We start from the raw sequence: 71,583 nt of genomic DNA, 5'->3' as shown, positions 1-71,583 counted from the left end.
CCATTTTTGCATGCTCAACTGTGCCTCTAAAAACTTCTGTACAGAAGCAGATCATTGTGTAATTCATGAGCATCATGCCAAGGCCCCAACCAGACAGCCACTGTGGACTCACAAGGAGGCAGCATCCTTGGTGTCTCCCCCTGGATGCTGTCCTCTGGCTCCTCCTGCCTGAGCCCACTTGCAGTCAAGCTCTGATCCTCTAAGCTGTCCTCAGCCTTTACCAGCCCTCAGGCTGCTCTGAGAAAAGACTCCTAGGAGAGGATAAACACACACTTCCTTAGCCACTTGCCCAAGTCCTGGAATTCAGACATCCTTGCCTTCTAAGCAATGACAATGGAAAGGGGAAGCTCACGAAATGTTAAAGGGACCAAAACTATCAAGGACATGCTTAAGAGTTTTATAAATTAGCCTATTACTTTTTATCCTTGATGATGAATTTCTAAAACTCATATTTGCCTTGATAATAGTTTATTACTGTCAGTTTACTTTTACCTGATCAGAACAACCTTACTAATTTTATTGAAACAGAAGTTGGTGTGATTCTTTAAAGAATAATGTCATCTTAGGTCTCATGGCAACACAGCTGTTTAATTAGAGAAAACAAAAACTTTTAATATTTTCCTATCATTATTCCTCAGTATGTATCAAATTATTCTATATTGAATTCTGTTCAATTTTTTTATTTTTAAAGTTGCTGCTTGAATTGCTCACTTGAGACTAATATAAAAAATAATTCAATGAATTATGGCTTGGGATTAGACAGATTTTCCAACAATTTGAGAAATGTCTCTAAATATACTTCTGCTACTTGGTACTATGCATTTATTTGAATTGGCATTCTCAACAGTGACAATTATAAAATCAAAATATCAGTAACTCTGAAAAGCAGCAAAGATGGTCTGCATCCTGCAATGTCATTCAGCCAAGCTTTAACTCTCTGTAAAAATAAATAAGCGCTCCATCTCATTAGCATGCAAATTTACTTTCATCTTTGATAAATGCTAAAATTATATGCATACCAAAGAATAATTTTAAATAAGTTTTTATGACTACCAGTAAATGTTTTTGTAGACCCATTTTATACACCTATTCAAAGACACACACATGCACACAGCCAAGACCCTGCATGGAGCTCAGTGTTCCAGGAAGTCAGCTACTTGGGAACTGCAGACTGTAAGTGGCGACCCCATCCCAGACACCACGCGGTCACAAAAAGAGATAGCAGACCCTACAGTTCTGCTACCTAAAGGCTACCTAAGGCAAACAGCTACCTCACCCATTCTGCCCTGGTGGAACCCCTTCTCCCTCCAGTACCCTTCACTACAGAACCCTCAGCTTGGAGCATGGAACTTGAACTCTGGTCAGCGTGTTTCCAAGTCCTGTGCCCTGATCATGGTGTGGCCAGGTAATCTAAAGTTCCTTTTTATATTTCTTCCTACAGACTTAATCCTTACATACTCCTCCACCTCGTGAGTTTCAGAAGGCCCAGCACAAGGCAGCTGTCTGCTGTGTCATCTCGGGTCATTCCAACCTGCACAGGACAGCAACTTCTAGGCCACTTGCAAGATAGGTGCGAATGTCAAGGTCTGGAACGACTCAACCCAAGTAGCAGTGACAATCAGTGGATCTTTAAAATAAAAGACACACTAATTTTTTATATTTATTTATTTTTGACTATGGGGTGGACTACCATGAAGCTTGTGTGAAGGTCAAAAGTCAACTTATGGGAGTCAGTTCCTCCAACAGAACCACATCTACTCCAACAAGGCTACACCTTCATTAGTGCCACTCCCCTTGGGGGGTGATTTTCTTTCAAACCACCCCAGGGTCATTAAAAAGTGAGCAGTAAATTGTACCTCCAATAAAAAAGATGTGTTTATATGCCTACTATAGTTTAGATTTTTAAATATGCTAATATAGGTATAGAAAATAACATTAGAAAAATCATTACAACCATATTTAACCAGAAAATACATAATGGGTAACAAATCTGTGATGTTTATTACAAGTTTTTATTGTAGTTTATCTACTATTACCTGAGGATTTTTTTTCCTAAAACATTTCATTTATATATAACTCGTTATTCCTCAGTTTCATTTTGTTGTTGAAGAGATTTTTCTATAACAAAGTACAAAAAGGCATTCTGAGGGAAACATTTTAAATAAAATTATTTATGCAAAAAGATTATTTTTATATTTACTAGTCTATTGAAATGCTTCTTTTCAATCCAATTCTTTTCATTTTCACATAATGCACATCAGGACAGCTCCCAGGAACAATAACTACAAGCAAAACCTTTTCCTGCCTGTCTTCATCTAGTCTACTCTTCCATCTTCTATTGTGTGAAAGTTTGAGTCCTTTCTATTCAAGGCCCTTGAGTTCACTACTTCTGACGAGAATTCTCTTCTGACGCCCACAGTTAGATCACCCTTTTTGAATAATGCCTTCATTTCAGATGCAGCCTTGTACTCTTCTTTGCCTTCTAAATATTTTTGTGTATGTATGTACATGTTTGTGTGTAGGTGCATGTGTCTGCAAGTTCACATGCATGTACACACACACACACACACACACACACACACACACACACACAGTGTGGAGACCACAGGCAACCCTGAATGTTGTTCCTCAGACAATTTTACCATTCCTACACTGTTTTTCCACAGGTAGAATTATTCCCTGGACTGGAATTTATTAAGTAGTATAGGCTATGTGGCCAGTGAGCTCCAGGATCCACATGTTTCTGACTCCTCAGCCCTGGGTTCACACATGTGTTCCAGCATACCTGTACTTTTACATGGATTCCAGGGATCAAACTCTGGCCCTCAAGTGCACACTTTACCAAATGGTCCCATTCCGTGTCCTCTTCTGTCCTCACGTGAGCACTTTACTGAATGAGCCAAATCCCCAGTCCTCTTCTGTATACATCTTTCTTTTATTATTCTATACAGTTTGCAATCTTGCTTTGAGACTGTAGCCTCTGACTTTTCTCTAGAGAGCATTGGTAGATGGGGATTCCTACACTGAACTAAAGAACTAGGTAAAACCCATGATGTACAACCCCGTTCCACAGTGTTGGAGGTGAAGCTGGGCTTCAAGTCCATTCCTGCATAGTCCTACAGCTTCTCAAAGCAATGCGTGTGACAACTGAGGGCATCTGGATATAGGTTGAGTGGGGAGAAGAAAAACTAGGCTTTTTCCCCTCTTTTCTCCCAGCAACACACTTCTGAGGCCAAAGGGACCCTGTGGTGCCAGTGCTCAGCGCTAGGTCTCCCTTGCCAAACAGGTTTACACTTCTGAGGCAAAACTGAAATTCTTCTTACTTCATTTTCTTTTGTCTTTCCCACAAACATGAGTGTGAAGACTTAACTGTTGGAATCACTGTTGGAATAGGGCTTCCATCCACACAGATGTGCATGTGATTAAGATGAGGCTATGGACACCAGTATTTCACCTAAACCTTTTATTTTATTTTATTCTTGTACTGGGGATTGAATCTGTCTTAGGTAGGGTTTCCATTGCTGGGAAGAGACACGATGACCACAGCAACTCTTATAAAAGAAAGCATTTTGTAGCTTGAGTTTTCCTGCCTGGCCCACAGTCAGGACAAATCTCTCTCACCTGCCAGTCCCACAGCCGCTAAAACCCAACCAAGTAAACACAGAGACTTATATTGGTTACAAACTGTATGGCCTTGGCAGGCTTCTTGCTAACTGTTCTTACAGCTTAAATTAATCCATTTCCATTAATCTATACCTTGCCACATGGCTCGTGGCTTACCAGCATCTTCACATGCTGTTTGTCATCATGGCGGCTGGCAGTGTCTCTCTGACTCAGCCTTCCACTTCCTAGCTCTATTCTCCTCCTTGTCCCGCCTATACTTCCTGCCTGGCCACGGGCCAATCAGTGATTTATTTATTGACCAATCAGCAACACATTTGACATACAGACCATCCCACAGCACTTCCCCTTTTCTTTTCTTAAAAAGGAAGGTTTTAACCTTTACACATCTCCAAAGTCAGCTTGGTATATTTGGGAATTTGGGCGTAGCTTCTCTTACTACTTCCTGCTGGAGGGGGACGCTGTATCTTATGGGGACACAAAGAATATTTTAAGATTATGGAGTAGTCCGTGAGGCTGTATCGTCTGAGCCAGTTGCCTTGAAACCATTCTGGATGTTGGATCATCTGGGCCTTGGTGTCACCTTTCTGGGGGTCTTGACTGGTCAAACCTGATGTATCTTAATCTGGAACAAATCCATAGCCTCTGGCTTTCTGTGGGAACAAAAGCAGAGCCTCCTTTCCAAAGCAACATATCCTTACATCCAAATTTTGAAGTCAAGGTACCTTTAAAATATACATTTTGGCATAACTCAACAGCTTTTGCAATCAAATGTTTTTCTTCAGTTACGAATATCAAAGAGAACATAATCCAGATTCTCTGTGTGGTAGCCATCTTTACGTGGCTTATTTTTTTATATTAGCTTGAGCCTATTGCTTTAAACTGCAGCATTCTAAGCCTGAAAGGGCACTGGCGCTGTGGCTGCTGGCTCCGCCCACTTCAGCTTCCCAACATGGTGGTGATATGTTTTCTGCCAGCTCTGGGAGCCATCAACTGTCAGAAATAGTGGGTCCATGCTTCTATCAAAGCAGCGTGCAGCCCAGAAACCTCTTTTTTTTTTTTTTGTACTAGCAAAGGCTAAATCCACCACACAGCTTAATGTGCCACTTGCAGAGGCCTCATTCCCGCCATACTGCAGGTCGAGCATGCACACACACTAGGAACCCGCCAGTAGCTCAAACCCGCAGCTGCCGTTCATTTGAGAGAGACAATTAGGAACTGTTTTTAGCTCCATTTTAGAATCTTTTTTTCTCAGTTTTTAGGTGGAAACTCTTGCCACCACGTTGGACGCCAGCATTTGATTGGGGCTGGCTTACAGTTCAGAGGTTTAGTCCATTATTGTCACAGCAGGAAGCATGGTGGCAAGCAGGCAGACATGGTGCTGGAGAGGCAGCTGAGAGTCCTACATCTGGATCCACAGGCTGCAGGGAGAGAGACACTGGGCCTGGCTTAAACATCTGAAACCTCAAAGCCCACCCCCAGTGACACACTTCCTTCAATAAGGCCATGCCTGCTGTGGATATCGTTCTGTATAAATAAAACACTGATTGGCCAGTGGTGAGGCAGGAAGTATAGGCAGGACTAACAGAGAGGAGAAAGGAGAGAACAGGAAGGCGGAGAGAGACACTGCCAGCCGCTGCCATAACAAGGAGCATGTGAAGATTTCGGTAAGCCACGTGGCAAGGTATAGATTTATGGAAATGGATTAATTTAAGCTATAAGAACAGTTAGCAAGAAGCCTGCCATGGCCATACAGTTTGTAAGCAATATAAGTCTCTGTGTTTACTTTATTGGTGCATCTTAAGCATGAGCAGCTGGGGGACTGGTGGTAGACAGAGATTTGTCCTGACTGTGGCCAAGGCAGGAAAATTCTAGCTACACATGCCTACTCTGACAAGGCCACAAGGCTTAATAGTGCCACTCCCTATAAGCTTATGGAGGCCATTTTCAGTCAAACCACCACAGAACCTAAGTCTTTTTACTCTGCATGCTAAGTTGATGTCCTACCACTGAGCCATATTAACTCTTTTTCATCTTAGTTTAAAAACAGACCCTTATTAAGTTTCCCAGCCTGGCCTTGAACTCATCATGTAGCCTAGGCAAGCCTTGAATTTTGACCACTGTTGCATTAGAAATCCTGGGATTAGTCATGAAACATGACAGAGCAGGCAAACATACTGGATGCTGTCCTCAATCACACAATCTGGAGTAAATCTACATTTTAAGGAGAAGTTGTTTTAGTGTGCTTTACTTATTTATAAATGAAAAAACAATTAAATTTGCTTCCCTTACCTTGATCTGCATCCTGCTTTCTTCTTTGTTTCCATCTTCCTTAGAACTCATCCGGGCAGTCCTGGGCCACCTCCTTCAGATCAGGGCTCTGGATTAACTGAAGCCTCAATGCAGGTGGTACTTCCAGGTCAAAGCTGGACGGGCTACCCACCACAAATCAGGGCTCTGGATTAACTCTCCTTAATCTTTGACTAGCCCACTCCCTTTTCTCCATTTTTCTTGACTTCAATGAATTCGTATATAAATTATATATAATATTATCAGGCTCTGGAAACTATTTCTGTAATTTTAATTCTTTATCTATTATATGACATTTTATTGTTTATTTATAGTTTTTCTCATCTGATGTTCTCTTATTTGGATTAATTACAACTATTTCAAATGTAATTGACAGTATGCTTATCTCTCCCGCTAGAATAAAGCTCTTTAGGTCAACTGTTTACTGTTGTATCCTGAGAACACAGAAAACTAGAGCAAATGCCCAATTAATACAATACTGTTGCACTGCACTGGGAATGTTTACGGGATGAAAATGCCCTCAAACACTTGCTAAACACAACTCTGTGGTGTCACAAATGAGGTGTTTGCTTACTTGTACCTGAATCCCAGACACCCCCAGCCTGGTGGTCTTTCCATCCTGATGAGAAGAAGAGAGCCATGTATCTAGTTCTGGATAACCATGGGCAGAGGCCAAAACTCTGCTGTTAATGGCCAATCCTGGCTCACTCCAGCTTCCTCGGCAATGATGGAGGGAAACTGCTGGGTATACCAACAGCACTGCCTGTCCCTCTGCTGTGGGAATTGAATCACACTGAAGTTCTGTTTCCCTCAGAACCTCGAGCTCAGATTCGCCAGGCTTCCCCTTTTCTCCCTTAACCATTGAGCCTTCTCTTTCCGAAATGATCTCCTCAAAGTTGCCTTTTTGAAACATTTATTTCTTCACCCAATAGATTTCTTTTGCAGACTCACTACATACTGTGTGAGTAGTCTCAGAAAAAGTCAGTCACCCATCTCCTTCATAATCACCAGCAACATTTCCCAGAAGCCCAACGGCCTTTCATGTTCTTCATGTTCTCCCTGTTCTGATTCATGATACACCAGGCTTTAGTAGGGAACAAAAGGAGTCAGGGTTCAGCGATTAAGAAGCACTAGTTAAGTCACAAATGCCCATTACAAACGTGTTTATATTAAATTCTGTGCATATTTGCTTCTTGCTGAACTCACGAAGCCAGAAAACACAGTACATTTCCTATTTTATTCCACCCTTTTCAACGTTTTTTACAGATAGAACGGAGCCGTTTCCATGGTAACACAAGTGTGACAATTGAGGGTATCTGGATATAGGTGAGATATCTCCCTTCAGATCCAGTGCGGAGAAGAGAAATTAAGTTTTCATTTTTTCCTTTTTCTCCCAGCAACACACTTCTGAGGGGTCCTGTGGTGCCAGTGCTCAGCGCTAGGTCTCCACTGCCAAGCAGGTTTACACTTCTGAGGCAAAACTGAATTTCCTCTTACCCGCGTTTTCTTTTGTCTTTCCCACAAGCACGAGAGTGAAGACTTAACTGTTGGAATCACTGTTGGAATAGGGCTTCCATCGACATAGATGTACATGTGACTAAGGTGAGGATATGGACACCAATATCTCACCTTGTACTGGGGGGTTGAACTAAGGCCCTCTGCTCTGCATGCAAAGCATGTGTCTTCCCACAGAGTCCTATTCTCAACCCTTTTTAATCTTAGTGTATAAATAAGCCCTTACTAAGTTTCCAATCCTGGCCTTGAACTCACCACGTAGCCTAGGCAAGCCTTGGATTTTGAATTTTTGCATTTAGAAGTCCCTGTAACTGGGATTACAGCTATGCAGCACCACACTCCACCCTGACATCCTTCTTATTATCGTAGCAACTCTGCTTTCAACCAGTGTTCCACAAGTCACCACAAATCAGGACTGTGTCATCATCCAACCCACAATAGGTAAGAAAATACATTCCTGCCCACAGCTTTTGTTTTGTGTTGGTGGAAAAAAAAAAGACTTTCATGAAGTGAAAAACTGAGGCCCATCAGTCTGTAAACAAACGAACTGCAGCTACACCACAGGCTGTATTCTTTATACACGATCAAAATGAAACATCAGGGAGAACAGCCCGAGAAGCTCTTATTCCCAGCTATGCTAGGTGATGTGACTGGGATCCACTCAGGACTTTGTGATAATTTTTATCACATTTCCTTTAATTCACAGTCTCCCAACTCTAGGGGGAACTAGGAATCAGAAAAAGACTTGCTTAAGGTTATCCCCTGAACCCCAAATCCTAATACAAGCCCACACCCCAAACCACTGGCACTATGTAGATTTCCAGCTCCACCATATTGCATGGTACTAGAAAGATCGACTATGATAGTTACCTTCAGTTGCCAACTAGACTGGATCAAAGAGCACCTATAGCACCTGAGGACACTTCTGGGCATGTCCGTGAGGGCTATGCCACAGAGGATTAACTGAGGGCAGGGAAGAACAACCTTGATTGTACTTGCTGCCATCCTACTAGCTAAGGTACTGGACTGATTAAAAAGGGAAAGAGGACTGAGCCAGAACTCTGTTCCCTGCTTTCAGACCCTCAGAGACATAGGTAAGCGGCCTCCTGCTCTGACCACAGGAAGCCATTCCAACCATGACAGACTAAATCCCACGAGCCAGGAGTGAAAATAAGCTGCTTTTCCTCCTGTAAGCTGGTTTTGTCAAGTATTTGGTCACAGCAGTGAGAAAAGCAACCAACACAGGCTGTTATATCCACAAAGAAAATGTGGCACTTCTTGGCTCTATTTAGTCCCCAATGTACCTGGAAATGTCATCATCCAAACACATAGTTTGAATTGTACCAGGAGCATTCTGCTTTCCTCAGAAAACCATAGCTGCTACTGAGCTGAAGTAATCACAGCCAAGTCTACTAGTCTTTAGAAAATTAGACTTCTAAAATCCAGCTCTAGCACTACCTGTATAAACCTCTTGAAACATTACTGCCAAAGTCATTCAGACATGAAGCACCTGGGCATGCTCTCTCAATTTTAGTTCACTTCCTTACATGACTAGCTTAAAATGGAAGAGGAAACCCTCTTGAGTTTCACCTCCCAGAAAATATTCCTGATGCTTCCTCATAATTTTTCTTCACTGCCCATCTCTGGCTAAGATTCAACTTCTTAAATCTTCATAGTACAGAATCAAGAAGTAATGACCGACCTATGTAGGCCAAAATAATGACTGAGCTATATCAGCAACCCGCTGTATTCCTGCACTCAACCCACAATAGTCTGAAAACATTGGAGAATGGTGTTCTGTACTGAGCATATGTTTGTTATGTGATTCATGTCCCCCTCCCAAATACTATACAATAACTATTTGCCTAACATTTACAATATATTAGGTATTGCAAGGAATCTAGAGATAACTGGTATAGAGGAGGATGTGTAGGCTAAATCCAAATATGGCATTTCATGTGAGGGATTTAGGCATGGGCAGGTTTTTGGTCTGGGAGGTGTCCTGGAACCAAACCTCCGTGGATATGAAAGAAGGAGAGACAGTAGTTCACATTTTCAGTTTGACAGGGCAGTTGCTCTAAATTGTTTTCAATGAAAATCTGTAGTTACATTGGAGCTAGATGATTCAAGCATACGGAATGTTTTTTAAATGTTCAGAAACAGGCAGCCGGGGACTCCTGTATTAGAATACATATTTGTACTCTGACAAGTGACAGAAAGATGGCAAAGAATGCTTTGCTGTTAGAGGAACTCGGACCCAGAGCCACTCTACAATGACCTTGGGGGAACGGTGGAAGGGTTCACTGAGCTGACAGGACTGGAAAAATATAGCATTCTTAAGAAATGTGAGGCAGTAATGGCCCGGGGTCGTCATTTCAAGGGCATAGTTTAATGAAGATAAATGGCAATGACCAGTTATTGCAAGTTGAAGGGTCAAACTTCTCATAAATTATGGCTGGGAGAGTATGACGAAGATTCAGTGGTCAGAGACACGCTGTTTTAAAACCGAGTGAGAAAATACACATTTTAGGAGGCACCTATGGAGGACCACAGCAAAGGATGCACGATGGACGCCTCCTGGGGGGCCGGAAAATTTCTCACCCTGAAGACAAAAGTCCCTGTTTTCTCGATTCAGCCCACGATGCAGCCCGCCTCCTTCGCCACCACCTCCATGCCCACCTCCAGGCAGAACGCGACGGGGGCGACGTTAAAACGGAACCCATCCCTCCGCCCTGCAACCACCCGGCTCCTTCCCCCGCAGCACGGCCGGGCCGGGCCTTCCACCCCCGCCCCTCCCAGTGCCCGCAGCCGGGCACCGCCTCCACCCCGCTGGGAGGCCAGGCACCGGCAGAGCTCTGATTGGCTCAGCCTAAGCCTACTGGTCTACGATTGGTTACTAGAGCGCGCGCAAGCGCACACGCCCAGGCCCGCCATGCTCCGGGAGGGGCGCTGGCTCAGTCTAGGACTGGGTTTTAACCCGATTGGTTCACAAGATGAGACGCCTTTCTATTGGTCAAGAGTGGCACTCTAGCGTCCACAAACGTGACCTGATTGGCTGCAGTGAATCCAACCTTCCGCGTAGACTGTCCCTCAGGCTGTTGCTGAGGTGTTCTGAGGTCTCCTGACCGCGACTGGCGCATCCGCGCTCCAGGTTTTCCAGGCGCCCGTGGCTGCCTGTCAAGGTGTGGGAGGAGCTCGGCTTATGTCAATCACGGATGAGGGCGGGACTAGAGGGTGGTGGGTGGGACCTTGCGACGTCATCGGGCGTAGACCGGGTTTGCGTGTTGCCTGGGCGCCGCCAACTCGCCCGAGTCGCGCCGAGCTTCCATTGGCTTGTGTAACTTCAGGCAGCGGCCGCGAGGCTGTCGTCGCCCTCAGGGCTCACGTCGTCCCGCTTCACAAGATAAAACCAAGCTCTCCTAATGCTGACAGGCGGGGTGCTGTCGGCCAGAGGCCGGCCGGTGGTGGGGTCCCCAAACACCGTGTACACGTCTTCCTGTCCCCACGGCCCCTCCACCTTCACCTCGCCGGCCAAGTCCGAGCGTGGGAGTCTGACGTCGCCCGCCTAGGGGGCGGGGAAAAGAGCGCGCAGGCGCAGCGCGAAGGCCTGTGGGGCTGGGTGTTGCCAGGCGTCTGCGGAACCTGCTGATTTAAACGCGGCGCAGGCGGCGGTGCCGCGCGGGACCTCGCGGAAGCGCGCGGCCGGTCGCTAGGCGACGGCGGGAGAGGCGGGGCTTCGTCTAAGCCCGCCCCATCCGGCTGGCCCCGCCCCCGGCAGCTCTGCGGCTCGGGCTCGGGCGCGCGCTCCAGCGCCGGGGAAGCGGCGGCGGCGGCGGCGGCGGCGGGAGCTGGGCGTGGAGGCGCGAGGGGCGGGGCGGGGCGGGCGGCACTGCGGGCCCGCGGCTCGGGCGGCTCCGGCTCGGGCTCGCGCTCCGTCGCTGCCGGCGCCCTCGGGGCTGTGTCGCCGCCCGGCTTGGCCCCGCTCACAGGGCCGTGCGGCTCGCTCAGCTGCCGCCCCGCCGCCGGCACCCAGGGCGCTGGCGCGGCCGTGAGCCGGCGGGGCCGCGAGGGCGGCGGAGCCGCGGGGTCGGGGCGCGGCGCGCGGGCGCAGGTCTATGTCGCGGGCAGCGGCGGCGGCGGCGGCCGCGCAGGGACGATGCGCGAGTACAAAGTGGTGGTGCTGGGCTCGGGCGGGGTAGGCAAATCCGCCCTGACCGTGCAATTCGTGACCGGCACCTTCATCGAGAAATACGACCCCACCATCGAGGACTTCTACCGCAAGGAGATCGAGGTGGACTCGTCGCCGTCGGTGCTGGAGATCCTGGACACGGCGGGCACCGAGCAGTTCGCGTCCATGCGGGACCTGTACATCAAGAACGGCCAGGGCTTCATCCTGGTCTACAGCCTGGTCAACCAGCAGAGCTTCCAGGACATCAAGCCCATGCGGGACCAGATCATCCGCGTGAAGCGGTGAGCAGATCGGGGCACGCGGGGGCTCGGCGGCTGCGGCGATCCCCGGCCCCGGCCCGCCCGGGATGCACCACCTCCTCCTGGGGCTCAGATTTGCGGGCTTTGTTTCACAACTAAAATTGGGCATCCCGTTAAAACCCAGCTCAGCCCTTTGTCTCTAGGACATTGGTAGCGCTTGTTCTGTACCCCGGAGAAAACAAAGTTTCAAACTTGCAAGGAGAGAAGGGATGAGTAGGTGGGCGCTAGGAAAAGGGAAGCTAAGTGTAGGCGCGCCTGTGCAGAGTGAGCGCGCGCCCAAATCCACCCTCATGAGGTTTGACAGCCAAAACTTGCACACACGTATTCTGTGACAATGTCAATATGAGTTAAGAGGGCCTTTCTCATCGCGGAAAAGATTAAATGTTGCCAAGAGGTTGGCAGAAATGAATTAGTGCAAAACTTTAAAGAAACATTGTCAAGTAATTTGAAGATCTCACAACATTCATCAGGGTTGACATATAGAAGCTCGCTTATGACATTTACATTGAAATAACGCAGCTTCCTCTCTCTCTCTGTCTCTCCCCCCCTCCCTCCCCCCTACCTCTACTCACTCACTCACTCACTCACTCATAAAATCTACCCTCTTCCCACCCCCCCTCCCGCTCAAAAAAGGAAGGAGACTATTCTTGGAAACCAGACAGAAGTTTAGTGTAAGCTGTAGCTTATGTATCAGCTAATTTAAAGTTAATGGGGGGTGGAGGAGTTGATGCAAGCAAGCTTTTCCGCGTGTAAACTGTTCAAAGAATGCATTTTGGATGTGGCTGGTAGTCTGAATGCTTTCAATGTTTTCTCTTAAGTTGATGCCATGTATTTCCCCCTTAACTTAAATATTGGAAATCTAACTTGTTATTGGGGAGTTTGGGCAATATTTTCTAGTTCCTCTTAACTAATAACTTTCTTTTCTGATCCTTATAAACTAATACTACTGATAATCTTTCAGGATTCTTCTAGTTGTAGCTAAATCTGAAGTCACTATTGAAAGTTGAAGTAGATACAATGGCATTTATCAGTTGGTTAGGATGTGCTCATTTCCGAGCCCAGAGTAATTTATTTGTATTCAGGGAATACTCAAAAACTCATTCCAAGTGGTGGGGTTTTAACCCTGTATGTGAAGTCAAAGGACATCCTCCCTCCTCATTGCCCCTCCCAGCTACTTGAGTATGCATGTTAATAACCATACTAAAAATTTCTACATTCTTGTGTTCAATTCCAAATTAGAGAACAGTGGATATTTTTATGATTTCTTCCCAAAGTTGGTGACTCTTACAGCTTCAACTTCTCTAGTCTTATTTTTTAGAGATTCATTTTCATGCATGGTATATGCATGTGGGCACACATATGTGGGTGTATTAATGTGTTTCCTTGACGTTGTTTGTAGATACAAATAATGATCTAAGTGCCCCAGCTGTCCGGCCTTCACACCTCAATTCATACACATCTGTGCAGGAATGACTCCTTAACACAAGAGTATGTTGAAATACTGGATGGGATGATCTACGTCATGTTGTGTTTTCTGTGCAGCTCAGTTATGATAATGGATTAATTGGTTTATTGCAGCAATTAATTTGGTTGGCACCTCAACCCAGGACAATAGACTAGGGTTCTACTCACCCGGACTCCCTAGTTTCAACTCCTGATGTAAGAAGACCGTTGATGAACTGAACTAGAGTTGAGCAGCGTTCCCCACTGGGAAACATAGATAATGGTGTCATGAGAGCCCCTTGACCCCACTGCCTTTTTGTGTGTGTGTGTGTTTTTGGAGACGGGGTCTCTCTATGTTGACTTGGCTGTCCTGGATGGAATTCATCATGTAGACCAGTGACCTCGAAGTCACAGAGATTCTCCTGCCTCTGCCAGTGTAATACTGAGCTCAAAGTGCCTATGTTAGGCTTGGGCACCTACTTCTAGGTCCTGTGTTTTGTGCCTCACCCTGACTTCATTATTTGCCTCTGGGTCCATGGCATCTTATCAACATAAGTCTAAACAGAGAGAGGGTGAGCTGTAGGTTGTTCCTATTATACTTCAGTATATAAGGCCAACCTAAATGGGAAGTTGGAGGCACCTAACTCCCTTACAAGACAGTAAAACATGATTTTGAAATAGTAAGTGGATTTTCTACTCTTTGGAGGACCAGTTTTTAACTAAGCAGTTGCTGTAGGAACTCTGCAGTGATCCCTTCCTCCCTGTGCTCACTGTGTGTCATCTGTCTGCTTTACATGCTGTCAGTGGCAGTCTGGGGTTGTTTCAAGTGCCAGGCTGCAATTGACATAACTGGAATGCAGAGACTTGATACCTTGCCCATGACCAGTCACTGATAGGAGGACTTTTAATATCTCTTTGAATCCATAGAGCCTCTTCTACACAGGTCTGTCATTCAGCTTGTCTGCTGGCATATTCAACCTCCATCTTGCATGCTAGGGCTACACTGTTGGATAGAAAAAGTGTGAACCACATAGATTAGTAGAAAATTTGTGGTATTTGATTTTTAAAATGAACATAAAAATAGTAATTTCATTGTACATTTCTTTAACCAACTTAATATAAAATATTGTCATTTCAGTATGCCGTTCAGCATTAGAAATATTCAGATATTTTACTTTTCTATTCTGTGTCTTAGAAATCTGTTGTGACTTACCACTCTTCAAGTGCTTGTTAGCCGTAGGCCACCATGTTGGACTGCACAGCTCTCAGACGTATATGGGTCAGGGAATTCCTTACTTAGGCTGTAGACCTGAGTTTCCTTTTCTGTGAAATGGGACATAGCATGCTCCTCTCAGAGTCACTAGGATTCCATGACACCCTATGTACTAAGGTACCCAGCACGATCCTCGGGACAGACGTTACTAAAAGTGCTGTCCTTCTTGTAACTTGTCACTCGGACTTCCTTTGGCTTTACCCTTGATACATAATTGCAGTTTTGGAGGAAATAACTCATGTTTATAATCACAGTTTGAAATAAACGGTGAGACTAAGGAGCAATGTAAATTAGTCGTGGGAAAGTATTTTGTTTGTTTTGTAAACTATGTTCCCTTATGGGAGACCTTACGGAAAAAAGACAGGAGAATGAACATTTGACTCGTTTCAGGTGGAGCATGACAACAGAGAAATGGAGCTTTTCGTTTTATTGATACTTTCTGGACTGTTTCATTTTTGAAAATACTAAAATTGGCCCTTATCTCTTTCATTGTTATGACTGTGTGCATACACACGTTTGTGTGTGCATTCGTGTAGAGCCGGAGTTTGACATGGGTCTTATTCATTTGTTCTGCACCTCATTTAAAAAATGCTTTTGTTATTACACATGTGTGTGTGGAGGCCGTGACACATGTGCTGTGATACACATGTGGAAGTCAGAAGACAGCTCTCCTCCCACCTGTTGGTGGGTTCAGGGATCCAACTCAAGTTGCCGGACTTGTGCAGCAGGCACCTTTACCCATGGAGCCGTTGTCTTAGTCACTGTTCTGTCCTGTGAAGAGACACCATGACCCAGGCAACTCTCAGAAAAGAAAACATTTAACTGGGAACTTGCTTAAAGTTTCAGAGGCTTAGTCCGTTCCTCTCCGAGTGGGGAGCATGGTACAGACACAGCACTGGTGTAGCTGAGAGCTACCTCTTCATCCACAGGCAGAGAGGGGCAGCCTGGACCTGCCATGGGCTTTTGAAACCTCAAAGCCCAGTGACACACTGCCTCCTACAAGGCCACACCTCCTAATCCTTTCAAATAGTGTCACTCCCTGGTAACTAAGCATTCAGATGTAGGAGCCTACAGGGCCATTCTTTTTCAAACCACCACAGCCATCTGCCTTTTTAAAAAATGTATTTATTTTTGTGTGTATGAATGTTTGCCAGCAAATACGTATGTGCACCACATGCATGCTATTCGGTCTCCTGGGGAACTGTAGTTACAGATGGTTGTGAGCTGCATGTTGGTGCTGGGAACCAAACTCAGTTCTGCAAGAGCCACAAGAGCTCTTCATCTCTAAGCCCTCTTTCCTTCCCTCTGCCTTGATGATTCAGCTGGACAGACTGGACAGCTCAGGATCTTCCCATTTCTGCCTTCTCAAATCCTGGTTTAGAGATGTGTGCTGCTTTATGTTGATTCTAGGTTCTGAGCTTAGGTCCTAATGCTTAGGGCAAACACTGTCTCCACAGCTACTCATGGTCTCTTAATTGTACATATGCACGCACGCGCGCGCACACACACACACACACACACACACACACACACAACTTCTTTTCAAAGCGAAGTGAACCATCTGAAAATTTGCCTTATGGATAATTCATAAGCTTTCTTTTTCTTCTTCAAGTTTGGATCAGACCAAAAAAAAAGAGTGGTAAGCACATATATTTTAATAAAACCAGAATTCTGATTTCATCATTTTCTGTTCATACCCATTCTAGGGTTAGTTGTGGTCCTGACTTGAAGTATCTTGGGACATACTGTTCCCACATCTTAGGATAAAACCCCCAGACTTTGAGCATGACCTTCAAGTCCAAGCATGTTCTGGTCCCTCCTTGGCTGTACAGATATCCTCTCTACCAGCATCTTCACCTTCTTTTAGCTGCCTGGAAAGCTTTTTCTCTGGGTTCTTCTTCTGCCTTAGAACCTGTTTGTCTTTCTACAGAATTAACTTCTACTCATTCTTTTGTCCCTCCTTAAAAGACTTTCCCTAACTTAGAGAAGCCTTTTTCCTCTTACCAAACTGAATGACCGCCTGTGTGGTTTTCTCCTGTAGACCACCCTCACCCCGGGCTCCCGTCAGTAGTCTCTTTACCCCGTTCATGTTTTGTAGTACTCATGAGCACTATTTGTCACTGGGATGACTTGCAAGCATTCTCACTGAGCTCTAAGCCTGGGTGTCTAGCACAACAACCAGCCTACAGGAAACAATAAAAATATGACGAAAGGAATGTTCAGAAAGGAAAGCATTTGGACTCAGTTTCCCCAGGCATTTTAGTGTTTCAAGTTGATTTTGCAGATGGAGGAGATAGCTTTCTGTAAGAGTGCTTCCAGTTAGGCCAGTGAGAAAGAAATCAAATGTCAGGTGAACTGTAAAGAATCAGGGAGGATGTCTTCTGGATGGGAGAAGTGGCATGGGAGATGGATAGAGTAGTTTCTGAGTGTTAAAGAGACCATAATGACTAAACTAGAAACGTACCTAGACGTGTTGCGGGAGGTGAGGTAACAGATTGTAAAATAATGCTAAAAGGCTAAAGCATTGGATTTGAGCCCATAGTGAAGAACATAGTCAGAACTATTACAGAAGCAGTACTAGAGATGAGATGATGGGGGCATAATGGACGTTCCGTTTTATGACAGGAGAGCTGTTCTAAGTAGTATCATTTGGGGTGTGTGTGTGTGTGTGTGTGTGTGTGTGTGTGTGTGTGTGTGTGATGTATAAAGATTGTGAACTAGCACGGTGTCTGGAGAAAGGCAGGAGTAAGGTTGTCAGGAGTGGACTCATCAAGTTGTGGGAGAGAGGAAGGTCAGAAGTGCCCTTCACATTGGCACACGGGTGAGTGAGACTAGAGTGGGATAACTGGGAAGCCATTTCAGCTTAGATGATCTTTTAGAGCTGTGTCTAATAACTAGAATATTAGAAAAGGCTTGAAGGTCAGGTTCTGCATGATGTGGAAACTCATCGTCATCTGCATGGCTCAGGTTGAGGTTAGATGAGACCTACCATGTACAGCAGAAATGAATAGATGTAGTTAGAAATAAATGAATGTAATTAAGGACAGAGCTGGAGAGTCACAAGGAAAACAATGAAGACTGTATACATTGTGCTAGGCTGTGAGCCACCAGGGGTTCTGAGATTGGGGACAAGGTGTTCAGCCCTTCTCAGAAGCCAGCTGAATCCAAAGCAAGGCTTGTGAGGTACAGAGCCTAATAATTGTGAGTCACTTTTTAAATTAATGACTATGTCATGAAAAGTTGATGACTAAATCCTGACAGCCAAACATAGAACAAAGAATTTAAATATGGAGAAAGAGATTAATAAGAAATGTTGATCCATTTAAACACAAAACTAAGAGACAAAAACTGTAATAATTGTGGTTACAAAATGGAATATAGTTTTAAAAACTTCTACAATATGAAATAATGTTAACTACTAAGAACAGAATGAAGAATTTTAAGGGTTCAATTCCTTATCTTTCGTTAGAGGAATTAAGTAGTTGAAAACCTAAATTTACTGTAAAAATAATTCTAAGACAGTTGCACACATCGGTGGAACCATCACCTGAGCCATGTCCATTCATTTACTTTAAGCATTTGTTTCTGTGTGCTCCAAGAATGCTTAAGATGTGTTTCCTTAACAGAGTTTTAAGTGTCTGCTAGTTTTGTTAGCTAGAGACACCCATGCAGTTATCAGTCTGTGGGACTCAACTCATTGCATAATAAAATCTTTGTTTATAATGAGTTGCTTTTTGTGTTTTAACTTTGGTTGGTTTGTTTTTCCTTTCGTTTATTTTTCCTTGTTTTTGCTGCATTGTAAAATGCTAACATAATATCATTATTACTATACAGTACTTTTCTCTTGGCTATTCTAGGATTGAAATTTTTAAACTTAATTAACATTAAGGAAGATTAAAGGAACTGATGAAAATGTCTGAAAATAGCACAGCCAACAGCAAGAGATGACACCCTTGGAGTCTTATTTGCTAATGTTTATTAGTAATGATAACACTTGGATGGTTTAATGGCTGTGGAAGCTTCTAGGTTACATACGGCACATTAAAGTGAAGTATAGTTCACATTTACGCATATTTCTAAACAAGGGTTGTTGCATAAAACCATATACATCATACTTGATTGAAGAGAATTCTTGGAGGATTAGTTTTATCATGCACAGCTTTTCTCTAGTCTTCATCTGCAGACTCTAGCCCTTGGGGAAGACGGAGCATCTACTCTGGGGCTTGCAGTGGGGTTTTGACATTCCCCTTTAACTGTTGTTCTCTGTTCTCATCTACTGTTTTCTCATGCATTGTGTTCTCCAGATAATGGTGTAAGAAGAGTTATAAACACTTTTGAATCTATTTGGAAAAATACTGGCGTTGACTGTGAGTACACTAGACTTTTCACGCAGGAGTCAGAAAGACAGGGTAGTTATAGAGAGTAGAGGCTGGAGAGGGAGTGCAGTCCAAGAACTTGCTGTACAAGTGTGAAGAGCACGTTTGGTTCCCAGCACCCCTGGAAGAGCCAGGTGCGGTGGGCACTGGCCTTCCTCAGGAGCCAGCCTGTCTGAATCACTGAATTCCTTATCTCAGTGGTCCAGAACGACAGTGCCTGAAGTTAATCTCTTGACTCACCCAGGTACCCAGAGTCAAAATAGAAGTATTTCTGTAGGAAATTTCTTAGGGATCTTTTGTTTTTTTTGTTAAAGGCAGGGTCTTTCTGTGTAGTCCTGCTGTCCTGGAACTTACTATATAGACTAGGCTGTTCTGGAGAACTCATAGAGATTTACCTACCTCTGCCTCCCAAGTGCTAGGATTAAAGGTGTGTTCCATAATGCCCCACATTTTAATGGAATTTTTATAGTATCCAGAAATATAAAAGTATGTAAATAGAACATAAATATGCCTGTAAAATTTAAAGAAATAAAAAATACCTGAAAATAATCACTATGATTTTATAATGGTATATACTGGATACTAAAGGGTTTAACTTTATTTAAATTTTTGTATAAAGATGGAAATCATAGGCCTAATATTCCAACAATACCACCTTTATTCTAGTTGTGTGAGAGCTGTAGTAGAAACCAAACAACCTGAGTTTTTTAAATTAATTTTAATTAATCCTATGTACATTCCTCCACCCACCCTCCACAGATGCACCTCCTTTTCTACACACCCAACTTTGTGTCCTTTAAAGAAAATCTTTTGAAACTAAGCTGTGCTGCCCAGATGTTCTTGGATGTGTCCTCCTCAGCTGGAGCATGGCTGACTAGAGCAGTGGTTCTTACCTTCCCAACCCTGCGACCCTCTAGTACACTTCCTCATGTTGTGGTGACCCCCAATTACAAAATTATTTTTGTTGCTACTTCATAACTGTGCTTTTGCTACTGTTATGAATCGTCATGAAAATATCTGATATGCAGGATGTCTGATACGTGAAAGGGTCATCCAACCCCCAAAGTGTTGTGGCCCACAGGTTGGGAGCCACTGACCTAAAGCGAACTGTCTCCCCCTCGCACAGCAGCTAACAGTTTCCAACAGTTCAATGGCCAGGCATGGGACTTTGTGCCCAGCTCGCTTGTCTTGTTTGGGATTTGGTCTGGCTTGGGCTTGCACAGGTTTGTGTGTTCTGTCTCCACTTCTGTGAGTTCAAAGGTGCAGCTGCTTCAGTCTGTCCAGAAGACACTGTTTCTGTGTAGTCACCAACCACCTCTGGCCCTTACACTTTCTGCCTCCTCTTTCTGCATTGATTCCCGAGGCTTGAGGGCGATGCTGCTGGCAGTGGGATATATGTTCCCTTCGGACTGAGGATTCTGTAGTGTCTTATTGTCTGCACCTCGGCCAGTTGCGGGTCACTGCACCCATCTACTGCAAATAGAAGCTTCTCAGATGAGAATTGAGAGGTGCATGATCTGTGGGTATAACACTAAATCATTAGGAGTAGGTTTAATCCCCATGTCCATTTAGCAGCATAATAGTAGGTTCTCCTGTAGGGTCTGTAGATGTATCCAACCTTCTTATTAAATAAGAAACACAGAACCAATGCAAAGAAGAAAGCCAAGAGGTCAGAGCTAAGAGCTAAAACCTTACCCTTCCTCCTGCAGTGGTCCTACCTCTCCGAACCAGAGCTACCCCTGTGTTTAAGTCTTTTTATAGAGTTCCTGTCCTGCCTTCTCATTGGTTGTAAACCCAACCACATGACCGCCTCCTCACGGCCTGTCTGTATAGGCCTCCAGGTTTTCCATGATTGGTATTAAGATTAAAGGCATGTGTATCCAATAATGGCTGTATCCCTGAACACACAGAGACTTACCCAGCTCTGCCTACTAAGTGCTGGAATCACAAGCGTACGCCACCACTGCCCTGCTTTCCTATGGCTTGCTAATAGCTCTGACCCCCAGGCAACTTTATTTATTAACATACAAATAACATTTTAATATAAATAAAATATCACCATAAGGGTCTATGACCTGTTTCTAGATTCTTGGGCCAATAATGGTGCCAGGTACGGGTCTTAGCCTGTAGAGTGGGACTTGAATGCAGTCAGAAACTTCTGCCAGTGTGTGTGCTGTTATTGCATCAGTGGGTATGGCTTGTCAGGCCAGTCATTGTTGTAGTTCACAGGGTTCATAGCTGACTATGGTTGGTGATCCCTTTTCTCCTCTGGTAGGGTGCATAGCATCTTCCAGTGTTAGGAAAGCTAGCCAATGGGAATGAAGCTTCAAGGTCCATACCAGCTTGATTTCACCACGTTCTGTAACTCAAGTATGTGGTATCTTCAGCATTAGGGCCTTACAGTCCAGTTCTAGAGGGTAACCAAGAGCAGCGGCAATATCTTGTAATGTTTCAGGGTCTATAAGAGAGACCTCACTAGACAACAACTAAAAGAAGCAGCTCATTCCTGGCCCTGGCTTTTAGTTATTTAGCCTCCAGTGTCTAGTGGCATCATTGCCCCTATAAAAGAGTCTAGTTTTTAATAAATTGCTGTTTTAAATTGAAGATTATTAGTGAAATTAGATGTTGATGTTTTGAAGCATGTGAATTAAAGTGACGTTATGGATATTGGAGTCAATTATTAGCATGTTTTATTAAGGTCATGATTGGGAGGCCCTGTCACATGTCAGCATGGAAAATTTGCTGCAGCTAGATACTGAATGTTGGGACTGTACTGTGGTATTGTATTCCCCCAAATATTGTGCATGCTAATAAACTTATCTGGGGTCAGAGACAGAGCAGCCACAATATTAAACATAAAGGTTAGGCAGTGGTAGCACACGCCTTTAATCCTAGCATTCCAGAGGCAGAAATCCATGTGTTCAAGGATACAGCCAAGCATGGTGACTCACGCCCTTAATCTCAGAAAGTGAACCTTTAATCCCAGGGAGTGGTGGTAGAAAGCAGAAAGGTACATAAGGCGTGAGGACCAGAAACTAGCAGCATTTGGCTGGTTAAGCATTTGGCTGGTTAAGCTTTTAGGTTTCGAGCAACAGTTCAGCTGAGACCCATTCTGGATGAGGACTCAGAGACCTCCAGTCTGAGGAGACAAGACCAGCTGAGGATCTAGCAAGGTGAGGTAGCTGTGGCTTGTTACGGTTCTCTGATCTTCCAGTTCACCCCAATACCTGGCTCAGGTTTGATTTTATTAATAAGAACTTTTAAGATTCATGCTACACTCTACTTTTAGTCACATGTTGCTGAAGAGTGTTTCTGAATATGCTATTTAAGATAGATTGCAGCTGGTTCAACAAACATACTTAGACATTCCTGTTCATGATGTTGAAATATATTCACTGAATAGGATAGGTAGGTTGTGGTTTGAGGGGTTTGGTTTTTTTTTTCGTTTGTGTTTAGGGGGGTTGTTTTGTTTTGTTTTTTGTTTGTTTATTTTTTTGCCTTTATGGTATATTTAAGATTTAAAGGCATACCTAAAAATGACGTAACTTTTATGCGTTTAAAACTCTTGTAGTAATGAATACACCGTATGCTTCCTTTTCTTAGTCATTCATCAGTCACCTTCACGTTTCTTTACACGGGGTCCACGTCCACTTCCACGCCGATCAGTACACAGATGTCGTTAAACCTGCCGTGTTGTTTGTGCCCCGTTTCTGTTCACTAAGTGTCCCCATGACCTACCAAAGTGCTCTCATCTCACACACTTTGGAGACTGCTGTCTTAGATAATTTTACTCCAGGAACACTAAATGGAACTGTCTAATGCTATGAAACGATTCTTCTTTCCTGGTTTTCCTGGCTTTCTACCATGATATGTTATTTAAGAGTGTGAAGACAAAATACTTCCCAGTGTGAGTTGGCATTACCATCACAAGCAAAGGTAGTGTTTAGTTATGTAATCTTGTTCATCCAGGAAGGGAAGATGACCCCTGCCTGTCTCGACCTAGGGTAGAGCAAGGGATGCTGTATGGGATGAGCATCTGTACTCTACAATTTCATCTGCAACCAAAAGTGCTTCTAACCCTAAAACTTACCAGCCTGATGCTTCAGTGGAAGAGCCCCACACCTGACTTCATGTGACCACTTGCACTCAAATCATAGGTGTACTACAAATATTGTATGAATATTGCAAGCCGTATGTCTAAGGTGTACGTTAAACTTAATGAATTTCATGTTTAGACATGGGTTCTATTCACAAGATACTGCAAACCTTCCAAAATCTACAGTCTGAAGTGCTTCTGGTCCCCCATGTTTCAGATGGTGTTATCCAGTCTATAGTTGGCACTCCATCTAGTTGCTGAGACAGTTGGGAGAGTGGGCTGCATTAGTTCAGAATAGTGTGGATTCAGTAAAATAGGTGAAGACTGAGTTAGGTGAAGAAGACCACGAGTGTGGATAGCTTCAGATCACTTAGTAAAACTACACAGGAGGCACATTTAAACCTTTGCTTAACATATTTCATTTAAGGGAGTTGCTTCTCTTACTTTGTCACCTCAAAAGTTAATAATTCAGAGTGGAAATCCTGTATCATATTAATTATTCAATACATATTAATATTTTCTACTTTACCAGATGTCCTTATGGATCTTAAAATGAAATATTAGTATTTTCCTCTGTAGTTTGTTATATCATTTTATTACAAATTCTAAATAATGCTCATCTTCCAGTTTTCACTGAATGCTTGAAATATTCTTTATATTTCTCAAATATGAAATTTTCTTGTGCATAATGATGTCTTGGAGACAATGAGTGCTGCTGTGACTGAAGCTGAACTCCAGCCCTCACTGGTTATGCAGTCAACCTTCTCTATGGTTTAATTTCCTCATCTGCAACATGAGTATGATTAATAACTGAAATAGTGAACATACAGTGTTCCTTTACACAACAACCCTAAATTATCAATAAAAACAGTTCAAGAAAAATCACAGGAGGATTAAACCCAGACCTTTGTGAGACTGTGTGGCTTCTTGGGAACTGTCTAGGTGTGTCCTGGAGCTAATCCGAGCCACGGTTCCATTGCCCACTCCTCTGCTCAGCCTCACAGGGTGTGTAATGAGATTTATACCGTAGACCTTTGCTGCTATGAGTTCTGGGTCTTTGCCTGCCCCTGGCAAACTTAACTCTGGTGACAAGGACTTCTTTGCTGAAAGGAAACTGTAGTGGTTTTGAGTATATGTGTTTTAATTACAAAAATGATATACAAAACATAATCAGCATAGAGTATTAGTATTTTAAAATAACATTGTTCACCTTGAGAAGTTGAAGATGATAGTAGACCTTTTCATGAATGCCAAAAGCTCTGGGTAGATAAAGATAATGTTAACACTCTGTGGCTGGTTATATATAGTAAAGTGTTGACAGATTTTTCTTAATAAACCAATTCCTGAAAAAGTTTTATCTGACTTTGTATAAAAATCATAACTGTCAACATCAAATAATATGGCTTAAGCCACCTCATTTGCATAGCATTGCCCTGGGCATTATGCAGAATAAATGCAGGATACTATCTTTAGCTGATGTGCCAAAATGTACTGTCAGTGAATATATATTTGACAGTTCTTATACAGAAGTACAGTCTTAGAACAACTTGATTTTTTAAGTTTCAAAATGTCTTCCACCAGAAACCTTGCTTTTATTAAGCCACCTTTCTTGGGGAATTTTTCACTCATCCTAACTCATTAATAATCAGAAAACTGTCTATAGGAATAATAACAATTATATATTTACATTGATCAGTGCCCTAGTCCTCTGGGGCTGCTGTAGACTGGGTAATTTGTAGACAATAAAAATGCATTGCTCACAGTTTTGGAGGGTAGAAAATCCAAAATCAAGGTACAAGAACATTCAGTTTTCGTAGATGCCTCCTCTTGCCGCATCTTCATGAAATGGGAAGAGAAAAAATGAATCCCCTCGACTGGACCCTTTTCTAAGGGCGCTAACAGTCTCTTTCATAGGGTAGCTAATTGTCCCTTAAAGTCGCTCATGTCTTAGGTCTGTCACTCTGGGGATGAAGTTTCAACCTCTAAATTGTGGGGAGGCTCAACATTTAGAGCACAATAGATGTTCAGTGTGTTTTTATCGCCTCTATCCAAAATAATTTCCTTCTCCCTCTAGTGACCCATGTTTACTCACAGCTTCCTTTTCTGGCTTTCAGAACCAACAGTCTAAACAAACTTCGGCCATCAGTAATCTCAGTTAGTAAAGTCAAGGACCAGATGCCCTTTGTTAAGCCCTGTAGTGAAATGCCTGAAGGCTAGAGAATCACATGCACACCTACACAAAAACTCACTAGAACATTAAACAACACACATGCATGAGAGCTAGCTAGGAAGTGAACCGGACTTCATGTGTGTAAGTTTTGTTTTGTTTTTAAGAGCCAAGGCTGAGAGAGTTCTCAGTGACTCACATTCAGCCTTTTCTTACAATACTAAGGTGGATGGCTTGATTTTGGTAGTCTGGCACTGAGTCTGCTCTTACATTCAGTGGCCACCGACCAGAGCTGGAGCTCTGTCCCTTACTCAGGAAGGATGCAGATAGAGCATCCTTTGAGCACAGGGAGTTGTAGCTAGAGCATTGCTGGAGGAGCTTCCAGCTGGACTCCTGGGCCTCGCAAGGCCAGGTGCCTCGGTCTACCAGCAGCATCACCTCAACAGCCAGCTAGCACGCTGGTGCTCACCATCCCTATCGGACAGAGCTGTGCCGCATTGTGACAGGTAGAAAGTGTTGAGTTAGGTCACCCAAGCACTACTGCTGGGATCTGTCTCTCTGCTCCAGAGGTGACCATGTGTCTCTGCTTCTCCTGGTCATTGAAGCATGTGTCTACTGTGCTACATACTCCATTCCATCTCAGTGGTACCCCAGTCTGGGTGACAGGCTGTGTGGTTGCTCTTGATTGGACCTCAGACTCTTGTTACCAGAATCTTCTGAGTTCAGTCTATTTCTGCATGTGACTGTAAGGAGTGCCTTTGACCTGGCCTGCATCCTTACCTCTTTCGTTCATTTGGTAAGTCCTCATAAGCTAGAGATTTGTTCAGTTTCAAAGGGACATTTTTATTTTTGACTAAGTGGACTGAAGATGGCTACAGATTCGTTGATACAATTTCCATTGAGAAAAAGCATTTATTACTCTTCCTTTTGAGTCTGGGCTGAACATTAGAGTATGCAAAAGAACTATTCAGCCAGTTAGGGGCCATTCTAAAAGGTCTAGCCACTTCACCTTGTTCCTTGCCCCCTGAGCTGATGTTTAAGACATGTAGAAGCCCATTGTTTCTTCTGGGAACTCATGAGGAGGCCCTGAAGCTACATGGTGTGTGTGGGAGGGCTCTTCCCACCATTCTTACCAGTGTGACTGTCCCACCCACCCTAGCTGAACACCTCTGAATGACCCCAGTTAATGTGATGTGAGACAAGAACCTCACTCACTGGAGTGCTGCCCAAATCATGACCAACAGTGTGGAGTCTAATAAATGGGTTCATTGAACCATGAGGTTTAGCGTAAGCTTCGTTATTGGTTTTTGTTTTTTGGTGGGTTTTTTTTTTGCATATTTGTTTTTCTTTTTAAATGTTTAAAAGACAGCAATATCTTTGAAAATGTTTCCTGAAGATAAAAACATGATATATGAATGAATGAATGAATGAATGAATGAATGAATGAATGAATGAATGAAACTTAACTCTTTAAAGATGGCCCAGCAGTTAAGGTAGTCACTGCTTTTACAGGGAACATGAGTTCAATTCTCAGCACCCGTATTAGGCAGCTCACAACTGTTTGTAACTCTGGATCCAAGAGATCTGAAACCATTTTTCTGGCCTCCCCATGTACCTACACTCACATTCACATAACCTCCTCACATACACATAATTAAAAATAAAATAAATCTTTACAAAATTCTGCTCATTCATGGGTTTTTAGAAGGGTATAGCATATTAAAGCAGAGTGTCAGTAGGAAAATCTAAGTATGTATAAAGCTTTGCATCTGCTGGCCATTTGGTGTAGTCCTTGTGTTTGTTGTTTATAAAAACAGCTGGTATAAACCATCTAATTCATGTCAATAAAAAAAACTTCTTCCATGTATTTGGTGTTTGCTGCACCAGTACATTGGAATTTAGACATTTGACATCCAGTACCTTGGAATATAGAAAAAAAAAATCTCAGCAAATGTTGGTTGAATTTATGAATGAAGGTCCCTCTGGTTCATTGCATGCTGTGTTTTGGCCATCCTCCTCTCCCCCAAATCTTCAGGGACCCTTAATAAATCAATTTAAGCAATCACGGGAAGGCATAATAAAGCAATACAGCATTCTAGGGAGTGCATGTCCAGAAAGGCTGTGTGTTTGCATTGTCTCAGGGATATGTCTGTCACTTGAAGCAGCATGAATGTCTTGAGGAAACTTGTGATTTGAAATCCATCACTTTATCGTCCTGCTCTGTGTACCCGTAAACATCAAGAAGCGTTCCAGCAGTGGGACACAGCTATGGATCAGACATTGCTGCTGGCCATGGCTTTGCTGGGTGCTGACTGTAACTCCAGAGGCAACTCTGCCGGTTTATGGCAGGTTAAGACTTTATATGTATTAACACGGTATTAATACCTTAATACTGTGCAGGCCTGGGAGAGCTGCTTCTCTTCTTTTGTGCCCCACGTTGTCTTACCATGACATCAGAGCCATGGTTCACATCGAGTGACAGCAGTATGTGATGAGAAAAGATGCTTGTTTGTAGAAGATGCTAGATTGTCAGCTTACGTATATTAGAGGGAATAATGTCTCTTATTTTTTCTCTTCCATGGCAATTAATGACTTTTAGTCTAGATAGTTAGATTTGGTCACAATTGGGCTGGAGATTGCAAGTCAGAAACAAGAGGGAAAAATACTTAACACCAGTTTGCTTCTTCTTTTTTTTTTAAATAGCTGTATCACTGCAATTAAGATCCTAGAACTGACTTGCTAACAGATAGTTTGAGGGAACTTAAAGATGAGTAGTTAGCATCCCTTAGTATTTTTCAGTATCCATAATACTTTAGTGGATAATTCATGTGAATTGCTGAGTGCAGAGTCTGGCATATACCAAGCCCTCTGTAGATGCTAGTTGTTAGTAATGCTATTGCTGTCATTGGCATTAACATTATACGTTGATATTTCTGTTTCACAAGGAAAGAGCCAGGGCCGGGAAAGGCAGGCAACATATCCAAGAAAACAAACATCTTTGTGGTTCTCTAAATCCAAACCTAAACCCAAACCCAGTCCCTGCTTTGTACCCTGTGTCTTGATTTTAGCTTGTGACCAAACTGATCGACCTTGACTATTAGCCTAGGAGGAAGCCTTTCTCCAGGTACCATGGAGCCACCACACATTGTTACAGGATAGTTGGTATGGGCTGTGGCCTGTAAAAGCAATGTTTTAAGTTAATTACCATGGAGTTGGGGTAGAGGGGTGAGAAATAGAGCTGTTATAGACTGGACCTCAGGTGTGAGCTATTTTAGAAATGAAGGGTTTTCTGCATATGAAATGACGGCATGGACTTTCTCACATCCAGTAATTCCTGCTGTGCCTGTCCCCTGTGATCACTGCTGCCCTAGGCCTATTGTTACAGACCTTCGTGTCCCGGACCTGATGATGGTTAGAGAACTCCTCACCTTACCTCCTACTCTTCCACGTCCCAAGTAGTTTCTGTCTGCACGTGATTTTTACATGAGTGTTGACTAAAACTCGGTCATGTACGTGTCATTCTCTGTTGGCTACTGTAAGGGGCCTCACTCTGCCGATAATAATTGACCCATCTCCTTCACTTTGTTTTTTCTTTTCCCATCGGTCACCTGATACTTTTCTTGCTTCACATCTAAAGATCTGTATTTGTAGACCTTACTAGTCAGTCTCATGACAGTGGACACAGCTTGCCTAGTGTGGTGTATGGGACTGGTGCCCTCTTCCCCTCCTAAAGGAAGGGATTTTCTTCCTGGGGAATTTCCTTGCTGGGGAGAATAAGTGCTGATTCCATTAATGTCATAACCTTTGTTTTCTAGAAATGTGAATTGTTGAAATTCAGCATTTTTGCCTATTTGGTTTTTGTGGGTTTGTTGTTTGTTTTGTTTTGAGGCAAGAACTCACTCTAGCCCAACCTGACCTTGAACTCATGGAGGGCCTCTTACCTTGGCCTCTCCAGTGTGAAGATTATAGGCATGAGCTGCCACATCCTATGGCTCTTGGCTTTAAATTTTTCTTGGGGTTGGGGGTCTTCTGCTTAGTGGTTTGGAGGAAAGAAATAATTATGTTTAAGTCTTTTTATGATAATAAGTGGTCTCCCGGATTATCACTCCTCTGTCCACAGTTCCGAAAGCCTTAGCTCTTCACAGTTTTCAAGCATCCTTAAGTGTGCCTTGTACAGGGGTAGCTTTGACAAAATTAGTTGTAATTGAGTAGTAGGATTTCTGAACTGGGGGTTGCTGACAAGGTATGCACTCCGGTATAGCAGAGACACAGCTCCCATTCTAGCAGTTGACTCAAATCTTGTCAAGTCCAATAGTCAGCCTGTTTCTAGCCATAGATTTCAGATTTCAGCATTTTCAACTAAAGAAGAAATAAATGTTTTGTGTTTGAATACTTTCCCCCTTTTGATAAAGCTGTGTGTTCAGAAGTCTGACTTTTGACTTCTTTTTCAATGGTTCAGTTTAGTTTGGAGCCCAAAGGCACCTACAGACTAGAGTGAAAAGAGACTGCCCATGCGTCTGCCCACAGCTGTTCCTTCTCCCTCATCGTGAGCGTGTATGTGGTGCTTTTAGCAGAATCAACTGGTTTGATTATGTTTTCCCACTCAGTTTCTAAATGACAAGGCTTGTACTTGCAAACATCTCCTCATAGATACACGTTTCTGGCGTGAATAATCTCCATTTCTAATGACAAAGGCCAGACTGAATGTAATGTAATCATAGTTACATTTCCCTTTTTTAAAAATTAAATGTATTCATTTATTTTACATCCCGATCGCAGTTTTCCCTCCCTCCTCTCCTCCCATGTTAATGTGGGTTTTGAACATCTTGACACTCTTGAAAAGATCTGAGGGTGCAGTTTGTAGATCGGATAGTGAAGAAAGCCTTCAGAACTATTGTCAGTTTTATTTCCAGTAACACACTGTTCTTTATGTTAGCATACTCAATGCCTTCTTTCTTTTTTATTTTATAATTAACTTAATTTCACATATCAGCTACGGATTCCCCCATCCTCCCTCCTCCTCCAAGGTAAGGTCTCCCCTGGGGATTCAGTTCAGCCTGGTAGATTCAGTTGAGGCAGGTCCAGTCTCCTCCTCCCTACACCAAGGCTGAACAAAGAGTCCCAGCATAGGCCCCAGGCTCCAAAAAGCCAGCCCATGCACCAAGGACAGGTCCCGGTCCCACTGCCTGGGGGCCTCCCAAACAGTTCAAGCTAATCAACTGTCTCACTTGTCCAGAGAGCCTGGTCCAGTTCCATGGGGGCTCCTCAGCCATTGGTTCACAGTTCATGCATTTCCGCTAGTTTGGCTATTTGTCCTTGTGCTTTTTCCAATCATGGTCTCAATATCTTTCACTCATACAATCCCTCCTCTCTCTTGCCAGTTGGACTTCCTGAGCTCTACCTGGGGCTCGGCCGTGGATCTCTGCATCCGCTTCCATCAGACACTGGATGTTCTATCATGACAGCCAGGGTGTTCTCACAATTCCAGGGAGGCTACCTAGTAAAGAGGACCCTAAGAAAGACACAGGGATCGTCCAATGACAGAGAAATGGATGAGATCTACATGAGCAAACTGGGGGTGGGAGGGGTAATGTAGGGCAAGGGTGGGGGGGGGGGGGTAAGAGAGCTTAGGGGAGCGGGAGGTCCCAGCTGGATCAGGAGCAGAGTGGGAGAACAGGGAGGGAGATACCATGATGAATGAAGACCCCAGGGGAGTAGGAAGAAGCAGAGTGCTAGAGAGGTCCCCAGAAATCCACAAAGATACTCCACTGTAGACTACTGGCAATGGTCAAAAGAGTGCCTGAGCTGACCTGCTCTGGTGATCAGATGGCCGAACACCCTGGCCTTCTTTTAATCTTTAGCCAGTTTAAGGATAGAAATTCAGCAGCATAAAAGTTGAATTTAAAATTGATTGGCAGGATTCAGCAAAGTAATAAATGCACTAACCACCCTAACTGCGTTCTATATTGAAGCACCATTCCCACATGCATATATCCTCAGTATGTCTTGAAGCTCATCCTGCTGTCCTGTTCAGATGAGGATTTTGTTTCATTATCTTGCCTATTTTCTTGTTTCAGTTCATTTTTTTTTATTGAGGTACAACTTTCAAACAGTAGAGTACACATAATTTAAGATACGTGGCTGGATGCATATGCTGAAGGAATCCCACAGTGCAGCGCTGCAGCACAGCAGGCCCCTCCCATATGCCGAGCTCCCTGCTTTCTGTTGCCCGGCCCTAGTCTGTGGTCCTGTCACTATCATCTTTGGGCTCCTGTTAACTTAGCCTGGGTAACTCAGAGCTTCCTACCACACCCTGCAGACCTCAGAACCCGCTCTCCTGGCCAGAGTGGGGTGTTTCTCTCACAGTTTTAGTTCTTTGCCCTCCATAGCGTTCTCATAACTGGGTTCTTCTTCCAAGCATAATGAGTAGATGAGAGGAGAGGGGAAGAACTGGGAACTTCTCTCTTTGGCCTCCTTCCTGGTTCTTTAGTTAGAAGAACAGAGCTGAGTATTTGCTTACTGTATCTTGTTGCACTGTTTATGGGCTTTTGTTACCTTGGCCTTGTATGTAGTCCTGGTGTGGTTTTTGAATGTGTTTAAAATGCCTGAGTTCCATCCGGTCATCACTTGGGCCATCCTAACTAAACTGTAGGGTACCATGCCGACTCTTACAACTTCTGTGAACAAAGTTGACTTTTACTTACGTGACATGGAGTCCCTGACAGCTCTGAATATCTTCTTCATATTATCATAATGTTTACAGTACATTATAAGTTTCTCACTGTTTAAGTTTAGTGTTTTTAAAACACCAAGAGTTTTAAACACCAAAGTCAAAGCAAAGGAAGCCCTGTTTAAATGAAAAAATGAAATATTTAGTCAGCTGAGTACAGATCAGTTTAGAGGAAGCGGGCAGCCGTACTTAGCCCATGCCCCTCACACCAGCTACTGACCTACCTGAGAGCAGCCCAAGACCACTGTGCCGGATGCAGAGAGTCAGTCCTGAGGTGGGAGGTGTCCTCAACACTCAAGCCCAGATTTCCAGCTGGCCAGTGAAACTGTGTTTGCAGCCACAGCAGCTTGATGAACTATCTAGAAACGAGATTTTTCTAGTTCAGAGGTTTAAAAAAACAGACATATAAGTTTTTTTTTTTGTTTTTTGTTTTTTTTTTTTTTTTTTTTTTTTTGGTTTTTCGAGACAGGGTTTCTCTGTGTAGCTTTGTGCCTTTCCTGGATCTCGCGCTGTAGACCAGGCTGGCCTCGAACTCACAGAGATCCGCCTGCCTCTGCCTCCCGAGTGCTGGGATTAAAGGCGTGCGCCACCACCGCCCGGCAAGTTTTTTTTTTAAATGCACATTTTATATACCTTTTGGTACAGAAATCACATTTCTTAGTACATCCATTAGATTGCTGGTTATGTTTGCCAAAAAAAAAAAGGCACTAATAGGGTAAGAGTAAATCATGGTGCAGTTTTAGGAGATAACTATATCTTATATATACGCATGATTTTATAAAATGGAATACTGCTTGGCTATTATGGTAATATGCCATTTATTGAAATAGATAACTCCATAATACTTAGCAAAAATGAGACTACTAAGTGATATGATCTCTTTGTATGAAAAATGTATGCTTATGTTAATATATATGAATAGGAAAAGTCTGGAAGTTTATACACCACAATAGTTAAAGTGCTCATTCTCACAGGTAAGATTAAGAATCCCCCCCCACACACACACATTTAAGTATTGCTAGGACTTTGCTTTTTTTGTTTGTTTAATATTGGATATATTGTTTGGTTTGAGCAAAGAAGCCTGAGGAAGAAAACCTGTTCCCGTTTCGTTTCGTAAAAAGAAAGATTCCTTCCCCTGTGGGCACAAGTTAGACTGTGGAGGGACCAAGTCAGACATCACAGCTCTGAACACGGCAAACGTTTAAACTCCGAGTTCTTATCACTAATATGTACCGACCTGACAGAAGGGCAAAGCAGGCTTTCCGAGTGTGAGTTCTGTGTCGCTGAAAGTGTTCTGACACACAGCAGAGACATCTGGTGAGGTTGGCCCCACAGGTGGAGGCACCAAGTGTTGGCCATTTTGCCCCAGGACTCTTAGTAGAGGAGATTTTTCACTGGGCAGAAAGTTAAAAAAGGGGACTAAGAAAAGCCTTTCTGATTCTCTTCTCATCTCAGAGAGAATTTTATTTCAACCAGCTTATGGCCAAGAACAGCATAACAAAATCCCAGTGAGACATGCCCTTCTTTTAATGTGCTACAGTATAGTACCCGCAAAAGAAACTGACTGCCATAGATCTCGCTACAGTTTGTCTTGATGGGTTCATGAAGAGAAGAGGGTGTTGATTTTAGACTTGCTGCATTTAAAGTCATCGATGGTAAGCATATGACGCTGCTTGGGATCAGCATCAGAGATGAGCCTGGTGCTTCCTGACACCCTCTTGAAGTCAGTCAGTCTTCAGAGTTTATGGATGTATAGATACATGTTTCAGGAGCTCTGGAACAGCGCCCAGAAGTCAGTACTCAGATTCTCAAGTTGTTTTAATGACCAGCGTGCTTAGACAGTCCCAGAATAAAGTGTACATAAACACACGTATTAGGACAGTTATAAAGCACAAACAGCTGATTGATGAGCACACTCCAATGCTTCTGAACCATTGGTATTTACATAGCTGCCTCATTGAGGAGCCCATCAGTGTTCTACAGCTAAGCAATGCTTTGTGGAATCCATTAAGCACAGCTGCTTAAAAGAGCTAGTTTATTTATTCATACATTATATAATCACACTCATGAATATAACAAACAGCATGTAAATTCATGTTAATAAATAGTAAGACAAATGTTTTCCACAGTCTACAGACAAAAATAATTTGAGCCATATCAGCTACCTTCTGACCCTGACTGTGGTGTCCCACCTATGATCAGGTTAAGAGTGATTCATAAATAGAGCAGTTTTGGAATTTTGCATTTTCAACTTCTTCCCAAATGGTATGCTTTGGAAAGGGGAGAAATGAGGAAAACCCACAGGGCTGTGATGAAAATCAAACATGAAAGTAACTGCTGTCACTGCTGGCAAAGTGTCTAGCTCTCCTAAATAATAAAGCTGACCCTGCTGTAAATGCTGTCTGTCTTATGAGGTCAGTTCTGTTTCTCAGATGAAGTGTGTGACCTGTATTGCAGGACTGCATAGGGATGGAAGGGGTCCTACTGATGGATCCCACAAACCATTTGCTATTTATTGAACCAACAGACTCTGAACATCTAGTCCATGTCTCACTTTCCCTGATGTTTAAGTGACAGATGCCTTACCCCTTCACTTGATATCACATGCCACTTTCCCAGTGAGGCCTGCACTATCTTTCTTAGGATGGCGCCTGTGCCCCAGCATGCTCTCTGGTCTGGCTCTTCTGTCTCTCACTAATCTGGACTTACTATCTTTTTTGTTAGCACCTGTTCCCTCTGCTAGGCTATAATCAGCATGAGGGTGGATGTCTTTGTCTCTTGTGCATCGTAAGTGGGCACAGTAGTGTCTAGGATGTAATAGGCTCTTAGCAAATAAATAGGTTGAATGGACGACAGTGTATGACCCAAAGTACTACTGATTATACACCACAACTCTTCTACACTGCACAGTAGAATTCCTGAGGGCAGCCCTAGGTATCACAAGTTAAAGCATCCCATGCGCTGTCTGTAGATAGGATTGCTGTATGGCTCCTGGATGCATCCTTCCCGCTAGAGTCAGGATACACTAACAGTAGCTGCTCAGTACTCTGGTCCCACAAGATCTCCTAAGACTTTCTCATCCTTATTGACTCCACCCTTCAAGTGCACTTTAATATCTCTTCTAAAGATCAGCCTGCTTGTGTTCTCAGAACAGTGCCAAGCACTCAGCCATTAACCTGGTAATGTGTAGGTGTTGATTGTGGGTTGGTCTACCATGTGTGATGTGATTTTTAACTTTCAGGTTTAAGAATGCTTTAGACCTAGTCCAACAAACAGGGACTTCAGAGACTGTATTATATTGATCTAAGTCATATAATTAGCTAGAGTTGCTTCTGAGGCTAAAGTCTTGGTCTGGTTTGGGAGTTGTGTTGTTTTTTCTTAAACACACCATATTGCCAGAGCAGTAGACAGACCAGTTTGCTGTGGCCTGTCAGCCCAAGGCTTTGCCTCTTTCCCTTGTCTTTTCATCTGCGTCCCAAGGAGACCCAGCTCTTCCAGGTCTTACCTTTCCATGGAGGACCCTCCCTGTCGTCCCAGCCCTTTCCGGCTACTGTTAGTATCTTCTCTAAGGCCCTGTGTTTGGAGATTTCATTTCTGCTTGTCTTGCTTCTTGTTCTGACCCTTAGCAAGAGACAGAGAGGGATCAGGCGTGTCTGGTTGCTTCATGGTGCTGCTTTTGCTCCCTCTCTCTTGTCTGTGTCTACCTCACAACCCTAACCCCTTGGCACAGTTTGGTTTTCCTCAGCAGATCTCTCCATCTCTTGATTTCTGAACTCAACACTGTCTTCTGCCAAGCTTGGTCTAACATAAGTGGGGACAGCAGGAGGGTGTGGGCACTGCAGGATGGAGGGTGTGGGCACTGCAGGATGGAGGGTGTGGGCACTGCAGGAGGGCGTGGGCACTGCAGGAGGGTGTGGGCACTGCAGGATGGAGGGTGTGGGCACTGCAGGAGGGTGTGGGCACTGCAGGAGGGTGTGGGCACTGCAGGATGGAGGGGGTGGGCACTGCAGGAGGGTGTGGACACTGCAGGGGGGGTGGGGACAGCAGGAGGGGGTGGGCACTGCAGGAGGGGATGGGGACAGCAGGAGGGGGTGGGGACAGCAGGAGGGGGTGGGCACTGCAGGATGGAGGGGGTGGAGACAGCAGGAGGGGGTGGGGACAGCAGGAGGGGGCGGGCACTGCAGGATGGAGGGGGTGGGCACTGCAGGATGGAGGGGGAGGGCACTGCAGGATGGAGGGGGTGGAGACAGCAGGAGGGGGTGGGCACTGCAGGATGGAGGGGGAGGGCACTGCAGGAGGGGATGGGGACAGCAGGAGGGGGTGGGGACAGCAGGAGGGGGCGGGCACTGCAGGATGGAGGGGGTGGGCACTGCAGGATGGGCACTGCAGGAGGGGGCGGGCACCGTCCCATCCTATCTAATCTGGATCCCTGAACTGGCTCATCTGGCCTGTTTGGCGGCTCCGTTGCACTAAGAGGGAGCAGATACTTGAACTCCATTTTACCAACAAAGAGATGAGACTCAGATATCAGGAAATGCTGTGCTCAGCCCTGCAGCCTTTCATGGACAGGAGGGAAAGCTCCATCCAAACCATAGTTTATAATATTTTCCACTGTCCCAAATTTTAGTGTTAACAGAGAGATAAAATCCATTACCATCCGGTATTTGGAAATACACATTTTTTGTTTTTGTTTTTTGTGTCAAGTTTCTTGTTCAGGTTATTAATCTGCATTTCTCTAGCATCTTTAACACCCTGGTGGCTGGAAAGACTATTGGCAGTTCAGTTAGTAGAGGTACAAGGTTCTCTGACATTGCCTGGATTTTCACCCTTATTACTACATGGACTAGTAGCCATTGGACCCCACTACATGAGGCCCCGTGTCTGCCTGCCCATTTGAGCATTGACTGCAGAGCAGTGCCAGGCACTTGGCTGTCAGCCTGGTCAAGGCGAGGCGGCGTTGGCAGGCTGGCCTACCCTGTCTGTTGTAACTTTGAACCTCCAGACTAGAAGGCACATGTATCAGCCTGCTGCTGTTATCTGGATATGTTTGTACGTTTTGAAAAATCCACATATTCTATTAGATCTTGTACATTTCAACTAAAAGTATGTCTCTCTTAAGTGTAAAGTAGGATATAGCATTGTATTTAAGCCTTAAAATCTTCCTTAAGATGTTTTCTCTTATCTAATAAAACAGAAACTGTTTGTTTGCAGTCTACCTCAGGCTGGCTGGCCACTGCTTCACCGTGTGACTGAGGGTGACCTTGGAGTCCTGACCTTCCTGCTCGTGTGTGCTTTCCCCAGCCCAGCGTCAGGAGGAACTGCTTTAGCACTGGCTGGTTAGGTGTCAACTCCAGCTCAGTAAGCTTTCCTTGTTACCTTTCCTAAGTCGCTCCATTAACAAGCAAGAAGGAAAGGGAAGTGCAGAGGCATCCTCGTGGATAGAACAGATTAGAAACTGACATCTGACATGGTCAGCAGTATCATCTCACAGTCAGGCTGCTCAGTCCCCAGGTAAAGCTCATGTGGACCGTGGCTGGTAAATTGGTAAATGGGTCTTTGTACTGCAGCTTCATTATCATCTCTGCCCCCAGAGGCCAGTGTGTGTGTGCAAGAGTCCTGAACTAGAAGGTGTTAGTCCCTGTGTCGTGTGCAGAGGCCACGGGGACAGTGTGCCAGAGTTCATCCAGGCTACTTTGATGCAGATCAGAGCTGCCCTTATGTTCCCGGAAGAAACACCTTGATGTTGTCCCACTCTTTTAGCCTTACTTTTTTTGTACATGTATGTGTGTTTTTGCATGTTCCTGTATGTATGGAGACCAGAGGACAACCTTGCACATCATCCTGAAGAGTGCCGTCCATCTTTGAAACGGTCTCTCATTGTCCTGTAGTTAAGCTAGACTGGCTGGCCATTGAGCCCCAGGAATCCTCCCTTCACTGGCTCCCCAGAGCTGAGATTAGAAGCATGTGCAGCTGTGCCTGGCTCTTTACGTGGGTTCTAGGGATTCAGTTTGGGTTCTTACTGCTTGCAATCAAGCACCTTACTGACTGCACGGTCTCCCCAGCCCTCTTATTTTATGAGACAGGGTCTAGCTGTGTAGCTGTGCTAGCCTCAGACTAAATAGTCCTCCAGCCTGTCTCCTTAGTGCTGGGACTGCTGGCGTGAGCACCACACCGGGTGCTCCCACTTACTTTCCTGTTGCTCTTGTGTGTTGCTGCCTGGAATGGACCCTCACTTAGGCCATTAACTTGCTCTCTTGCCAAAGGAAACATAGGTGTCCAGTGGGGAGACACTTGGCTTTAGGGTAAGTAGGAAGAACCATCTTGACAGAACAGTGAAATTGTATAGATATTATGTGGGGGAACCTACCCATAATTCCATTTCCAAATATGCTGTGGGAGTTGTGCCTCAGTGGGGTCTTGCCTGCTTCTCTCTTTGGAAGGTTAGCTGTCTTTGGTCAGATCGTGTAAGACCTCCATACAGTCTTGCCAAACATATACATGGCACTGATTTATACTAAAATCACAGAAACAAAACAACAAAAAAGCTTTGAAGTAACTTTTAAGATGAAAGGCTGGGAGTGGTGGTACATGCCTTTAATCTCAGTACTTGGGAGGCAGTGGCAGACAGATTGCTTATGAGTTCAAAGCCAGCCTGAGCCTGGTCTGTATAGAGTTCCAGGCCAGCCAGGGCTACATAGTGAGGGCCTGTCTCAAAAAACAGCACGAGAACTTGGAACTAACCTGGTACATAAACACTGAGCAGCGCTGCGTGTTTCTGTCTTCTGACAGGTTTCCTGTCCTGCTCTTTGTGGAGCACCCGCTGTAAGAAGAATTATTGGGTGCCAGTGTGACTTGGGACCTCTGTTTCTCTATTCTTTTCTTATCATTTGTTGGTTTCAAAGTTCTAGGTCAGAAGAAAGAGAGGCAACATCTCATAAAGCTAATGACTAAAATTTTTAATCCTTAACTGTAAAAAAATTTCACTTTTTCTTTCTGCTGGCTGAGGAAGTAGGGTGTGCTTCTATGTGATGCTTCTGATCTTGATGAACTCTATTTCAGTTTTGGCTTTCATTTTCTTCGTTGTGCTCAGGAGCTATTTAGAACATGATTTGTTTCGTGTTCTTGTAGAGTAGAGTGAAATACTGGCAACGATGTTAGCAGTAAAGCCGTGATCGAATGACTTGCTCAAGTTCTGAGCAAGTATCTCATGGAACAGAGAGCCTTAAATTAAGAGAAGTCCGTCCAAGAAGCTGAGACGATTCCCCAAGTGTATCTGGACAAGATACATAATTGATTAATTGAAAACATCGTTTGAAAAGTCCGTTTATGATCCCCTCTGAGAACAGTTTCAGAATGCCCTAGGTGGATGCCAAGCCAACTGGTGCAAGTCATTTTTCATGTGGCTAAAGAGACCGTTTATACTGCACTATAAAAAAAGAGTCTGTTTCTCCTGCCTGCTAACTGCTGCAATATGTGTGCTCTTTCAGGTATGAGAAGGTGCCAGTCATCCTGGTGGGAAACAAGGTGGACCTGGAGAGTGAGAGAGAAGTGTCCTCTAATGAAGGCCGTGCCTTGGCCGAAGAGTGGGGCTGCCCCTTTATGGAGACTTCTGCTAAGAGTAAAACCATGGTGGACGAACTCTTTGCAGAAATTGTGAGGCAGATGAACTATGCCGCTCAGCCTGACAAGGACGACCCGTGCTGTTCTGCCTGTAACATACAATAGCATCGAACATGGCTGTCCTGGACAGGACTTGTCTGGACTCGTAGGCACCAGCAACCTGTCTACCCCATCGCGGTTTGTAGGGTGGGTGGTGTGAATCCACAGTGCACCGCAGCCCTCAGGCTGGATGGTCAGTTGATGCCTCTGAGTCCCTGTGGGTCCAGTGACTGCAGTTTCCACCACTGTCCTGAGTCTTCTGTGCATCTGCAACCTGAAGGCACACCGCTGAGCTTCAGGGTGATCTCATTTGAAGTGATGATGGTACTGCCACTGAGTTGGCAGACGCCACTGTTGTGTTAATTAAAAATAATCAGGAGAGAAAAACCAGAGGAATTCCTATAACCACTAACAATTAAAATATTTTGTTGTCTTTAAAAAAAAAAGGTAAAGGAGAAATATTTTCCTACAAGCGTGCTGAAGTCGTGAGTTGATGGGCCTTCCAGCCAGTGTACCCCACCAGGTGAACAGCTGCCTGCCAACAGCCCTGCAGGGAGAGTCTGCTCAGCTGACACACTTCTGTTGTTCAAACTGATGCTTAATTGTCGGTGTTTTCCTAATTTGTGACATGAAATCCACTTACCTATCAATCCTCGGTAGAGTAAAAGTCAGAACAAGGCTGTATGAAATCCAGTCTGGCTTTAGAAATTGTTGAATCACCTGCTTTGCCACAGGAAATAGCCTCTATGAGGGCTCATGAGAGTTGAAAGCGCACACCCACCCTCTCTTAATGGAGCAGGGATGTCTATGTACTGAGCAAAAAGGAAGCAACTGAGATGGAGAGGTTGCCTAGCCTTACTAACGAGTCGATTAACCAGAACCATCGTGGAAGGAAAATGAAGCCATGTTACATCCACACGTTCCCGTTTGCAGACACCTCACAGAACAGTACAAATATTTGACATTGTGTGTGTGTGTTCATGAAAGCAGCCTTTAAGGGCTATGGTTGCAATGTGACCCTTGGCTCACCTGCTTTGGAAATCCAATTTGCTGTAACAGAGCTTTATTGTAGGCATAAAACAAAACAAAAACAGATTGAATAATCTGTGAAGTAATTTGGGCTTAAAAGTAGAATATAAATTACTATAGAGTGGAATGGAAGGGGACAAGACCTTTTCATCTCCCTTCCCTGGAGGATCGTGGAAGGGTTTCTTGTACCTGTTCTGCCCTGATTACTGAAGTGGCCCATACATCTAGACTGAAGCTTTTGTTCTGAAAGGGTGCTGAAGCTCAGCATTTTTGGTTTCCATAGCCGTGGAGTGTTTATCATTTGCATGAGTAATGGCACAGGAAAAAATCTATTCAGGAGTTTCACGATCAATGTAGAAGAGTTCTCGCCTCACTTGAGGAGATATAAGTGCTGGCGAACACCTGAGCCCACCTCTGGAGATCATTAGGCCTTCCGACTCAGTGCTGCTGAGCCTGGACATACTTGGCACCCACACCTTCCTGGTTCCACAGTCTTGTGCAAGTAACTGCCTAGTCTTATGTGTGTAACTGAGAGAAGAGTGTGTGTTTGTGTGTGCATGTGTGTTTATTCCTAAGAATTTGGCACAATTCAGAGATCATTGCCTCTACTGAGAATCTATACTACAGAACATAATGTATAAGAAAGCGTTTTTAAATTATTAGTCTCTTATAAGCCATTGAACCCCCACCCCCACCCCCACCCCCACCCCCCGCAAGTGTTTTAGTAACTGGCTTTAAGCTTAGAAGATAGAGAAAAAAAAAGGTCAGTGGTGTTTGTCATATGTGAGAAAAACAAATAAATAAACAAGTAACGTGGGTGAAACCAGGTCATGGTGTTAGGGAGTCTGAATGTTTTTATCTTCACTGTCATTTTCTCCAGTTAGGAGGCACTGCATTCATAGGGCAAAAAGTTCTAACCAGTTTTCTTGGAACAAAGTTCATCATATGAAAGCTATTTGACTCAGACATATGGAGAAATCAGATTCAAGGAGTATGTTTTATCTACTGAAATAGAAATGGTAGTGCATTGGCCTGAGGCCTCTAACTTGTGAGACTAGTTCTGATTGTTAAACTCCCATAATGAATAGCAGTTTATGATATTGCGTATTCGAAGCAGCTATACCGGTTCACAGTTTCACATCATGGATGACCATGCAGACAGGAAAAGGGTAACGTGTGAGAAGCCTGGCAAGGTGTGAGGTGGAAGTGTTTGTCGTACACTCAGGCAGGCTTTCCTGAGAGGCGTTCCTAAGGCCAGGTGTTTGCACCGGTCCTTCATAGTGCCCAGGCATCACTTCCCCAACACAGACTCTGCTGTGCCCTCTCTCTGTTGACTGCTGTGCATGATGTTTGCCAAGATGGGAATCAGAGCCCAAGGACAGGACCACGACACTCACTGGCGTGTGGAACAGCAGGCCGCAGAGGAGAACTAGTGGCTCCACCTGCCATTTCTTCAAAGCCCTGATCCACCTAGGAACTAGATAAATGAAAGTTTGTTCTCACATGCCTTAAGAATATTATGGTTTGACCCAAAGACCCACTTTTTCTTTAGCTATTACCAAGTTTTCTTTGATTTTTTTCTTAAACATTTATCAAAAGGCAGGTTTTTTTTTTTTTCAGATTTATTTCTTTTAAAGTGTAACTTGTGGGTTCTTTTACGCTGTGGTAGTGATGGTAACTGATGCCTTTCCACCGTGAGCTTTCGTGAGACAAGCCAGCATGTGCTGGGGAGCCTTCTGGGTCTTTCCTCCACCACTGAAAGGTGCTCTGATGCTCCCACCCTTTGCTTTGTAGAGTTGGGGTCTGACCCGATCACTGCAGCTGCCGTCACTCTCTGTGCTAAAACTACTGATGCTTGCGTCCGCGTGTCGCCCAAGGGCGTCTGCTCTGTGCTTTCCAGTGTGAGTGTTGCTGGTGAATGTGAAGCTGCTTTGTCTGCTGCTTGTGGGTTTGTTTGGTTTCCCAGTTCTCCATCAGTAGCCCCCTGTTAGCACTGGTTAAGCTTTAATTGTCTCCTCAGCCAATCAGATGTTAAAGACTGTGGGGTCCTTCTGTTTAACTTGTCCTTGTGCATCCGTTAATCCTCCATCAGGGTTTCTAGAATGGCTGCAGGAGATTTTGAAAACAGACTTACCATTATTGATTTGGGGGTTCCCAGAGATACAGTTCACAGTTAATTGTTGAACTCTAATACAACTGACCATTTAAAATTGAACAACAGTTTATTGTTTTGTAACAATGTCGAGTAAGCCCCAACATTTCAATTGAAACATGAATTGTAGTTATAACTCAATGCAAATTCAACAGTTGTATTTGGAGTTAAATTATTTTAACAAATAAATTTATTTAATGAAACTCTGGCTTGTTGGTTGCTTCCACGTGGGAGATGTATTTGTTATATACAAAAGCAGAACACTGCCACATAACAAGACCAAATACTCTTCATCCAGAACCCTTTGAACCAAACTAATCAAGGGTTCATTCCATAAGAAGGAAGGCTGATTGATCGTTTTCATGGCCTTTAAAATAACACAAGAAGGTTTGGAATCAGCATAAATACATTCTAAGTATTTTCTTTATCTTAATGATAGCTGGTCAACTTGAAACCTGGCAGGATTCTCGGTAATTCAAATTAACTGGCAGCTGTCTTATGGTCCTGCCAGCACCATTGGAGGTCTTCAGTGTCCACCCACGACGCCAGGAGGCTGTCTTTGTTGTCAGATCATGTGGTCTGAAGGTGCCAGAAGCCGGAGGTTGCTGTCCTGTGGGGCTGGAAGGCCAGCTTGTATATGAGGCCCTGCGAGCTGACCGTTGCTATTGATTGTCTACAGCCTCAGCTGTGCTGATAAGGCAGCCATTCATTCCCCTGCCAACTTAAAGGCTGCCTTTGGTTATGTGCTCTTCAAACTCCCTGGCAGCATTCCACCAGATGAGAAGCTTCATTGTTTCAGAGTATAAGAATGATTTGAATGAACATAACAGAGGCACTGTGGGCAGAATGTCACTATTTCAAGAAAATGCCTATATTTTCATACTCATCTGTGGACTAGCTTTATAGTCTCATTTGAACTGTTTAGAAGGTATACTTTCATCAGATTCTTCCTTTAGGTGGGAGAATATCTGAGGCCAAAAAGGAGTGCTCTGATACTCTATCAGTTTTGCATTTACTGTTTCTTAGAGTTGCATGAACAAAAAGATACCTGGCTGGAGGAATCAGGAGTCACCCAGTATCAAGCCCTGATGACCTCTAGGACCTACAAGGCCAAAGATGTTGGTTGTCACAGAGTCCCAGGAGAAGCCATGGACCCTCTTCTTAAAGTAGCTCTGTGATTGTGTAAATACTAATAAAGCATGTGACAAATGAAAAATTTGTCACACAAGATCACTTGGACGGCCTACACTTTCCATGGTATCTCAAAGGCTTTTGCTCGCACACTCTCCCCCAATTCATTAAGCATTGGATTTTAGGAGAATTGCATCTCCTAGGTACACTGATGCATTGTTGCATTCTTCACATACTTCCCTAAAACATGATCTTCTCGTTACCTCTTGAGAATGCCTTCAAGACTTGCTAACCTACAAAAAGATGAAGGGCAGACTGCTTGAGAGATTTAATACAGAAGGGCTTGTTCAGCACATGTGTATTAGAAGGAAAACATGGGTGATCATTTGTGTCCTTGCAAAAAAGCAACCCTCACACTTCAGAGATTATACCGAAGCCAACTATGGGCCATTAGGTTGGGAGCACAGATGACCCCAAATACCATTTTTCACTAGGTAGCAGTTTCATGACTGTAGGTCAAGACTGGCTTCACATCCGTTGTGGGAGCATCAGCTTGGCGGCTTACAGCAGTTGGGGACTGTCTGCCTGCAGTAGGCTGTTGCAGGAATCTTAAAAGTTCTAATTAATAAAATCAAACCTGAGCCAGGTATTGGGGTGAACACTGGAAGATCAGAGGGATAGAACAAGCCACAGCTAACCTCACCTGGCCAGCTTCTCAGCTGGTCTTGTTTCCTCAGACTGGAAGCTTCTGTGTCCTCATCCCAATGGCTCTCAGCTGAACTGCTGCTCGAAAGCCTGAAGCTTAACCAGCTAAAAGCTTCTAGTTTCTGGTCTTCACGCCTTATATATCTTTCTCTTTCTGCCGTCACTGTCTGGGATTAAAGGCGTGAGTCACCATACTTGGCTGTATCCTTGAACAGATGGATTTCTGTCTCTGGAATGCTAGGATTAAAGACATGAGTGCCACCATTTTCTAGCCTCTGTATCTAGTGGCTGTCTGTTCTCTGCCCCCAGATAAATTTATTAGGGTGCACAATATTTGGGGGAATACAATACCACCACAGTAGGCCTCCGAGACTGATGACATTGGGTTAGTGGAAGCTAGTCGTCTATTAGGACATGATGGTTACCTACTAGTCACAGGGATAGACGTTGACTCAAACAGAGATGGGCAGTGACCAACTGTCAAGGGGGCTAAAGACAACAGAACATTTTGGTTTTGTATCTGCAACACTCCAAGCCTCCACATTCAGAAGTTCTGACCACCAGCCGTATTATAGAATCCTTCACGGTGATGAGGCTTGTTCTGGAAACTTCAGGTCACACTTGGCTTGCTTGATTTTATGTTTAGTATAAGATCTTCCTATTTCAAAGGTGCAGCTGCCCAAGATTTCCTTGTGCTTCATATTTACAGTTGTACAGTGACTGTGTTTTGTGCCTGACTTGCAGGAAACCAGGTACTAGTGAAACCAGAAAGGGAAGTTGGCCCGACTCCCCATTCTAGAAACAGCCTCATCTTTACTGTCTGCACAGAGGTGGACACGGCACAGACACAGGATACACAGCCTGATGCTTCTGAGGAGACAAGTCTGTTCACACTGAAGGTCACATGGCTGCCAGTGGCGGAGCTATGTTTCTCAGGGTCTCTCTCACATTGTAGCCCAGGTTGGCCTCAGACTTGCTCCTGTCCTACACCTCAGCTTGCTACATGCCAAGGTTGTAAGGCGAGAGCCGTCACCTTTGACTAATCAGCACTTTTAAATCACCTTTACCCCACTTACTACTTCTTATGCTCACGTTGAATCTACCTCATCCAGCTCTTGCACCTCATGGGTTGCTCTGTAGTTTAGCCCTGTGCAGGCCATAGAAACAGAGGCACATACGGTCATCTCAAATACTGAAAATGTCCAAGTCTCATCTGCCTGCCTGTTTTTTAAAATTTAAATTTGTAAATTAACCTACTGGGAAGAAATAGTGTGTGCCTTCCCTGCACATGCATGCTGGGACCTCAGGTCATGACTCATGACTAAAATAAAATAAAAATATGAAACAAAACTTGTTCACCCATACAGCAGTATTCATTGTATAATATTTTTAGATGACTGTTTTGTTTTTCATAAATATCATTGGCAACAAGGCATAGTCTCAGCTCAAACTTTAAATCAGGACAGTGAGGTGGTTAGTGTTAGCGTCAGCCCCTCCGAGCTGCCAGGCAGAAAACTGGGCTGCTAAAACCAAGCTGGGGAGACAGGACACAGGCCTCTTGGGAAAGGCTGAGGCAGACATCTTTAAGTCAGGCTGGCAGTAATCTTCATTGAGGAAATGTGATCCTACAGGGAATCTAAAGTAATAGTTCATCTTCTCAAAGGAATTTCGGATAGTAGCAAAGAATACATTTTATTTTAGATGCGCAGTTTCTAATGTCCCTTTAAACAATAGTGACTAACAGTGCTTTGCAGACCTCCCTCCTGAACAATACTGTCTTGACATTTTAACATGTCCTTGGCCTATGAAAAAAGTATCAGCAAAGGTAAAATGTATAGAACCAAACAATGTAGATACCTAGTCACCCTCTTCTAAAGACGATTGGGTGACTTCGATGACTTCTCTATTGCCTTGGGAACTCTGCCTTGGGAGATTCTGAAGACAGGGATCTCCTCCAAGTTTCACAGTTTTGTAGCTTAAAGAAACTTCTTGTTCCATGTGTGAGTTTAGAAGGTGCACTGTACTAACTGGCAAGCCTAGCTGCTCCCACTGATCCAGTTAAGGGGAAAGACCTTGTTTGCTTTCCCAAGTCCTTTCTTAATAGAACTGTTTTCTCTTGCTTTTAGCTTGGCTGATTCAGTCGGTAGCTCTGTCCAATATGGCAGCCACTGACTACATTGCCTCCCACGAAGCTATTTAAATTGATAGCCATTGAAATGAAGAAAGTATGGTGGCTCTTAGCACTAGCCAGACTGCAATTGACACTGGCTACGTGTTGAATACTGGGTACCAGACAGCAGAAATATAAGCCATCTCCATCATTTCTACAAAAAATTACAATTCTAATATAACTCATTTATTTGTTCAGAAACAAGGACTAAGAACGCAGCTGCAGAATCCAGTGTCAGGAGTCCCACTTGTGTGGTCATAAATGGTCCCACTCCTAGGAAGGCTGAGGCTATTGAATGCTATCATAATCTTGCAAAACTTTTTTTAAATCTGTGTGTGTGTGTGTGTGTGTGTGTGTGTGTGTGTTGTTCTTGTGTATATGGATGCACCTGTAACCCTGGTGTCGTGTGTGTGTGTGTGTGTGTGTGTGTGTGTGTGTGTGTGTGTGTGTGTTGTTCTTGTGTATATGGATGTACCTGTAACCCTGGTGTCATGTGTGTGTGTGTGTGTGTGTGTGTGTGTGTGTGTGTGTGTGTTGTTCTTGTGTATATGGATGCACCTGTAACCCTGGTGTCATGTGTGTGTGTGTGTGTGTGTGTTGTTCTTGTGTATACAGATGCACCTGTAACCCTGGTGTCACCCTCAGGAAGCCATTCACATTCTTTAGACAGGTCTTTTTGGCCTGGATTGCACCAATGAGACCAGATAACTGTTGAGTGAAACCCAGAGATCTACCTTTCTCTGCCTCTCCAGCACCAACTACTATAGCACACTACCATACCCAGCTTTTTTTAGGTGGCTTCTGGGGTTCAAACTGAGGTTCCCCATGCTTATGGCGAAGCCCAGCACACCATCTTGGTATCTTGATTCTTATTGTGGGGATCTTGAACATACACACTGGCCTTTTCAAATTATGTAATTCCACCCTGCCCAGAGAAGGGTGGAACTTGGCCATGAAATTCTCGGCCTCTTTTCTATGTGGATAGTAAAGACAAACAGTTGGCAAACAGGAGGGCATCCAGGAGCCTAGAATTCTTGGGGCCGGTTCAACAGAGGCCCTTCAAGGGGGCTCGGCTTTAAATAACGTGTTCCCAGGAATGATAAAAGCCTCTAACAGTCTGGAAACTCCGACATGGAGAGGAATGCGTGTTCTCTAACAGGTGTTCCAGAACATGGCTGCTTCTTTGCCCACAAGGAGCTTCCACTCCACCTGCCAGTGCTTGCTTTTATTCTTCATCCATGTGTTCCTTTATTTTATTTTTTTCACAACACACTTAATAAATATAAAGCATCTTTTTTGGTAATTAAATATTGTTAAAAGACCCTAACTAAAAAATGATGTGGCATATACCCTCTATTGCCACATGGGAAAAGCTAAGTTTACCCTGGCACTAACAACAGATGTGTTGAAACCAAAGGGAGTGATTAGCTACTCTCCTTGATTAGCTACTCTACTTTCACCATCACATGAAAACAAAAATTAAAAAAAATCCAATCCCAACAGATTCATGTACTGTCCTATGAAGAGAAAAGTCTTCATCCATATCAAATTATCCTTCCATTTTTGCCCCCCAGACATAATAATCAGTCCAAGGAAAATGAACACATGCAGTTGTAGTAGAAATAACAATATGGCGAATACTGGGGTAATTTTCAGGTGCCTTGAGAATTAATTGCATGATGGGTTATTTTTAGTTATGTTTGAATTGAACTAACATCTGCATTGTTGTATTCCCTGATTTTGTGTGACCTAAGTCTGTATCAAATGGTGGGAGGAAGACACAGTGTGAATAAACTTCAAAGCTAGAGCCAGCAAAGTAAAAACACTTGCTGCCTGTGACAATTTGACTGAGAAATGTAGCCCAAGACTCAGGTATTTGAACACCTGGTCCCCAGTTTGTAGCACTGCTTGAGGAGGTGCTACAGCTGTGCTGGGGAGGAGGTATTTCACTAGGAGCAGACTGCAAGTCCACAGACTCATCCTATCTCCGGTTTCCTCTACACTTCCTGTTTGCAGTTGGTGATGTGATCTCTCAGCTTCCTGCTCTAGCCATCTGCTGCCATGCCTCTCCTGCCATTATGGACCCCCCTAGAACCAAAAGCTAAATAAACTCTAGATTTCCATTAGTTGTGTTTGGTCATAGTGTTTATCACAGTAACAGGAAGTAACCAATGCGCTCCACAAGCCTGATGGCCGAAGTTCAATCCTTGGAACCCAGCGTGGAAGCCAGCTCCCAAAACTGTTCTCTGACCCCACGTTACCATGGCATTGCCTGAACTCATACATCATACACAAATGCCCACACGCACACACATACATTAATAATAATAAATTCAGTTGGGCAGTGGTGGTGCACGCCTTTAATCCCAGCACTTGGGAGGCAGAGGCAAGTGAATCTCTGTGAGTTTGAGGTCTACAAAGTGAGTTCCAGGACAGGCTCCAAAAACTACACTGAGAAACCTTGCCTCGAAAAACATAGATAGATAGATAGATTGATAGATAGATAGATAGATAGATAAATTCATCTTAAATTGCAAAGCCAGAGACATTCGTGCTGGGAGTGAAATTGTCATATAAAATGTATTCTCAGTTTTCAGTGTCTTGTGGCAGAGGAGAGCTTGCAAAATGTGTACATCACCTACTGGCTAGGAAATAAAGACAAAGGAAAGATAATAGGAAAGTAAGTTATTAGTCACAATGTATGTCAAACAATCCTGTTTTTTTTTTTTAAAAAAAACAAAGTCCTCCCATTTACTGAGTTCCCTGGCAGCCAAAGACAAGAGGAAAACAAGACTGTAATATTGAAGTGTTCTTGTGATAGAAACAGCCGTTTGTAGTTTGGGTCCTCTGAAAAGCACACTGTCGGATGCAGCATACGATCCTGTTACCTGCAGAGCATGGCTACCCATTGTTAGTGGGGTGATTCCACCATGTGGATGTCGGTTACAACTCTTGTCAGTGTTACTGTTTCATAGGATGGTTTTCCACGCTTCCATAAGGGTCAAGTCTTGAAATATTTGGTTTAGGATTTCCAGGAAGATGAGAACTTTGGTTTGCTTCAGAGATCAGGCTCAGTGATAGCATCAGTTGTGGTAAGGGAACAAGAGGAGCTCCAGTGGTAAGCGAACTTAAAGGACTAAAGTGAGGGGTTCAGAGTTTAGTGGCAGATAGCACGTCACAGGAGTGTGGCATGGATGAACGTGCAAGCATAAACGATCAAGAGAGAGCAGGAAGACAGATGAAGGGACCGAGAGCAGTCCTCAGCACTGTAGGATTCAGTCCTAAACAATGTCCAGAGGGTGCTCAGGGACAGTGTCAGGCATCAGCAGAAGCCCAGAAGAGTCAACGGTCTCTAAAATTACCTTACCTTCTGAAGCAGTTTTAGAATCCCACAGAAACTGAATGGAAGTATAGAGAGTTCCAGTACATCACCTGGCACCACACCCACGGCCTCCACATCAGTGTCCTGAACCAGACTGAGGTACTGTGTAAGTCAGTTACCCCACACCGACATGTCAGTATCACCCAAATCCATCCTTGACATTAGAGTTCACTCCTACATCATGCATATGTTTGGGTAAATATCCAGTGATGCATATGATAAACTCTACCCATCAATTTCTGTCCTCCAAAGATTCTAGTTCCTTGAAGCCCTAGACAGACTCAACATGAGGCTATCTTCATTCAGGAAGGACTACTCAGGATACGGAAAGAGTCATTGCCAGATCCTCCAGAGTCTCATGGAAAATTCCCAGGTCCCAGCCAAGAGAGTAGAGTTGGTGGTGTGTTCGTGTTCTCAGCTTGGGATGTTGCTACTTACCAACTCCAAGTGTGACTTTTTTGAGTGCTGGTTTGGAATGCTATAAATTGTGGCAGGAGGTGGAACCAGCGTGTATAATGGAAAATAATGGAGTGTGGGATAAATCTAATTGGGAAAAGCCAATTATAATCTTATCTCTGAAGACTGAGACGCTTAGGGAAATGAATTTTAAAGTTAATTAGGCAATAAGATACTGCACCATTTGTTCAAAATCTTTTTCAAATTTATACGTTTGATTTCAAAGTGCAATAGCTGTACCTTTCAGGGAATATATAGTTGTTTCTAATGCCTGGTGAACTACACATGACAGCATTGGAAACTGAAACCTGAGAGAATGCCTGGATCAAAGTGGGAGAGCACACTCATTGTACGATCCCTGTACTGGTGGCACCACACACACACACACACACACACACACCCTCACTTCAACACCAGAGATAATCCCAATACGGTGAAGGAATGAGCCCTACAATGACTATGCTATCACTATCTAACACTTATTTACTTATTTAACATGTTGCTCAAGAAATCTTACCAAATTCAGTAAAACAAGAAAAAGATATGGGCCAGGCGGTGATGGCGCACATCTTTAATCCTAACACTCAGGAGGCAGAGCCAGGCAGATCTCTGTGAGTTTGAGGCCAGCCTGGGCTACAGAGTGAGTTCCAGGAAAGGCGCAAAGCTACACAGAAACCTTGTCTCAAAAAAAAAAAAAAAAAGATATGGTACAGATAAGAAATAGTAGACATTAAAGAAAAATATTACAAGTACATATCTGTTTGGCAAATCTAGAAAAATGGTTAGAAAAGCAATTTAACTAAGAAATAACAAAGTAAATCTACAGAAATTGGTGCTACATGTGGTCAATTAAATGATAATTCAAAAATTCATTCCCCCCAACACACACGTCTTCATAAGACAGATGAAGAGTCCATGTTGAAGGAAATCACATTCAGTTGGGACTTCATGACAACATTTTGCTTGAAAACATAATACTACTTTCTTGAATTTAATTCAATATCAAACAAAATGTTATTTTTAGGAAATTGATAAAATGATGATATAGTTTTGAACATAAATTAAAAGGAAATACCAGAAAAAAATTTATAACATAGGAAAAGGTCTTGGGTGCTTGGTTTTAAAATGGTTGCTGTGAAACCAAAATAATTGAGGTGAAAAGTAAATAAAATATTACAAAGAATCAAACCTGATGAATCTGCGCAAAGTCAGGCTGGGTTACAGATGAGGTCAGACTGTCTAGAGACAGTCTCTTCATCTGGACAACGACTGTTATACAGCTGTGACTAAGGAGAGCGTTCATCTCAGCGTAAGAACTGCTATGATTTTCCTGTTGTTTTATTAGAAGTAAAACTTTAGAAAAATGAGTTCCAAGAACCCAAAGAGGATCATTTCACAAACTTGATGAAGCAAATAACTTGCAGTGAAGTCACATTACTGACTTACCTGTTCTGCAGAGACACCCACTTCTGAGTGTGGTGTATCCTAACAGACCTGAAGATGCAGAATGTTGAAAGGTGCTGAAGAGTGATTTGACAACATCGGTCAAGAGCTTCAGATGTGCTTCCAGTCTTTAATGGGGTAATCTTAGTTCTGGGACTGTAACTCAAGGGAAAAAAAAGTAGTTAGGAGTAAATATGTTAGTTGCTACATCATATATAACGACTCAGATGTTGAATGGAGAAACTATTAAGTAAAACACATTGTAGCCATGAGAGAATACATTAGGATATAGATGCAAATAAATGACTATAAATGGTGGTTCTGCAAGATGGATCAACATATGAAGGCACCTGCCATCAAGCCTGGCCTCCTGAGTTCAGTCCCTGGAACTCACATGATGGAGAGAGAGAAATGGCTCTCATGAATTATCTTAGGACCTCCACGTGCCACCTGGCACAGGTACACACACACACACACACACACACACACACACACACCTAATACTCATGAACCCACAAAATAAATGAATGTAGTTAAGAAAAGAACTATGACTGACACACTAAAATGAATGTTTCTACTCTATAATCCAAATTTTGCAAATTAAGCCCTATGGATACCCATATGTGTCATATAAAATACAGTTATTTATTTCTGGATTTTTTAATAGAAGACAAACATTTAAAATTACTTTGTTTAGAATATTATACTTGATATTTATTTAAAATTTTATTTAAAAACAAATATCAATTATGGAAGCGTGCTGATCTGTAGGTCTTGTGTTAAGATGCACACATACAGCAGAAGATCAGAACTCTGCAGAGCCTGAGAGAATTGTTGGGCAGAGCGGAATGTATTAACGTCCATGTTTGTTGTTCTTAAGCTACTCAGGGAGAGTAAAAGTGGCCGGGGTAAGAACTGGTGGTAAAACAAGTAATAGACACAGAATATTCAGAGTCTGTGCGGAGATTAATTTTGAGAAAGAACCAATAGAGAAGATGCAGTGTTGTTTGGCACTGAGATCTCTGACCTCTTAGCCCTGGGCACCGGGACTATCTCCACGGAAGAGCAGCTAACACACTGACTGCTGGCACGTGGGAGTGTATTTTCACCCAACGTTGTGTGGAGTTAGTCACCAAGGAGTGGAGAGGGGAAGAGAGCATCTGGATTTGGCAGACAGGAGTTGAAGGGTTTGCAAACTAGTCTGCCAAGATGGTGAAACCATTGGTCAGTGCATGGAGGGAAAGCTAAAAGGCCAAGAGCCCAAGTAGCTAAAGAGATCTGAGGGACCACTGTCCTTATCCTCGCTGCTGGGTGGAAGCAAATTAGCTAACCCGTGCTTGTGACATGCTCTAGTGTCAGGACTTCTCAGAAGGCTTTAAAAATATTACAATCCTGAGCCGGGCGGTGGTGGCGCACGCCTTTAATCCCAGCACTCGGGAGGCAGAGCCAGGCGGATCTCTGTGAGTTCGAGGCCAGCCTGGACTACCAAGTGAGTTCCAGGAAAGGCGCAAAGCTACACAGAGAAACCCTGTCTCGAAAAACCAAAAAAAAAAAAAATATTACAATCCTAAGGATTAAAAATGAAGAACTTTCAGGCTGGGTTTTGCAACATGCTAGACAAGTATGTCAAGAATTATTTGCCAAAGATAAATCAAGTTGAATTCACTTTTGTTGAAATGTTACATGTCACTTTAAAAAGCAGAGGAAAGTATCAGAAAACCAAACATATAAAATCCTGAATGCCCGCTGCCTTCTGGCTGAACTTAGCAGTCTCACGTTATTTTAAAGATTTATTTAGCTTTATTTTATGTGAATGTGTAAGTGCCTGCATGTATGCATGTTCATCGTGTGGGTGCCTGGTGCCCTCAGAGGTCAGAAGACAGTGTGAGATCCCTGGACCTAGAGTAGTTGTGAGTTCCTCTGTGTGGGTGCTGGTTCCTGAGCCCAAGTCCTTTGCAAGAGTAGCAAATGTTGTTAACTGAGCCAAAGTCTCACTGTGAAGTCTCAGCTGGCCTGGCACTCACTATGTAGACCAGGCTGACCTTAAACTCAAAGATGCAGCCAAGTTGACTACGAAGATGTCTCGGGTCCCTTCTCCCGCGGCTTCCCTCTCTAGCCTTCTGCTCTGAAAGTCCTTCACCCTAGCTCATTTACACGTTCTCCCATTCATCTCCTCACCTCTGGAAAGAGCTGAGTTCTTTCAGAAACCTGAAAGCTTTCTCCCTGATAGAACGTTGTAGATATTTGTTATCACACTGTCTTTCAGAGACCACTGCTCTTTGTTGCCTGGTTCCCAATGCCTTATAAATCATTTCTTGTTCACTGTTATTTCACTTTTGCGGTATGCAAAATCTGAGGATCATTTTTCCTTATGTGACTCCTAATAATTTAGATATGTTTTACTTTTCCCTCTCGACGTATTCCTTTTTGTCTGTGAAAGCAGAGAGAGGAGAGAGAGAGGAAGAGAGAGAGAGAGAGAGAGAGAGAGAGAGAGAGAGAGAGAGAGAGAGAGAGAGAGAGAGATAGGAGAGAGAGGAAAGGGGAGAGAGAAGCTATTTGAGAAGCTATTTAGGAGTGATTATTTTTGCCAATTTCATTTTAAAATCTTTTATCTTGGAATCTGTGCCTACCTGTAGTGTAACAACTGTAAGGGGCCCCCAGGTTTTCTTCCGTATTGTCTTTACAGGAAGCTGATGCCCACTTCCTCAACAATGCATCAGCTGAAGATGACTTTGGCACTATGTAAATTCCTTCTCACTTACAGCCTACCTTTCATGCTGAGCCCCAAAACATTGTGCTTGCTACTGTTCACATATACACACCCTGAAGCATCACACTTTTGTTGCTTCTGAGCTCTTCCTTGACGCCTGACCTTCCACTGAGACCGTTCTCCCTTGTCTTTGGCGATCCTATTTAGACTACAACTGAACAACTCCTGAGATTTGGTCTTTTTTACTCATTTTTTTTCTTACTGTGCTTTTTTTTTAAAATTTTGTGTTTATTCTGTATTTTCACTGGACTTAGAATTCTAGAGTAGCATTTCTCTCTTTTTTCAGTAAATGGGAGATAGCACATATTATATTATGATACTATTCTTTTATTTCTTTTTTCCTTTTTGGCTGTTTCAGGATTGTTGAGAGTGTTCCCTCTTCAGCAGCTTGGGGCCTAATAGCTCTATTATTTTTTAATTAACATTTATTTAGTGGGGGAAGGCACAGATGTGCCATGGCTTGTATGTGGAAGTCACAGGATGACTTGTCGGAGTCACTTCTCTCCTCCCACCATGTGAGTATGAGAATGGGTCTCGAGTTGTTGAGCTTGACACAAACCTCTTTACCCACTGAACCACCTACAGATCCACAGTTCTGTGTTCTTCAGCTAGAGCTGTCCTTCATCCTGTGAACCGAGTTACTAACTTCAGTCATGGTACGCTTCAGTTGAAAACTTCTGTTTGGCTCCTTTATAATGTATATCTCTTAAATGTTACTCAGGGGCCTTCAGTTCTCTGCCGACGTTTCAGTCTTACCTTTCGTCCCCCGACCATCTGTGTCTGACCATCCTCGTGGCAGGAGTCCTGTGTGTCTGTTTCTGTTGCTTGTTATTTCTGTTTACCTTCATCGAGGTGTCTTGGTCTTTTTCTCTCACCGGCTGCCTTTGATGATGTCCACACAAGGCATTTGAAAACGTATTTGTGTAAATGATTTGATGATACTGTCTAGCCAGACAAATGATGTACTAGCAACCCACATTTTATTAGCCACTTTCAAGAACTGAACTTTTCTGCATTAGACAGATGACTCGAAACTGGATTCCAGCCCACCTGGAACATGACTGACTTCTGGTTTATTCTTTCCTCTAGGCTACGACTCAAAGCAAAGGGCTTCGTAGGGCTTCTGATCTTGCCAGACTCTGAGTTGCAGTCTTCCGTCCACAGTGCACTGGCCAAACCCTCAGCAGTGTCTTGAGGCCAGCAAACATCCCCAAGACAAGGGAGGCCTCAAATGGCCTTCTCTGTCTGGGTTTTACCCCGTTACATCCATAGTCACAAAGTTGTACACCCACCATTATCCTCAAGAAGAGTTATGCTTCCCCAGATTTTCTAGTTAAACTCAGCACAGAAGCTGGTCTGTATTTAGGTAATGTTTAAATGTTCAATTTTCTTTGTTCTTATCAATGGGGTTGCTATTTATTTTTACTTTAAAAATTGTCTGCATTTCCCACCGACTTTGAAAATTAATCTCAAAATATTTAATAATTAATAATTAATAAATAAATAATCAAAAATATTTAATTCACAACTTTCCCTAATAGTCCATCTACTTTTAAAGTTGCCAAAGAAATATTTTGGAGGAAAAAATATACTACTAGTAATTAAAACATGATTTGATAACACAGATAGGAACAAGTCAACCAAAAATATCAAAACCAAACCAAGCTTTTTGGTGAAATTTAGGCTCCTTTTGCCTGTATTCCTCTTCTAAATGAACACTTAAAAATATTGCTTTAGGGCTTGTATTAGTTATTTTTCTGTTGCTGTAATGATATACCAAAATTGACTTTTAAAAAGGATTTATCTTATGGTTTCTGAGAATTCGATACCATTAATGTTGGAAAAGCATGGTACAGTGGCAGGGCCGGGAGCAGAGAAATCACATATTGTCTATACACAGGAAGCTCAGGAACCTGGAGACATGGCAAGGTTATCAACATTCAAAGCGCCCTCTACCCTGTGACATACTTCCTCCAGAAAGGCAATACTTCCTGAAGGTTCTATGACTTCCACAAAAGGCACCTCTAACTGGTGGTCAAGTGTTCAAACCCACGAGCCCATGGGAGACAGTTCTCATTCAAACTGCATGTGGCTGGGGACACATCTCATTACTGAACACTTTTCTAGCATGGGTGAGGCACGAATTCAGTCTCTGTCTCTTTCCCCCGCTTCCTTTCCCTCCCTCCTTCTCTCCCTAATCCTCCCCATACACAATCACACAGAAAGTTTGTTAGGAGAGCCACACTATCAGCCTCTTAGATGTTTTCAGAAGTTCTACAAGTAACTGATCCTGGTTAGAAACAGATGCCACCGGAGCTGCTGCATCCAAAAGGTGGGAATTTGAAGTTTGTATTTCTCTGGTTCCTTTTACACCTCCAGGTCAGTACACGACCAAACAGCCACACTCATAAAATATTTGGAGGGGGAAATCAGGCAGTCTTCTGCTTCCGTGCTTGGAGGCCTTTCTGTTACCTGAAGCAGCAACTTCAGGCACTGGGTCATCTCCAGCTCTGTGGCTATCAGGAGGTCTCATACAGGTTATGCAGTTTCTTGGATTACCTGTGGACCTGGCCACAGTCATAACGTAGCTTCCTAATCCTCAGTCTCTGCTCTCGGGGCCGTGACTTTCTGATTCTCCAGCCTCCCAGTGAGAGCAAAAGCAGAAGTCTCTGTGCTAAACAAGTTTTATGCCCCAATCCCAGGAGCTCAGCCTCAAATATGTTCTGTATAATTAACTAAGCCCTGGGGAAACTGGATTGCTTCCTCCCAGCTACATTTGACCTTTGACAGGTATGGTTTCCTGTGTGACTAAACTCTAAGGACTTAAGAGGGCTTGATGAGAATTGTGTCACAGAAAGATAACTGGCTTGCACAGGGCTGCCACGGGGACAGGGTGATGAGCTGGAGGAGTGAGTTGTGTTTGACTCACCTCAACTTCTTAAATCAGTGAACTCCCCTGTGCTCCCTCTTATAGGCAGAAGACGCCCTACCTTAAGTTACTCCATATTGTAAAAACACTGGGTTTCCAATTGTGCCTTGAGGATGGAGGATGCCCATACACCTGGGAGGGCACATAAATGGCACCATGTGTCCAGCACTAGCCATCCACACTGATGAATGACTTACTACTGGCAGGGAAAAGGTGTCACTCCATAAATTTACTGGGTGAATGGGGACTCTGTATACACGGGCATATTAGAACCTTATCTTGAAAACCTGAACTAAGAACTCATCAGACTCCCCAGACCAAGGAAAGGCTGTGACTCCTCACCTGGTCCTCATAAACATGAACAGCTAGCAGCCTGGTCTAGCATCAAGGGACCAGCGTTCATAGGGAACTCCAAGTGTTCCAGGTTAGTTCAGTTCCTATCAGGTTCCCAGGTTGGCCTCTCAGCCTCCCTGAAGCTCCCTGTTTCCTTAACCGTTCCCTTGTAGCCGTTTTGTGACCTGTATACACACATGCACTGTGTGATGTCATGTGTGATTTGAAATTAACATTAGTAAATAAGTTTGGATCAAAGGAATCTGTTTGACCTTCCTGGCTAGGGCCATCAAGAAAAGTGGGAGTGTCTGGGGGAACTGCTACCATACCTTGTGAATTTATTTTCTTCCCTCAACACTCAAAACTTTCTTAAATAGCAGTAAGATCCAGGGTTGGTGTTTTGTGGCCACAGCTAGCCCTTCGGCCTCTGGAACACTCCAACTTCCCCCCTTGGAGAGGATATAGGGCTCAGTGTGGCTGTGTGGGGTTCCTAGGGCCTTGTCAAAATGCCAGTGCACCTCTCGTCCTTCCTGAGCACCAGACAGAAGCACGATGCCATGGAGACTCCAGAGCCAGCTGGATCTTGCCCAGCCTTGAGGAGGCAACATCAGGCTGCTCACCAGCAGTGCGCTTCAGCGTGGGCATTTCCAGACTTTGCACATCACCTGTGACCATCTCTTCTGTTCTCTCAGCCAGGAAGCTTCATCTTTCCGATCATCTGGGACAGGGACAGATGTGGCCGGTTGGTGCGACTCATAAATACATCTTCAGAACAACCTGATTGAAGGTGGACTTGGTTCATTTGGCCAGAAACCTGTACAACTTGACTAGCATCCATGGGTAGATGTCCTGGCTCTTGGGCTCCTTATACTGAACTTTTCAGTTCTTGTTGTGGCAAATGTCAACACCCATGATGGTGTACTGTAAATTTATTTTTATTCAATAAATTATTACATTGCGGAAAGACAAAAACATGTTTATGATTCTAATATAGCATGTTCATGACACTCTTTTGTCAATGATGAGATCTGTACTATTTCAGTCTGAGACATTCTTAGTATCTCATCAACAAACAGGTAGCTAGGAGTCATTTTTCTCCATGCATATAGAAATTACGGATTGGTAAGAAATGGCTCCCTTCATGTTGATGGTCTTGAACTCCAGGTTCACACAGGCTGAGCTTCCAAGCCCAGTAGCTTGCACAGTGTTAACCTTGAGAACCAAAGACCTGTGGCTGTATGCTAACAGCCAGGGTTGTAGTTGTGAATGAGAACTCCTGGAAAGAGGCTGTGAGACCAAAGGCTGATCAACTAAATAAAACTCCAGTGATGTTCAATGCAGGACCAAATCATCTTGGGCCGTGTTTAGGGCCCTTGGTGGCCATCAGTGCCCATCCTCTGTACGTGACCTAACATCTAGGTGACCATTAGATGAATCCTTTGGGATGTTCAATCAGACCTCTGATTTCCACCAAACAAAGGGCGAAGAACGTTCTCAGGTAGTTCTGAGGCCTCTAGCAGTTTTTCCCAGTTTGCTGGACCCCTCCCATTTAATGTACCCACTGATGTATTCTAAAAGTGTGTCAATTTATGGTTCTGCTTCTATAAAAATTTCATGAATCTGCTACCTTATTGGAATACAGTGTTTGGGAGAACACTGAATCTGTGTTTCTAGGCCATGGTCACTCATATTTTGCTTCATAATAAAACATCTCTTTTCTTCCCTTGAGGGGAGAGCTGTTTCCTTCTTTGACACTACTCCATCAAGTTGGAATACAGTTTCCTCGAGGCATTTATGAAGTATTAAAAGCTGTGGGCTGACATAATGATGGTTAAGCTAGTTGCCAAAAGAGGGAGCATTTTATTGACAGCTCACTCTCAAAGCAACCTCACACAAGGGAGGGGACTGATAGCTGCCAATCACAACGTTAAATCAACTTGGCCACCAACTGCTTAGCTTACCTGAATATAAAAACATACTGTAGGGCCGGGGTATAGCTCAGCCGAATCCTAACACTGCATGAAGGAGATGTGGGGGTGTCTGTCTGTAACCCCGGTATGCAGGAGATGGAAGCGAGAGGGTCAGAAGTTAAAGGAAATCTGCTTTCAGTTGCCCAGTTCGAGGCCAGTCTGGGCCACAGGGCTGTCTCAAAAACAACAAAACTTAATGCTTAAAGTAAAGACCTGTCATTAACATTAACATTCTTAACATTACTTAACAGTTCTTCATTCCGAGCCAGAGTAAGCTTAGGTAGAGCTGGGTCATCCCGTCCGTCCTGCTTCCTCCCACACTCTCTGGCTCCTCGTGCCCTCTGTTCACACCACTGCCACGATGTGAATGCAAAGATGGCAGCAGTGATCTTCAGCACTGCTCTAAGACTTACTTCCCAGCACCATGAACTCTTATGGCATAAGCATGCTGTCAGAAACAGGTTTGAAACCTTCCACAGGGTCAGAATTTATTAAATAATAAATTCACAAAGTAAGGTGGTTTTAATGGCAGCAATTGCAAGATACTCCCATTTTCCTTGTTAGCTCTGGAAAAGGGTAACACCAGTTCTCTTTATTCCAATCTTAATTACTAATATTAATTCTCAGATCACATGTTAGATATCATATAGTCTCTCTCTCTCTCTCTCTCTCTCTCTCTCTCTCTCTCTCTCTCCCTCCCTCCCTCTCTCTGTATGCATATGAGTGTGTGCCTGCAGAGGGGTGTGTGTGTGTGTGTGTGTGTGTGTGTGTGTGTGTGTGTGTGGTGTGTGGTGTGTGTGTGGGGGGGTGTGGTGTGTGTGTGGGGGTGTGTGTGGTGTGTGTGTGTGGTGTGTGTGTGTGTGTGTGTGTGTGTGTGTGTGTGTGTGTGTGGTGTGTATGTAGGTTACAGAGTGACTACCAAGGGTTAAAGAGATAAGGAGTTCCCAAGAGGCCTTGGAGGCCAAATCAACAAAGCCAAAAGAGATGTGTGAATCTCCTTACTGACAGGATAATGAGCTAACCAAGATGGAGAAACAGCTGCTGTTGTGAGTGATGTGGGTGATGTGGGCACAGGTTTGAGAGGGAAACTACAGAGCTGAGTCCAGCTGCAGAGGCGAATGGACAAGACCAGGACTTGATGAAGGAATGGGTAGGTGGATGGATGACAGGCCCAGACTTGCAAACAGGCCCATGGGCTGCTAGCAATGGGACCAGGCAGCATTAACGCAGGGACAGCCCACCTGCAGCCCCTGGGACAGTCTGGACACTGCCTGTTGGTCTCCTGATGCGCACTCCATCTGCCTTGTCACAGTTTTAGGTGTCCACCTCCTTAGTGGTCCAGGTCAGGGAGTTACATTCTTTCCTTGGCCCAGTAAACTCTTGGGCCTTATTTCTTTAAATATGATTTTAATAGACTCACGTGCTCTTACAGTACCAGTTCACCCTAACAAATGTGTGGGGTGGCACCCTCTATGCTCTTGGAAACAAGTTATCCATCAGTCGGTGTTGCATGGGTGATGCCAGACAGATGGCCCCACTCCTGTGTCCGCCCAGACGCACAGGGCCTTTAGCCAGAGAGATGCCATGCAAACCTGACAACCTGAGTTAGGGTCCCCAGTGTCCATGTGAAGAGCCAGATGTGACTACACACGTGCCTGTAATCTCAGTGTGACTCCACCAAGAGGTGGACAGTGGAAGCAGGGATCACGGCCACGCAGCCCGCTGTGTGCGTCATAAACAGAAACAGTGTCTCAAAAAAAGGTGGAAGGCAAAGACCCAAGGTTGTCTTCTGACTTCCACAGGAGCACTACAAAACACACAGCTTGGTGTCCACACATACACACAGAGAATGAATGAATGAATGAATGAATGAATGAATGAATGAATTTTTAAAACTAGAGTCTGCCGGGACAAGGCAGAGTCGGAAAGCCCACTGCGTTACACATACAGTAGGCTAGAGCGTGGCTCCTGCTTCTGTCCTTGGCTGTGTTTCAGCTGTTTCCTGTCATTTGCTCCGCCCCTCCACGCCCCGCCCCCGCACGCCCCGCCCCTGCACCCTCTGCCCCTCCATGCTCCGCCCCTCCATGCTCCGCCCCTCCATGCTCCGCCCCTCCACGCCCCGCCCCTCCACGCCCCGCCCCTCCACGCCCCGCCCCTCCACGCTCTGCTTCTCTCCAACAGCCCCCCTTAGGAAACAGACTTTCTCTTGTATCTATGTATCTGCGTGAGTCCGTTCATCCCCCTCACATACAAGCTGAGTATGCTCCTCTCTTGTTTCTATGGTAACTTTTTTGCATCCTTCAAGACCTGAGACAAAGATTTTTTCCCTCAGTGAAGCCACCAGGGGAAGGATGGCATTTTCCTGAGTCTCCTTACGGGATGTCCCTTATCACCATTGTGACTGCCATCGCTTCTGTTAGTAAGACAGAAGGAAACGGGTCCTGCCAAGTTTTTAGTCAGCACGGAACACGGTTACTGATGCCTCATCAGTGAGCAAAATGAACGACCAGTCACGTCCGGGTGTGAGCCGGTTCCTGGGCTCTTTTTTCCTACACTCCCCTGTTATCGCCTCTCTTTATAAACTCACTGAACTAAGTTAATTGCTCCATTATGCCAGGGTCTTTGGTCTATATTGTAGCATCTACACTTTCTTGAGCTATCGGTTTGAGGCAGGCTAAAAAGACAGGAAGAATTAAGAGACACAAGAAAGGAAAGTCTCCCCTCCCCCAAATCCTGGAGTCTGATTTGTGTTTCCTACAGCAGGAGTCAAGAAACTTCAAGATAACTGATAAAACTCAAAATGGCCTACAGAGACAGGCTTGGTTTTCTAGAGGAACCTAAAACAAAGAAACCTGGAACAGGGCTGGAGTGGGAGTATTCGCTGCTCTTGCATGGGACCCAGTTTCAGTTCCCAGCTCCCACACAGCAGCTCAACCCATCTGTAACTCCAGGGGACCCAATGCTATCTTCGGGCCTCTACAGACTCTGCACGTATGTGTTACACATACCTACATGTAGAATAAACCACTCATGAAACTTTTAAAAATTAAAAGATATTCAAAACAACAAACACTATGCTTCTATAGGTCTATAATGTTTGTTTCCCCGAGCTCAGCTATACATTTGTGCTCTTCCATGACCAAGACCAAATAACGCACCTCATGAAATGATCTTTCAATTTCAGTCACAAAATAAATTCTTAAAGATATAAAACATAAATCACCCAGACATTTTAAAATAGTTTTTTAATTTATTGGATTTTTAAAGCATTGCTTAATTTTAAAACTTTGTTATAGAATATATTCTTTGAGCAATATAACTTAGACCCAGAATTGGGCCAGGCATGATGGCTCACTCCTATAAATCCAGTGCTTGGGAGACTGAAGCAGGAGAATTGCCGTGATTTTGTGGCCAGTTTGGCCTACATAGTGAGTTCTAGGTCAGCTTGAACTACAGAGTAAGACTCATTCTCAAACAACAACAAAAAAAAGGCACTAAACCCTATCTACAGCATGATGAAAAACGTCTAAGTAAAAACATTTTACTGTGATTTTCTCTTAACAGGCCGTCTTGGAAATGCACATCCTCCTCTTCTTAAGCCTCTCTCTAAATGCCTATGCTGAAGTCTAGAGCTTGTGATAATCCATATTCTCCACCTATGTGATAATCCTTATCTCTACCTATGTGATATTCCATATCTCTACCTGTGTGATATCCCATACCTCTACCTACGTGATATTCATACCTCTACCTATGTGTTATGCCATACCTCTTCCTGTGTGATATTCCATATCTCTACCTATGTGATATTCCATATCTCTACCTAATAAAGTCACACTTTGCCTCACCTTGACTCATCCTGCAATGCCTTTCTGTGACATAGTCCAGAACTCACCTTTACCTGAGTAGAGGCCCCTAAGGGAAAACTCCTCAGGCTACTGGCAGCTGTGCTGGGCTGCATCTCTCTGTCTCAGCTGACATCTTTTCCATTAAAAAAAGACCCTCCTTCTCATGTCTAAGAACTTCATATGCATTAAATATGCAACCATACACACATATGTGCCCCAGCCCATACATCTGCACACAGTTAATGGGATTGAAGTGGCCACAACACCCCTTACGTTCTAAGATGAGCAAGGACCTTATAAAATAAACACTAACACTTAGTGTTTTCTTTGTTGAACATTCCCCAATTCTGCCAATCCCTTGGACTTCTTCTGTTGCTGCTTCTGTCATCAGATGTGGGGCTGGACTCAGGAACACCCTCACCTTCAAACATAGGGACAAGACAGACAGGAGCTAACGGTCCCACAATTACAAGCCCCAGTCTGCTGGGAACACAGTGAAAGAAGCCTAGGGTGTTCTAAACCAACAGACCTCATTGAAGGTCTGAAGTGGGACCTTCAGGATAAGCAGTAATAGATGGATAAAATGGGAGAGAAGAATTTCAGGCAGAACGGCATGTTTGGAGGACTGCAGATGAGGAAAATCATGAAGTATCTTGTGAATGAAAGGAGATGAGTGCCACTGGACGCCAGGAGCCAGAGTGCACATGTGTGAATTCAGAGAGACAAGTGGGGGTGTGCAGAACTACGTGAAAATTCAGGGCTTAGATCTGGGAAACAGTTGAAGGTTCAGAGATGTTCCTTAACTCAATTTTATAGTTGTTCCTTAACTCAAGTTTTGTATAGAAAAAAATTTATCCTTTTGTAGACTGAAAAGAGTGAAGTGTGCCGATTAGAACCCATGCACAGAAAAGCACATATGGAGTTTTTGATAACCATGACCTTCCCGCTGACTTGACAGTGACCACACACCCTGGTTTCCACCTTCCTCTCCACTTAGGGGTCACCATGTTGGAGAACTATGGCCGAGTGGATGCTGCTTAAAGCCCTGTGGATGAGGATTATGGCCCCTTACGAAACAGGACGCACTTGCCTGAGGCTTCTCTTTCCTCCAGAGTTTTGCCTGTGACACAGATGAATGTTCCGGAGCTATAGCAACCACTTCACAACCCGAGACAGCACACTAAAGATGAAAAATACTGTATCAGGGACACACAGAGAGAGACAGAGAGACAGAGATAGAGACAGAAAGACAGAGAGTGAGAGACACAGAGAGAGACAGAGACAGAGATACAGAGAGAGAGAGAGAGACGGGGAGGGGGACGAACATGGACACTTGGGTTTGTCACACAGCTGTTGTAACGTCAGTAGGTTTGTTGGTTTTGCTCTTCTTCAAGGGTTCATGCCCAGACGGAAGCCCAGAAGTAAGCCCTTATGTGGTTCACTCCAAGCTTCTGGCATTTCTACCTGGTTTTTGTCTCCACAATTACATCTGTTCCAAACAATGCAGCATTGAGTTTTTTTTGAGCTACGTAAAGAAATACCTATCTACTCTGCATACAGTGCCTACAGATCAATAAAAGGTTTCCATCCAAGACCAGCTTGGTGAACTAATGAGCTCACTGTGGTTACTTATGGGAGCATGGGTGAGAGGTAGCCTAGAGGAGCATGAGTGACCCACTCCAGCAACTACATCATTGAAAAGTCCTACCCCAGCATGGATGATGGACTCATGAAAGCTTCCCCACCAGAGAGTGCTCCCCAACCCCAAGTCAACCTTTACCTCGCATATGCTCTAGGACTTCCCCTCCCTCCAAAAAGTCTCCGTGCAGCTGGGAGTGATGACAGGAGGGACTGGTGACTGGAATCCCTGTTAGGAGTCTAGTGACTCTCCCCTTTGCTTTTGCAAGGGGATGTTAAGAGCCTCCTCACCACCACCATAGGCCTCTCTTTGGTTGCATTGTTCTGCTTAATTCATTGCTGTGACTGTGGGGCAGGTATTCTGGGGTTACCCCAACTCTGTGTGAGAATGGTCGATGGTCAGGGAATTGTCCTGCTACAACATGTAGGTAATTGAAGAAACTTGAACAAGATTGAGGAGTGGCCCACAAGATTCCAGCCAAGAAGCTGTGCATGACATATCATAGACCCACTTGGTGCAAGAAGGAGGAATTTTCTTTCCTGTTGGAAAGCAAAGGTAGAGAGGAATGAGGAGCCAAGAAAGAGTACATGGGTCAACATGAACTTTCCTTTGCTCTGGCTGTTGTGTGCAGAATTGAAGAGGAGTGCATCTCCTCTTTAAGAGACAAGGAGGTTTCTGCATGACGTTAGAGAAACGTGTTGCTTCTATGCCAATCAGTCAAGGATAATTGAGAAATCCATGGTCCAAAATTACCTTCAAAAAGGAGAAAGGAGGTGTTGAGAATCTAACAACTGGTACCAGTCTTTGCTTTCCTGGTCCCCTGGTTAACTACTCGTGACCACTTTGCTGTGTAAAACAGAGAATAAATTCTGTTAAATTACTAAGGAGACAATATAACCCCCTACCCCAGATGAATCCATGATTTGACTCATGCTGATAGAACCAGTGAGGAACATAGCAGGCCCCCAGGCCCTAGCACAACTGACACCATGATGGAAGTACTATTCAGGTCTTGGAGCCCAGCACGAAGGCAGCACCACTTGCCAAAGGAGAACAAAGGCCTAATCCATCAAAGTCCATCAGCGCTCTGGGAAAGTCCCTAGATGTACTGACCTTGCTTTTTGGCTTCTAAGTTCTGCTTCTGGCTAGCTATTCTTGCTCACTGAGATGTGTGAACCAGGATGTATTTGAAAAGCTTACCCTGAGAAAAGCTCGGGACTGCACTCAGGTCCTGAACACACAGTGTAGTTGGTAGCTGGCTAATAAAGACATTCTGTTTGCTTGAACCCATGTCTGAGTGGTCTTCTCTGGTGGACACCCCACAACATGATGTGGAAGGTGACACAAGCCATGGGAAGGTACACTTGTGGGACTCAAAAGACGACTTCATGGAGTCCATTTTCTCCTTTCTCAAGAATGGAACTCGGGTTACCAGGCAGTCACCCACTGAGTCATCTAGACTACCAAACTTGATAACTTTTAACTTGAAGTGTCTTATTTACAGTGTGCTTGATAAGACTTTAATAAAGAGAAACAATTTTGCAATGATGAACATTTTGATGTAAAAAAAATCACTATTTTTCACTACAAGACAATACATGTCCACTGTAGAAAAATTAGTAAGAAGGCTTTTTCTTATTTCAAGTATTCTACATTTAAAATCCATCTGTGCTGCCAGAATGTTCTTGAAGAGAGCTACCAAGGACCTGAGATATTATATTTACTTTCCTGTCGAGGGAAACTACAGAAAGGACTAGAAGGTCTTGAATGGGAAAATTTTGAGAATATCATAGCTTGACAATAGGCCTTGTCCTGTTTTCAGGGAATTACCAGCAGGTCACACTTGCAGCTGAACTCACAGAAGTGACTTGGTTCTAAGTTCAGTGTGCTGGGGAAGACGTCTGACTGACTGACAACCTGAACTGGGCCTTCATGTAGAACTTGCATGAAACTGAGGCTGGGATTTTCTTATTCATGGCTGCATGCTCTGCACTTGGCATGATGCTGGCCACATGATGCATGGATGCACTCTGCACTTGCTGCCTGTAAGCTGAGTTAAACCTACTTTGAAAATTATGGCCCTACACAAAAATCTCCGCAGAGAATACCTGGTTATTGTGCCTTATAATAGGTCCTTCTATTAAAACAAAACCAAAGAAAAATAAAAAGAAGCAGCAGAAGCAGAAGGAGAAGGGGGAGGAGGAGAAGAAGGAGGAGAAGGAGGAGATATTAGTTACTTTTCTCCTTGCCTCAGTAATCCATCACAGTGAGGAAGGTCTGAGATAGGAACTGAGGGCAGCTGCTCATATTGCTGCAGCTATAGCCAGTGTGGGGGTTTAAATGGGAATGACTCCTATAGGCTCATATATCTGAATGTTTGGTCCTTAGTTGGTAGAACTGTTTGGGAAGGATCAGGAGGTGTGGCCTAACTGAAGGAGGTGTGTTACTGAGGGGGGTAGTGGTGGGGCTTTGAGTTTTCAAAAGCCCACCTTAGGCCCAGTCTCTCTCTGCTTCCCACCTGCGGATAGATGTGAGCTCTCAGCATTCCAGTGCTGTGCCTGTCTGCCTGCCATCAAGCTCCCCACCACAGTGGTCATGGACTCACTCTCCGAAACTGCAAGCAAGCCTCCAATTAAATGCTTTCATTTATAAGTTGTATTGGTCATGGTGTCTCTTCACAGCAACAGAACAGGAAGCAGAGAGAGAGACGGATGCTGGCATTTGACTTACTTTCTGTCTTTCCTCCACTTGAGGACCCCAGCCCACCCTTAGGTCTTACTACTTCCTTTAGGTCTGTCTAGAAACCCATTCACAGACGTGTCCAGAGATGTAATGCCTAGGCGATTGTGGATTCTGTCAAGTGTCAGTCAATATTGACTTTCACAGTGTATGTAGGGTGAAAGGTTCTTTCAAGTATAATCAAGATGATTCTGATGCAAGCAGTAGTAAATAGAGTGTGTCCTTCAACAGTAACCATTACAACTGGTGCTTCTGAACTTACCACATACAGGACACCATTTTACTAACTTGCACTGACTTAAGCCAGCTGCCTGTTTTGGAGGAGACCCATAATGGTTAGAGCACACAGCTGCTCCTAACCACCACAGAAATCACCTCTATAAGGCTGATTGGTGTACAGAATTTTCAGTATTGTGAGGTGGAGACCCTGGGCTTATTGGACACACAGCCCTGTGGTCTGACTGCTGTGGCCAGACCCTACAGACACACCTGCCATAGTTTTAAGGCATATTATGCTTGACTTCTCTCACCAGAGAACATTGCATTCTGGGTAAGTAAATGTTTGCATGCTGTAGTGATTTGAAGGTGAAATGTCTTCCATACGCTCATGTGTCTGGACACTTGGTCTGCCCCCGGTGGTACTGTTTGAAAGGTTATGGAAACTTGGGGAGGTGGAGCCTTATGGGAGGAAGGACGTCACTAGGGGTGGGCTTTGAGGGTTCTAGCCGGTTCTAGCTGTTCTTACATTGCTTCCTGACTGGCATGCCTTCTGCACCATGATGAACTGGAACTGTAAGCTCAAATAACCCTTTTCTCCCCGAAGGCTGCTTCTGTCAGGGTATTTTGTTATACCAACAGAAAGGAAACTAGTACAGATGGCTTGACAGTTAGAGATGCTATATTGGAGGTTTCTGGAAATTTCTCTATCACTTTTCTGCCCTCTATTGGAGGTCACAGTGACAGCACAGCTAAGAGCTGAAACCGTTGGATAGAACCGGGTCTCCACAGGAACAGAAGGTAAGAGCAAATTAATAGAATCTAGGAAAGGCTTATATACAATGTAGCTAGATTACAAAGGCGTAGTTGTTAGGAAAAACAAAGGGGAGCCCCAGGTGGTGGCAGGAGAGCCCACCCCAAGCCTGCACTCAGGAACCCCAGTAGTGAGTGTTACAGCAGCGTGTAGAGGCTGGGGCAAGCCGGGTGCTTAGTGAGGGGCACCAGCTGTCAGGAGGGGTACCGCCAGGCCACAGCAGCCTTACAGGAATTACCCATCCCCACTCCCTCCCTTCGGGTTTCCTGCCAGGAATTCTCATTGGCTGGACCCCAAAGGAAGTAGCGGGGACTGGGATTCCTTTGATAGTGTCCATACAAACCAGCCTTCCTGGACAGAAAGCCAGGGGGTGGGGGGATATGGGGGGGAAGATCTGGAAGGAGAAACAAAGTATCTGGCAGCCAGTCGGCTGGACTATAAATAGTGTGAAGCCTAGGGAGAGCGTGCTCCAGCTAGAAGGTGTGAGAGCTTCAAGGCCAGATGGGGCACCAGGATAAATGCCACCAGAAGATGGCCTTCTTCTCTCTGTCCACTATAACTGCAGGCTGGAGACAATAAAACGGCCCATGGTCTGGGGTCAGTGAGATGCCCTATTCTCTGGCTGCTGCCCTAAGTGGTATGTAGGAAACATCTGGACACGGAACAAAGCCCTTTCTATGGGTCATGGGACAACCCCACACATCTGACAGCTACCCAGAGCAAAGCCGCAGGGTGAGGTGGGAGAGAAGTCAGAGTCTCACTGAAGAGAGCACACCGTCCAAAGGGGTGTTCCTTTATTAATTCAGCAAATATTTATTAAGTGCCTATTGTGCATCAAACATTTGAAAGAGACAAAAATAATGCCTTCATTAATGTGTGTGTGCATGCACATGTATGTGCGCACATGCTTGTGCACAGGAGCACCTGAGAGAAAGAGAGACAAAGAGACAAGCACATTTTTTTGTGTTTGAAAGAAGTAGATCAGGATTGGAGAGATAGCTCAGTGAGTAATTTGCTTTCCATGCAAGCATGAGGAACTGAGTTCAGATCCCCAACATCCATGTAAAAAGCCCAGTGCCATGATATGTGCCTGTAATTGCAGTGTGGGGGGCGGTACAGGGGACATAATTGAGTCCTGGTGCCCTTCTGGATAGCCAGGCAGCTGGATCAGTGAGCTCCAGGTTCAGTGAGAGACCCTGTCTCAAAACTCAAGGTGGAGAGAAACTGACGAAGACTCTCAACATAGATCTGTGGCCTCCACACATGTACACAGGTACATGTGCACCTGCGTACACATGAGCACACATGTGAATGCATGCACATACACAAAGTAAACAAGCCGCGTGTGGTGCACCTGTGCCTGTAGTCTCAGCACGTGGGAGCCTGAAGCCGGAGTGCCTCAAGTTCAAGTCCAACCTGGACTACAGAGCAAGACTCGGGCTCACAAAGTTAGAGTTACAGCTACCGTGGTAATAAGAGGTAAAGCATCTGGTGTGTCAGGAAGGGGTGAGTCATGTGGGAAAACATTAAAATGAGGGGAGGGTGCAAGGCAGTGTGAGGTTGACATGAGGGGACTTGAAGCATCTATTGAGGGATGAAGTCTGGTGCATCTGTTGGCTCCTGCTCTCAGCTGCCTGAGCACGTTGCTGTAACATTCAGCACAATCAGAGCACACGCCACCGCCACCGTTGCAGTGGGGAAGCGGTGGGCTGTTGGAGCCTCAGGTCAGCGAGGAAGGTGGAAAAAGGCGTTGTCTAAAATCACAGCTTTGCTAGGGTTCCAAGTTGCTGATCCTATTAGAGAGGCTATTTGTTCCTCTTTCCTGAACTTTGAAAGAATGATTTATTACGAGTGCATGTGTGCATGCGTGTTCACACGAGGAAGATGGGGACAGCTTTCAGGAGTAAGTTCTCTCCTTACACCATGGGATCTGGTGCTGGAACTCAGGTCGGCAGGCGTGTGCAGCAAGAACCTTCACCCTCGGAGCACCTCACCAGCCCTACCGTCAACTTTCGGTGTGTATCTGATTTAACCAAGTTGTCTTCTTAAAAACTGAACTGGGTTGGCCAATTAGGTTAAATTATTCAAAAAAAAATGTTTATGGTTAGCACTGTGTGGAAACTATGAACACAGGGCACAGGTCAAAACATCTGCATAATGACAGCACATCTGTAAGACC

The 71,583-nt window shown here is 44.2% G+C and overlaps 1 protein-coding gene, 1 long non-coding RNA gene and 1 pseudogene across 3 annotated transcripts in view; 2 read left to right on the top strand and 1 right to left on the bottom strand.

Moving 5' to 3' along the window:
* LOC128107818 (uncharacterized) overlaps window positions 1–1,989 on the top strand; it is a 7,589-nt gene extending 5,600 nt beyond the window's left edge. The window contains exon 3 of the long non-coding RNA XR_008217218.1: window positions 1,442–1,989. This is a non-coding gene — a long non-coding RNA (uncharacterized LOC128107818). The remainder of the gene's footprint in view (window positions 1–1,441) is intronic.
* A 9,514-nt stretch (window positions 1,990–11,503) lies between these two features.
* Window positions 11,504–49,590, top strand: Rap2a (RAP2A, member of RAS oncogene family). 2 transcript variants are annotated; one of them, XM_052732452.1, is made up of 3 exons: window positions 11,504–11,916; window positions 37,231–37,377; window positions 39,507–39,618. In XM_052732452.1, exons 1-2 carry the CDS (start codon window positions 11,603–11,605, stop codon window positions 37,358–37,360), a joined length of 444 nt encoding a protein of 147 aa, XP_052588412.1. In that variant the 5' UTR covers window positions 11,504–11,602; the 3' UTR covers window positions 37,361–37,377; window positions 39,507–39,618. The 2 variants fall into 2 exon arrangements, with proteins under 2 accessions (XP_052588412.1, XP_052588411.1); XM_052732451.1 differs by lacking the exon at window positions 37,231–37,377 and having other exon boundaries at window positions 11,508–11,916; window positions 39,507–49,590.
* A 1,854-nt stretch (window positions 49,591–51,444) lies between these two features.
* Window positions 51,445–60,612, bottom strand: LOC128107034 (60S ribosomal protein L18-like; annotated as a pseudogene).
* Between the last annotated feature and the right edge of the window lie 10,971 nt (window positions 60,613–71,583).

This window comes from Peromyscus californicus, unplaced genomic scaffold, assembly GCF_007827085.1.
Source record: "Peromyscus californicus insignis strain IS unplaced genomic scaffold, ASM782708v3 Scaffold_12__1_contigs__length_115047231, whole genome shotgun sequence".
Classification (NCBI taxonomy): Eukaryota; Metazoa; Chordata; class Mammalia; order Rodentia; family Cricetidae; genus Peromyscus; species Peromyscus californicus.
Note: the sequence above shows the minus strand (reverse complement) of the source record. Positions and strands in the feature narration are given on the sequence as shown.

Coding starts and splice junctions, on each gene's coding strand:
- Rap2a (XM_052732451.1), top strand. CDS start 11,603: ATGCGCGAGTACAAAGTGGTGGTGCTGGGCTCGGGCGGGGTAGGCAAA. Junction 11,917..39,506: donor CAGATCATCCGCGTGAAGCG/GTGAGCAGATCG, acceptor GTGCTCTTTCAG/GTATGAGAAGGTGCCAGTCA.